This window comes from Henckelia pumila, chromosome 4, assembly GCF_033568475.1.
Source record: "Henckelia pumila isolate YLH828 chromosome 4, ASM3356847v2, whole genome shotgun sequence".
Lineage (NCBI taxonomy): Eukaryota > Viridiplantae > Streptophyta > Magnoliopsida > Lamiales > Gesneriaceae > Henckelia > Henckelia pumila.
In genome coordinates this window covers 114,152,946-114,225,034 of record NC_133123.1, presented here as the reverse complement: position 1 = coordinate 114,225,034, position 72,089 = coordinate 114,152,946, and the positions used below count along the sequence as shown (strand labels likewise).

The window sequence follows — 72,089 nt, the reverse complement described above, 5'->3', positions numbered from 1 at the left end:
TGTTATCGATGACTCATTTGTTACAGAGAGGTGCAGAGGGATTTTTGGTTTATGCAGTTGACGTACTGAAATCTAGCCCAGGATTGGTTGATATACCAGTGGTTAGAGAATTTTCTGACGTCTTTTCAGATGAGATTCCTGGATTTTTGCCTATTCGAGAGATCGAATTCAGCATTGATTTATTGTCAGGTATTCAACCTATTTCCAATGCTCCTTATCGTATGACACCGGTCGAATTGAGAGAATTGAAAGAACAGCTTGAGGATTTGATCTCCAAGGGATACATCAGACCTAGTGTATCGCCTTGTGGTGCTCCTGTCCTTTTTGTTCGGAAGAAGAATGGTTCTATGCAGCTCTGTATTGATTACCGTCAACTGAATCAAGCGACGGTAAAGAACGGGTTTCCTTTACCTAGAATAGATGACCTTTTTGATCAACTGCAGGGTTCTTCTGTCTATTCAAAGATTGAACTAAGGTCGGGATATCATCAGCTCAAAGTGCGTGAGGAAGATATTCCTAAGACCGCATTCAAAACGAGGTATGGTCATTTTGAGTTTATAGTCATGCCGTTTGGTTTGACTAACGCTCCATCGGTTTTTATGGGTTTGATGAACTGTATATTTCAGCGTTATTTGGATGAATTTGTTATTATCTTCATCGATGATATTCTTATCTATTCGAAAAACCGTATTGACCATGCAGAGCATTTGAGGATCGTCTTGCAGATTTTGTGGGTCGAACAGTTGTTTGCCAAGTTGTCTAAGTGTGAGTTTTGGTTGGATCGAGTTGTCTTTTTCGGTCATATTAACATCAGTGCCTGAGATCCGAAGCTTTATGGGTTTAGCTGGTTATTATCGCCGATTCATCAAGGGATTCTCAGCTATTGCCAAGCCGATTACCCAGCTGACTCAGAAGAATGCGCCTTTTATCTGGACTGCGTATTGTGAGGCCAGTTTTGTTGATCTGAAGAAGAGACTGACCAGTGCTTCGATTCTATCTATTCCATCAGGTACTTGAGGTTTTACGATTTATTGCGATTCTTCTAACCGAGGCTTGGGATGTGTTCTTATGCAGCATAAGCATGTGATAGCATATGCATCGAGGCAGCTGAAGCCGCACGAGACTCGTTATTCGGTTCATGATCTTGAACTCGTTGCGATCATATTTGCTTTGAAGATCTGGCGTCACTATCTGTTTGGTGAGTTTTTCGAGATCTTTTCTTATCATAAGAGCCTTAAGTATTTATTTTCACAGGCAGAACTGAATATGATACAAAGAAGATGGTTAGATCTGTTGAAGGATTTCGACTGTGAAATCAAGTATTACCCGGGAAAGTCGAATGCAGTTGCAGATGTCTTGAGCCAAAAGCTTTGTTCTTTATCTCTTTTTACTATCGGTGTTTCTCAGTTGATCGATGATTGTTGCACTTCTGGTTTGGAGTTTGAAATAGATAGGAGGACTATCAGAGTGTTTGTTATTCAAGCCGAGCCAAAGTTATTTATTCTGATCAAGGAAGCACAAAAGTCTGATCCGAGCATTCAGATTTCAGTAGAGAAAGTCAGATCCGGGCATCAGTCTGAATTCCATGTTAGAGATGATATTTTGTTTGTGAATAACCGTTTTGTTGTGCCTGATATTGCGGATTTGAGGCAGCGTATTCTTCGAGAGGCACATTGCAGTCAGTTCAGTATTCATCCTGGAGGTAGGAAGATGTACAACGATCTGAAGAATCAGTTTTGGTGGAAGAAGATGAAGAGCGATGTTGCAAGATTTGTATCCCGATGTTTGAACTGTCAGCAAATAAAAGCAGAGAGGAAGCAACCGGGTGGTCTGTTGCACAGTCTATCTGTTCCTGAGTGGAAATGGGATCACATTTCTATAGATTTCGTCATGAAGCTACCGCGATCTGTTCGAGGATGCGATGCTATTTGGGTAGTGATCGACCGATTGACAAAGTCTGCTTGTTTTATTCCGTACAGGATGACATATCGTCACGATCAGATGACTGAGTTATATGTAAGCAACATTGTGAGATTGCATGATGTGCCGAAGTCGATAGTTTCAGACCGAGACCCTAGATTCACTTTGCACTTTTGGCATAGTCTTCAAGAGGCACTTGGTACTCGATTGCATCTGAGTACAACATATCATCCTCAGAGCGAAGGACAGTCAGAGCGGACTATCCAGACTCTTGAGTATATGCTACGAGCAGTATTGCTAGACTTTAGCACTAGTTGGCAGGATTCTTTGCCTCTTGTCGAGTTTTCTTACAACAACAGTTATCAAGCGAGTATCGGTATGGCACCTTTCGAGGCTTTGTACGGTAAGAAGTGCCGATCTACTTTGTTTTGGGAAAATGTGTCCGAGTCACCTGATTTGGGACCAAATATGCTTCGAGATATGGCAGAGCAAGTAAAGATCATTCAGTTGAGAATGAAGTCAGCTCAGGATAGATAGGCAAAGTATGTGAATATCAGACGTAGACCTCTGAGTTTCGATCAGGGAGACCGAGTTTTCTTGAAGATTTCTCCTTTCAGAGGCACTATCAGATTTGGTAAGAGAGGGAAGTTACCTCCGAGATTCATCGGACCGTACGAGATTCTCGAGAAGTTAGGCGATCTTGCCTACAGACTTGCACTTCCTCCATCTTTATCTGGTATTCACGATATTTTTCACGTCTCTATGTTGCGGAAGTATCATCCAGATCCTTCTCATATTCTTCAGCCTGATGAAGCCGAGCTTGACGAGACACTGAGCTACTTTGAGCGATCGATTCAGATCCTTGACCGAAAGGAGAAGCAGCTCAGAACCAAGTCGATTCTTTTGGTGAAAGTTTAGTGGAGCCGTCACGGAGTCAAGGAAGCAACTTGGGAGACATAATCTGACATGAGACATTGTTTTCCTGAGTTATTCGGATGACGTTAGTTCTTCTTACTGTCTTTTGTCCTTTATTCTATCTTATGTGATTGACTCTTATTGATTTCGAGGACGAAATCTCTTCTTAGAGGGGGGGAATTGTAACGCCCCAAATTTATCTTAATTAAGTTTATTTGAGATAATTGGATATTACAGAGTTCAAGAGCCGATTTGTTTTTTATCAGGGTCTATTTTGCATTTTTTGGAAATTTCAGGGACTAAAATGCAAAAAGTGGAATTGTTATATTATTTGACTTGACTAAGTCTTTTCTCCTATTCCACCATCCCCTCCAAATCGTGTTCTCTCCATTAGAGCTTGGGAAACGCCTCTTTCAACCTTTCTAATCCCGGTTTCTGCTCGATCCGTCCGTTAGAATTTTAATTCGAAGGCAATTTAGCGATCACGGCAGCGAGAGCTTCGTTCTATCGTAAGTATTTCTCCGATCAGTTATACTCCTATTTTTTGATGTTTTTAGAATCGATTGAGTTTTGGTTATGTCGTTCTTGAGATAGTTCTTATCGATTATTCTCTGTCGGTTTTGAAATAGAGCGTCGTCCGGAATTGTTATGATTTTTGTAAGCATAATTCGAAAATGGGGGTTTTGTGATTTGTTGGAATCGGATTTTTATTGTTGTTTTAGCATTGATTTGAGTTGTTTTAAATGCTGTACTGTTGTCTGCGTTTCCGGTTTGATTAGTTTATAGTCGTTATGCCGTCGGTTTGAATTTGGGATTTTTGAACCGTTTGAGTTGATGAACTTTGGCTATTGAGTTTGTTCATCATTGTTGATCTTCGTTTGCCTCTGTACAGATTCGTTTGAAGTTTGTCAAGCCCAGAGTTAGCAGAAGTCGATCGTCGAAGAATTGGACGAAGAGCGGTAAAGAGTTTACCTTGAGCCTTGTTGTTTTAGGTTGTATAGATTTTGATATAGCCTCTTTTGTAGCTTATCCAGAGTTTGAGCTATTAGAGTCAAAAGGTACAAGCAGACATCGTTTTAGCGGGATAGCACACTCAAGACAGTTGGTTCTTGAGTTTTCCCTTAAAATCGCATACTTGCATCAATACATGTTCTAGAATGTGGGACTTGTATTTTGTTGTTTGAGATTTTTTTATATGGATTAATGATTTATTTTTTTCCTATGCATTCATCTTGAGCCAAACCTTTGATTTCAGCGGGCAGAACGGCCCTTTTTGTTTAGACGTTTGGGGGCTATACTGCGAGTGACCTTGGTTGTAGAAGTTTACCTAGTGTCAGCATACTCCTTATAGTCGCACCAAAGTCTAGGGGTATGAGATACGTGGCACCACCTCGATTGGGAGATTCGGTGAGTTGTTACGTGGCCTCATCCTTGGGATCCCAAAAGCATAGCAGCAATCCCTTGGGGCATTTCCAGCCTTCCTAGGTGTGGTCCGGGGCTTTGACGAGGAGTTTCCGGAGTTGTAGTGGAGTTGTGCCTAAGTTTTGGGGTAATCGACAAAAACGTGCTAACGACGGACGAAGGTATAATCTGAGTTTTTATAAATAGTTTGAGAGTATCTATTATTTTAGTTAAGAATTTTAGATGATGATTAGTGATATAGTAATTTGTGATTATAGGCTTGGACAATAGAGCTGGTGTAGCCTATCTGATATTATTAAGGTACAAAGGTACTGTTCGAGATATCTTGACTGAGTATGCATGTATTGTGTTGCATTGTTATATGGCATGATTTTATCTGCATATATTATGCATGATATTGTGCTTCATGCATATTCATATTGTGCTTTTATCCTTGAGATAGCCAGTGTTAGGGTATTTACCCTAAGTATTAGTGGATGGTTGGACATCAGGTCACCGATATCCATAGTAGGGTGTGAGAGACACCTCCTGGTGCGACGACACAGAGTGCTACATACCTTGGCTCCGAGTCTATTTGATCAGAGTTTCTTGACCTTGAGTCTTGGCACCCCGTACACTTGCATTCATGCTCATATAGTAATTGTGTACTCATACTCGCGTGTTGAGCGTAGTCGCTCACGTCCATATTTTTGTGTTTATTGGACACCCCATTCGACGGGATAGGTCATAGGTTAGACGGAGCATGAGGCTCAGGGCGGACTTAGTTGCAGGGTTGTGGCAGCTGTTGGAGAGTTTTATTTTTTCTGAGGATTTTATCAAAATTTGTTATTGTGGTACTGAGAATCTGGTTTGATTGTTATCTTTTGCTTGGGTTTGTATAATTTCGGTGTTTTCGCTATTAAATTTTGATTATGTTTTAATTAAGATTATTGCATGCTTAAGCTTTTGATTAGTAGGTGATCACGGTGCGGGTCACTACAGAAGGAATCACTTCAGTTTTTCAAAAGATTGAGGCATCTGGCCTTCGCTTTTTCTTTTTCTCACCGCTCAATCCTTGGACATATATGAAAAATATCTGATCTCTATTTATCGCAATTGCAATAGCAATGAAGATGGAGAAATCATTCTATTTATTTTAGGACACCCATTAGCTTTTGATGACAAGCACTTCGCCAACATCTTCAAAATTCCTTCTGAAGGAATCTCAGATTTCAACACTATTTCTTCTCACGGCCTAATTGAGATGCAGACGTTGTTCTCCAACTCTAGCCAAGTTTTAAGCTTGTTAGACTTCAAGAGAGAGGTTAGATGGAATTTCAACTATTAGCTGATGTGGTTTCTAAGAGCTTACTCACCAAAGCTGGTTTGTTTGTAAAACTGACTGTTGAGAAATTCAGAGTCATGACCGCCATCGTGAAAGGAATCAAGATTAATTGGGCAGTTGTACTTTTCAAAATCTTCCACAACATGATATTTGAAACTAAACAGTCTTATGGATTTTCCATTCAGATTAGCCACATGTTAGAATAGTCTAGTATCAATCTGCAGAAGACTACTCCTCTCCACAAATACATAGTGTTTAATAAGCAGCATATCACTGTTCTTCGAATCAAAATTGTTTCTAAGAAGCAATCTCTTGCTGAGTCTACCAAAGCAAAATCTGAAATAATTACAATTGTTAAGCAATCCAAGGTGACCAAGACTGCAAAGAGGAATCTTATAGTAAATAATAGTGAAGAAGAGGACAGTGAACTAGAAGATGTGACTGTAAAACCATTGATAAAGAAAGCCATGACATCTAGGTCAAAGACCATCTCTTCACTAACAAAACTGATCATCCATCCAGTTCTCAAAACTACAGTCACCATGACTCAAACTGATCTGAGTTTGTCTGATGAAGCTTTTCATGAATAGCGAACTATGCTAAAATCGGATCCAAGAGGAAAAGCAGTACCAGTCCAAGTCCAGGAGACTGTAGCTGAGGAGGGCTATGAAGATCTAAAGGAAGAAGAAGTTGTTAGAAGCACTCCTGCTCCATTGCAAACTATTTTTGCTCGTACCATATTGATTCCAGCTCAACCTATTGGAGGTATTTCTACTCATCAACTGGTCTAATTCACTCACTCTCGCCTTGATCTAAGGAAAGATGGAGAAGACAGAGCCACTGTGGCATCATCTTCAGATATTTGCAAACCTACAAACTCCATTCAAACTCAGATTGATCTTACTATGGATGAAGTTTTGGAGTTTGCTGAGACAACAACTAACATTGTTTTTTATTAATGGTGCAAGTACCAGACTGCCACCCTTACCAGACAGTTGAAGAAAAAGGGTGAACTGAGAACATACATCAGGTTGGAGGAAACTGTTCTCAAGACTGTCTAAACCGTTGATATCTCAGTAGCTCTATAAAAAGATTGACAACCATTCATGCTTAGTTAAAAAGGGAATTATGATTTAACTGCCAGAACAACTTATGAAGATAAAGAAATTTTTACTCAACTGGATTTAGATCTTTCTTGTTTGCATCTTAGAGTAAAGTTTTGGAACAAGACAAGGTACTAATTATTCCTGAGCCTTACATGAACCCCAATCTCAAGTGAAAGCCAAAGCCAACTCAAAATGCTGTTCAGAACAAAGCTGAATCATCTGATCATACCATTGATCAAGTTTTTCTTGAAGTTGAGAAGGAAACAACCCAGGAAATTGAGCAAACTGAATCAACCCCAACTGAACCTATCTTAAGTTCCGTTCCAGAACAACAGTTGGGAAACTATTCTTTACCTAAGGTGACAAGAATCAATGTTGATGAAGTACTGCACCTTTTACAAGTGACATTCAGTTTGAGCATGATCCGTCCAATTTTGAAACCCTAGAGAAAGACAATCAGCCTGACAGCAAAATGGATGAAGATATTGAGCATCACAAGGAAAAAGTTTTGGAAATGGCGAGTCCAATAAAGGATGTTGAATTGATAGAACCAATTTCTCAAACAAATTTGGAGTTTGTAAAATATACATGACCATATACCAAAACTGAGACTGTTTTTACTATTCCAAGATTCTTCTTTGAAGCAACTTTAAGAGACATAGTCTTAAAATTTCTAGCCTCAGTTCTTGAAGCCAATCAGTCTAAGGATTCTACAGATGCTCACGTAATCATTCAGTCAGAACCAACTGCAACCGAGCCAGAGGTACAGACTAAAATTCAAACTAAGACTGGTGAACAATCTGCACCATTTTCGTTTGATGACAAAAGAAAGAAAAAGATCACTGAAAAAGATAGCATTGAATTAAAAGAAGCCAAAATTGAGACTTTTTTAGTTTTTTTTAAGTAGAAAAAGATGAGAATTTTTTACCAAAGCCAAGCAATTGGTCAACTTCAGTTTTGTTAAAGAAGGTCCCTCTAGTCTTTGCGAAAATGAGTTAGAAGTCGAAGACACTGCTGACCAAGACTTATTTGATGATTTGACAAGCACTCTGAATGACATTGAGACAACTCTGTCTACACTCTCTGAAAATATCCAAGCCATCAGAAATGACCAGTCTCAATCTGGAAACAACATTTCTCCCATTCAAGATACTATGACAAGAGAAGTTGTTATGATCCAATGACAGTTCACTCTGCTGTAAAAATCTTTAGACAACTTGAATGAGGCGACTGCTTCCATACCACAATGATTTAGTCTCAAGAGAAGCTTGAACATAAAGTAGTAGACAATTTATCTTCTCAAGTGCAGATTCTTCCAGGAACAGTGACTGACAATTTTCATGTCATAGTTTCTCAAATCAAGTCTCTGTCCTCACTCACACAACAAGTATTAGTTAATCAATACATCACGTCCCCGGATGGATCTATTCATTCTAGAGGAGGCCATCACGGCAAGTCCAGTAGACAAACTCCTACCAGTCGAGGACCCGGAACCTTTCTCCATCAGTCTAGTAATAGATAGGAGATCTCCATTTCTTATTTTATCTACAAATGTTTATTGGATCTTCCAGACTCATTATTTTTTAAGATATTATTGGATTTTCATCAAGAAAAATGTTCTACACTTTACATATTTTGTGTTTGTCAAAAAGGGGGAAAACAAACAACCAGCTCAGTTAAGAAGCTTTGATTAAAAGACAAAAACAATTCAAGTTCTAAGTTTTGTCAAACACCGAAAAAGGGGAAATTATTGGAGAAATTAATTTTTGCCGTTTAAAGACGATTACAAAGCTAAACTGCATTACCCAAAGTGATCTAGACAAGACAAACCAAAACTGGATGAGTAAACAGTTTACCTACCCAAACTGCTATCCGGACTAAAACAATTTGCCTACACAAACTGAAGATTTCCAGACCGAATATTAGCCAGACTGAAGCGCTTTTCTCAGAGTATTTGATGACATCAGTCTACCAACATTCTCAAAATAATCATTCGGTGTCAGCATTATCAATCTACCTTATTTGATAAATTTTTCCGTACACTAACACATCATAATCGCATCCGCATACACAATCTTACAACATCATCAGAGAGAATTTCGATGTGGCAATACAAACAGTGCAACAGACAAATCACGTGAGGAACAAATACTATTTAAATATTTATGATTGTTGGCACCAAAGCCTATAAATAGGCCATAAGATCAGTTTTGGAAGGCTCTTGCACTCGCTCACTTGTTATTCTTGCATATATCAGTTTACCTCAAGCCTTAAAAGTTTACTTAGCAAAACTGATCAAGAACCCTAAGAACACATAAAATATTCATCTGATCATTGAAGCATCTTTTTTGTGCAAGTTTATCGAGTTATAAGTCACATTGTAATAGATTCAGTTTAGGACTATCTTATTGAGTTGAGTTACTAAGAGTTCTAAGTTAGGAAGTGGTGTAAGCCTTAGTCTTGGATCGGAATTTTACAAAGATTTGTAAATTCAAAGTCTTCTAGTAAAAACCTTCATGCAAAGGAAGAATGAGTGACATATGAGTCTTTAATTCTCCAAACATACAGAGACATTTGTTCGTGCTCTTCATTTTAGTATACTATCCTTCCAGTCTAGCATTTTATTTCGATACATTGTGTTCAGATCTGTTATTTGGCATTTTTTCGCACAATTCATTTGTTTGTCAATTAATATCGACAACCAAAAAAGAGAGGATTCAGTTCCCAACACAACTGAATTTAGTTTTTCGTTGAAGAAATTTTTAAGGTATATTCACAAAGTGAGGGCAAACTGGCAAGCAGGGAAAACTTTGTCTTTTGAAAAGTCAATCTTGGAAAGACCAGTGACCAACTCATGCTTGTTCAGATTGGAAATGACTTTGAAATTGAGGTGGTTCAGTCGCTTATGCCACAACCAGTTCTTGTGCTGATTTGATGCTAAGAATCAAACTGATTCAGTTGGTTGATCACTCCAGCTGACCTTGTACGTGTTTCCACACTTGTTCCTGCCAAAATAACAACACTAGAAGAATATTTGACAATACAATTTTTTTCTTTAACTCAACTGAGTAGCCCCGTTCGTGCAACTGATTGATGCTTATAAGATTGTTGTTTAAGATATCAAATAGAAAAATATCATCAATAATAATGTTACAGTGGATAATCTTACCCTTGCCCACTGTTTTACCTGTGGAATTATGACCAAATGTGATTTTAGGACCTGTGCAGAAGTTCGGTTGTACTAGAATTTGAGTTTCTTCAGTCATATGTCTTGAACATCCATTGTCCAAATACCAAACTGAACTTCTCAATCCTTCTCCTCCTGTCACCTCCATTCACAAAGTTGAAATGATCTTGGTCCCCATACCTACTTGAGTCCACACTAGATTAATATCTTGAGGATTCATACTTGAATTATCCTTACAATGTTTCCTACATAAGTACCCTTAAGAGTATATGATCTAGGTGATACCTTTGGTGCATTGTGTTGTGAATGCCTAGTGAATGTCTGTTTAGACTGATTTTTCATGTCAGTCCTCCAATATCTCTTCTGAATTGGTTTATTTTTGAAAAATAATTTGTGTTTTACCTTCATAGAGTTTTGTATTTCTTGACCATACCCTGATCCAACTGTTCCGTTTTTGGTCCATCTAGACTTTGAACTCTCTGGTGCTACATACCCCAAACCTTTATGCAAAAGTTTCTTCTACTGAGATATCAGTGGCTTAATAGAAATTCCAGGTTCTGAATGTTCATATCAGTGTTTTTAAAAGCGCGCTATAGCGCACTTTTCATGCAGCGCTCGGTCCTAGCGATTTGCTTCAATAGCGCACGTTATTTGCGGGCGAGGCACGCCTGGAAGCAAATAACGTGCGCTATTACTCTTTTCTGGGCATAGCACACGCTTTTCGAGCCTAAAAATAAAAGCCCATAAATTAATTTATTTGACCTACAACTTGTACATCCAATCCGATTCCCACGTCCAAGCCCTAGAACCGACTCAGAATTCCTCACGTGAAGAAAACTTAGCCGATTCAGAATTGAAAACTTTCTGGAGCTGATTTCAGAGGTAAAGATTAACCCTAGGCCCGATTATTTTTAGATTATGTCTTTTTAGTACTAAGACTTTCTAAATTATTATGATTTCATAACTAAATATCTCACTTATTTACTTATATAAGTATATTTAATTTTTTAAATAAAATAATTGACGTGCACGAATAGTTTACGCTATGCGCTGCGTTATTTATGCTATGCGCTGCGTTATTTACGCTATGCTATCACAGGATAAAAATGCTACAGACCAACACTACGCCTTTTAAAACACTGGTTCATATACCATGATGGACCTGAAAAATTCACAAATTTTGAACTGTGTTTGTCCAGACATAACTAAGTATTGTTTCAGATGCACTGCTATCATTCATGCTAAAGCCCAGGCCGGTCTTATCACGAGAACGTGATGTTTACATTCGTCACATCAATAAGTCAGATAATCGACCAGGATTATTATGACACCACTATGATGGACTTAAGATATATGAACTTGGATGATCCAAGGCCATAATCCTTGTAAAAGGAGTTCTAGATTAGTTTGAGTACATCTTACTAATTATAAAAGACAAGAGTTTTGATCTAGCATCCATTTATCAAACGTGCAACTTGTGGTCTTGCATTGTTTTTTTTTTTTAAGTAGCTTATATTGTTTTCACTCCCAACACTCTGGTGTGTTGGATGATGGATCTTAGTTACCCCTTTCCTTCAATCATTGAGATTGTGCGCCTCAAACAACTTACTAAGGTGTAGTCCAAATGCAATTTCCCACTTTTTCGCCTTCACCGATTCCACCAATTTTCTAAAGAGAAGATGTCCCCAATTGACCGATTTACTTAGAAGCATTGTTGCAATGGTTTTGAAACGTATACCACTGATAAGGTCATACATTTTGAACTTGTAGTTCACTTGCTTTCCTATCAAGTTCAGTAACAGCCAACCTCCAAAGATATTACATTCTTCCTGAATGCTTGCTCGTCAAAGTGAGAGTTAGAGATTTTGGTCCAGCTTTCCACCAACTAAACTTGTCCCAACTCTAGAATCACTTCCTCATCTACTTGGGGTAATTGAAACATTAGAGTAAAACTTTTAGGAGTGGTTGTAAACTTTGTCCCTCAATGACTGTATTGGCTATATATGTATTCGTTATGATAGCCAATTTACGATTGAAAGAGAACAACACAATATGCATAATGATAAGTTTAGACTTAGACGTATGTGTCATAGACACAATACCATAAAAATAAGACAACCGCTCTCAACTGAGTTATATATGTTGACTATGTAAAGTCAAAAGATAATTTAACGGATGTGCTAACCAAGTTGCAATGTCATGTATATATTATGTATACGACATCAATCCAATAACTAATTATTTATCTTGCATCTATCAAATCATTAAATTAAAAATATTATCCTTTATATTTTAATTTCATTTATATTCATTAATTATTGAAAAAGATAAAAATTTAATTTATCGTCTTATCTTAAATTTAATCAATCAAATAAAAAATATTACTATGCAATGTTATTCAACCGTTTACTCAAGTATGTAAATAATCATAATCACAGTGTTTATAATCTATACCATCACATTAAATCTCATCAACGACTAAATGCGTATACATAACATTAAAGACATAAAATCTGTTCAAAATAAAAATATCATGATTCTAAAAACATTAAAAAAATTAAAAAGATAAAATCTGTTCAAAATAAAAACAAATGTATTGTTTATATATATATATATATATATATATATATATATATATATACTTTGGAGAAAATATTTTATTATAAAATAAAAATTACAAATTCATGCCATCCGAGGTGGGTTTTTTCAAAATTTACCGTACAACACATAATTTTTTTCTCGTTTAAAGTGATTGTGAGGAGGTTTTGTTTCTACCGTAACACGCCAGAAGGAGAGGCGTGGCTTAATTGAAATCACGCGTGGTGGAAAGGCGTGACTTAATTTTTGATAAAAAAACGTCAAATCACGCCACTTGACTAAAAAACATATTTAACAAAAAGAAGCTTCAAATCACGCCACTCAAAGTGGCGTGACTTTAATTTGTAAAAATTTTGGTCAAAATATAAATATAAATAAATATATATTAACAACGATAATATATTTTATTTTACAAAAAAAATATAAGGAGTTTACCGAGACTAATTAAGTAGATCAAGATTCAAAATAAATACCCACAATGATCTAAAAGCCATTACTCGGCACAAACGAGCTGAAGGGTAGTATATGAATCTGAGCTACTTAATATTAACCTCGAACCTTATAAAAAATTTTAACCAACCTTCAGATTACCATAATATCATCGACCATTACAATATCATGGTCATGTCGTAGGATAGTTATGATCTAGCATAGAGGACTTAGCCTGTCATTAGGCTAAATCAAAAATAAAAATAAACAAAATATACAAAATAAAAAAAATAAAAGAGAATTACTTACAAAGATTGCGACCAAAAATTTCAAACTTTTATTACCAGAAAGACTTTTATTACAAGAGAGAGATAGGTATTATACTTTCTTGAATAACATTTAAATCTGATCCACTATCAATTAAAGCAATAAAATCTTTTTTATAATTATTATCAATTAATAAAGTTATTTTAGTATACCATTTTTGAGATTTTATTTTACTAAGAACAGATAAATGTTGTTCTTGGTCTAAAACATTGTTAGAACTATTTTCTAACCCAGACATTTTTAAATCAGAAATCCTTCTATTAAAACGAATATTCTCATGTTGTAAAATAACAATTTGCTGTTTAAGTTGATCAATTTCAGTCTTTAAATTATCTAAAGTCACAGGAGTATTAACACTGTGTTTTTCTTTTAAAAGCTTTTTTTATTTCTTTTAAAAAATAAGTCTAATCATTTTTCAAAAGATCAGTATAACTAGTAGAAGCTTTATTATCAATATGATCAATGATAGAGGTACGAAGATTAGGATCTTTAATTAATTTTAAAAATTCAATAATTTTATCATCAGATAAAACATTAATACTTAAGTCATCAAATTGAGATTTTAACTTATAAAATTCATCATTATCACTAATATAATTGCAACAATTAGAAGACTAACCTTGGATGCAATTATCACAATCTTCTGAAGAGTTTAAAGAATCATTATCAAGATTAATAATATCATCAGTATCTTGACTGGAATCAGAAGTATAAGAATCTTCAGAGTAATTTTTCATGACAATTTCGTATAAAGTATTTTTAATATCATCAGAGATATCAAGAGATTTAATTTTCTCTTTAGCCCAACATTGATTAGCATAATGTCCAGGTCTACCACATTTATGACAGGTAATTAAAGGCTTTTTATCCTTATCTTTTTTCCAAAATTGTTTCTTCTTCGCATCTTTCTGAGTATTACGAAATTCTTTTCTCTTTTGTTTTTTTCAATATTTGTCTATCAGACAAATGTCTCTTTCTATGAGGTTTATCTAAAGATTTTTGAATCTTCTTCTTGGGTATATCAATCCCAAATTGATCACAAAAATGACCAAACTGTTTTCTTTCAAAAATATTTTGTCTTTTTAACTGATTATTTAATTTTAAATCATTACATAAAGATAAACCTTCCTGAATACAAGATCATTTCTGAGCAATTTTTTCCAGAATTTTGATAAACTTTTCCTCCATAAGCAAGGGATTCCATGATCATTATATCCGAATTCTGGTTGCCATTTCCAGATCCATGGGATGCCGAATTCAATAAAGAAATTGCAGGATAAATTATTGTTGACCCAATTTGAAGTCATGTTCTGTATAACCTTTGGAGAAAATCTGATCCAATCTTCAAAGTAATTTTTGAAGTCTTCAGGAAGGATTTTTGATGAAGGCCCAAAGAATTGCCACCAGTTTATTAACCAGTTAGGAATATTATCATGTGAATTATTTTCACATATTTTCAAGAACCAAGAATGTTTTCTTTTTGAATTTTCATAGAATAGAGTTGTATAAAAACTCTGTATATAATCCCAATAATTATATTTAAAAGCAATTTGCTTTTGAGTAGAATAGAATTCTTTTTCTGCTAATGGAGAAATTCCCCATTCTTCAATAGAAATAATTTTCTTAATAATAAATTTGGAAAAGTTATAACTTTCCGTTTGCTGAGTATTACTCTGAAAATGGGTAATTTCCACCGTTTTGGTAGAGATTAAGAAGTTTTCATAATATCCTCTTGGCTTGTAAGCATCATGAACATATGATGAAATGATTTCTTTATTTTTATTCTCAGTATATAATACTGAATCATTTTCATTTTCTTTTGCAATGTTTGCATAAGATTCTTCAGAATCAGGAATTACCTTATTCTTGCCTTTTTGTTTCAAGAATTCTTGAAACTCATCATATAAAGGATCATTTTTTTGGATAGTATTACTATCAGAAGAACTAGAAATATGTTGGCCTATGAGGCGTTGATTTCCAAATTGGGCTATCAGCCTTGGAGCACTGCCAATATAATTTGGGGGGTTTCCTCTTCCTCCTCTCCCTTTATAAGAGGAAAATTCACCTCGACCCCTATTCATTCCTGCCATTATTAGATAAATATTCACGGGTTAAGAAATCAGGAAGATAATTTTCTTCTCCTTTTTTATAAATAATTTCAAAATCAAAAGGAGTTAAATTAGCTTGCCATCTGGAAAACATTTGTTTAGAAATATCATGTTTAAAATATTTATTAAACATATATTTTGCAGATTTGCAATCTGTTTTAATAATAAATTTCTGATTGTAAAGATCATCCTGAAATTTCAGAATACATTTAACAATAGAAAGAATTTCTTTTGCAACTGTAGAATAATTTTTCTGAGCAGAATTCCACTTTTCTGAATGAAATCTAACAAGATATTCTTCTTTACTTTGGGGTTTTAATTGTTTTAAAATACCTCCAAAGCCTATATCCGAAGCATCTGTTTCAACAATTTTTTCCCAACTAGGATTAGAAATCATTAAGCAAGGAATATGTTTAATTTTTTCTTTAATTCTCTTGACAGAATTGGTATGTTGATTAGTCCAAGGGGAAGGATTCTTCTTAAGTCTATCATATAAAATAGCAGTATCATTAGCTAAATTCTTAATATAAGCAGATATATAATTTAAACTACCTAAAAATCTTTGTAATTGAGTCTTATCAATAATAATATCTGAAAATTTATTATCAAATTCTATACTTCTTTGAATAGGGATAATATTACCTTTGTCAATATTATGACCTAAAATTTTAATATTGGTTTGAAATAAAACCATTTTGGGTTTAGAAATAACTAATCCATTTTGAATAATAAGAGTTTTAAATATATTTAAATGTTTAAAATGAGTCTCAATATTTTTTGAGAATATAAGAATATCATCTATGTAAACAATAATAAAGTCACTATAAGGGGTAAAAATATCATTCATAATCTGCTGAAAATTCTGAAGGAGCATTTTTCAGACCAAAATGCATAACATTCCATTCATAATGTGCTATTGAAGTATTAAAAGCAGTTTTATATCTATCATCCTTATCAATTTGGATCTGCTAAAATCCTGACTTTAAATCAAATTTAGAGAATATTAAAGCATGTAATAATCTATCAAGAAGATCTAATTTTTTCTTTAATTCTCTTGACAGAATTGGTATGTTGATTAGTCTAAGGGGAAGGATTCTTCTTAAGTCTATCATATAAAATAGCAGTATCATTAGCTAAATTCTTAATTATATAAAATTATTATTATTATAATTATATATTTAACAATGATTTTAAAAAATATTATTTCATGAAAAACAAAATATAATTACGCAAATAATAATAAAATATTTGATCATGAATTTTGAAGGATACTACTTGTATAAAATTTTCACATACTACTTGTATAAAATAACAATAATAATTTTTATTATTGTTATTATTGTTATTTTATACAATATATTTGATAATGTTTTTTTTAAATAATACTTTCATTACAAACAAAATAATAATGCAAATTAAAAATTTATGGAATAATACTTGTATTAAATTAAATAAAATAACAATAATAAAAAATATAATAATTAGAACAATAAATTTTATAATACATAAATAAAATATATCAACAAAAACTTCACCAAAAATAATAAATAAAAATTTAAATCACGTCCATTCTACCGTATTTATTTATTTATTTATTAGACAATAATTTTGTTATAATATTTTATTCTAATATAATAAAATTTTAGTTAAGGTATAACACTAAAAAATAAAATGTATTTAACATAAGCGAAATGTATATTATCCTTCAAAATTCATTATCAAATATATTTTTATTATTGGTATTATTATTATTAAATAAAATTTATTATCATTGTTAATATATTTATTTATATTTACGGGTCTTCCAATATCAATAGGTTGATTGTTTCGCTCCTGTATCTTTCAAAAGGAGAAAAGATCTATGAAAGTTGTTTCCTGAATCCGAAAGATTTTGATCAAATTTTTTAGAAATCAAAGTCACGCCACTCAGTGGCGTGATTTGAAGTTTTTTTTTTAAAGAATATTATTTTAGTTAAGAGGCGTGATTTGACGATTTTTTTTTAATAAAAATTGAGTCACGCCTTTACTACAGGCGTGATTTCAATTAAATCACACTTTTTCTTGTGGCGTGTTACCGTAGAAACAAAAACTCCTCACAAACACTTTAAACAAGAAAAAAAATATGTGTTGTACGGTAAATCGTGAAAAAACCCGGTCATTTGGATGGTTGAAAAGCAAACCCCAAGGCTAAAGGGGGTGTATTCAATCTGGAAAATTAATGACTTTTATGGATTTTAGAAGTATAATGGTATTCAATTATGACTTTTATATACTCTATAAAAGTCTAGTGGTATTCAAAATAGACTTTTTTAGATTTTTAAAAGTCAAGTGGTATTCAACCTTGACTTTTAAAAACTCTACAAAAGTCTAGTGTTATTCAAAATGTCAATGAACTTTTAATAACTCCATGAAAATCATGGACATACAAACATTAATGCTTAAGGTACAACTATATTTTGTAAAAAAAAGTCTTTGGTCTAACCCAAAGATTTGGATGGATTTCTAAACTTATAATTTTCATTTTTTTTTTATATTTCCTCACTATCTCACTCCTCTCGATCTAACATTCTCTCATATTCAAAATGAATTAATATATATATATATATATTCGTTCTTTTCCTAAAATCAAAATAAAAAATATTATTTAAAAATTTGAAATTTTCAAAATATTTTGTTCTTTTTAATTTATGACTTATACCAATAATTTTAATATTTAATGATAATAATATATGATTCAAAAAATTATAATATGATTTAATTCAAATATTTGAATAGAGGATAACAGACATGATAAAAAATAAAAATTTACAAATAAATTTTTATGATATAATTGATAAAATAATTTATAATTTATCATATGTTTTTTTTAAAAAAATAACTTTACACAATCGCAAAGTTTTTTAGTTTATAATTTTGTTACATTAATATATATATATATATATATATATTATATATTATATATATATACATTTAAAATAAATGAAATCCATTTCATCAATACATTAAAAAAATATTTCAAATAAATTATTATTTATGTCAAATAATTATTATTTCAAAAAAAAATAATAATAAAATATATTAAAGATACAAATTCATGTAATTGTATGAAAAGTTTACAAATCTCTATAAAAATCCTGCAAAAGTCTACAAAGAATCCATGAAAACCTGTTTGTAAATCCGTGAGATTCTATAAAAGTCAATAATAATCCATAAACTCCACAAAAATCTATCATTTTAAAAAGTCACTGAAAGTCATTAACAGGGGTGTATTCAATGTTGGAAATTTAATTACTTTTAATGACTTTTATGGATTTTGAAAATCCAGAGGTATTCAACTTTGACTTTTGTAAACTCTATAAAAATTTAGTGGTATCCAAATTAGATTTTTGTAAAGTTATTAAAAGTCCAGAGGTATTCAAACTTGACTTTTAAAAACTCAATGAAAGTCTACAAGTATCCAAATTTTCCATAGATTTTCCAAGATTTTTGTAGATTTCTATATGTACAAAACTTAAAACACTAGGTACAACAATAAAAAATAAAACAGTCTCCCCAGTCCACCCTAAAGATTTTCGCAGACTTCTAACTCACAAATTTCTACCATATCTCTTGTGAAAGCGGCGCTTTTCTTCTTTGTGAAAATCAACAAGGGTCTCCTCTCTTTCAAGGTATGTTTCCTCTAGAATCCTTTTATTTGTTAAATTTTTTGTTGTATAAATTGAATTCTGTATTGTTAATTGGTGCGTGTGTTGTTGGGACATGTGTCCCTTAAAAATTTTCTTTTTTCTTTTTGATCTGGACACTTATGTAGGTTTTGATGTTAAGTATTATGTAAATAAAATAATAATTTGATTAATTTTAGCTTAATATAGTGTACGTTAGGTTGTTTATTGCAAGAAATTCAGTACTTAGCGGTGTGGACAATTTTTGTACGCTATTACATGTTCAATCTTGCTTGATTATGGGAAATTAAATTCAGGATTTTTATATGATCGTGTTTTCTGTTATGTGATATCAGTTTCTGTGTAGCATAAAATTTTGTTTTTTTTTTGGCCTTTTGGGAATGAAGTTTCTGATTTTTTGAAATTTTTCCTCCTCACTGGTTCTCGACTCTGATTTCCCTATTCTCTTCTTTCATTTTATTTTTCCTTTTGTTTGTTTTATTTGGGTTTTCACTCTTTTTTTCATATTATATTTTCTTGCTCCGTTTTTTATTGTTCATCACTATATTGCGGTCATGTGAGAACAAACTGTTAGTTTTCTATTATTTGTATTTGAAACCCGATGTTGTCATTTCTTATGGCACCCCCTCGTAAGGAACATGATGAAAAGTATTCCAATGTGTTGAGGACCAACTTTAGGAGGGTAACAGCCACACCTTTGGTATTTGATTGACCCAAAGCCACTTTCATAACATTAATTCCGACCCTTAATGATCATAAATACAAGAAGATGTGCAATAAAAAATGAGAAGATGTGCAATAAAAAATAAGGTCGTTTGACTCGTATTGTTCTCTACATGCATTTTCTAATTGGGCTTTAAAGTTGAATGCATATTCACCATTAATTATTGTAATGGTGAAAGAAATTTTGTGATGTTATTGATGTTTGAGAGTAGACTGATCAGATAGACTTTGCAAAATGTGAATTGATATTATTTCTATGATTGAGATAATTATTTATTTTATATTTATTTTTTTATCTTGTGCATACTCAAGTCACATTATCAATGGGAGATTCTCAAGCAAAATATAATGTGTGGACCGCCGAAGAGAGCAATGAATTGCTAAAAATCATGGTTGATGCTGCCATGCGAGGATGGCGCGATAAGAATGGAGTATTTAGCAAAAAAACCGTAGAAACAAAAATACTTCCTGCATTGAATGACAAGCTTGGGTGTGGAAAAACTATGACACAATATCAAAGTCGTTTGAAGTGGTTCAAACAAAGATACGCTAGTTATTCTAAGCTTATGCATCATAACTCTGGTTTTGGATGGGACCCTGTGACAAAAAAATTCACGGCTAATGATGAAGTATGGGATGATTATTTCAAGGTGAGAGTCTTCGAGTTTGAAAATTAAAATTTATATTTACAGTTATAATTAAACTAGCTTTAACACTAAATGTTATTTTTTTTCCTCTTTATCAGTCTCATCCTAGACATGAATACTATCGGACAGACACTTTTGAGGATTATGAAGAATTGAGAATTGTTGTTGGCAATGACACTGCTACAGGAAAATACTCAAATGGATCAGGAGATGACAATGAATCAAGAACAGTTGAGATAGAAGAAAATAGGGGAACTAGTTTATTAGATGATTATGTGTATGATCACAATACTGGTGAATATTTCGTGCAAGGCGACAGACAAGAATCTTCATATCAGCCTCCATTTCTCGAGGACTCTGTTTCACCATTACCTTCTCATCCCATAAGTTTAGAGGTTCCACCAACAAGTAAGAAACGAGATAGGACTGATTTTGAAGGAAAATCAACCACATGCAAGAGTATTAACCCAAATGTTATGCACGAGTTCTCCCACAGTCTTGAGAAGGTAGTTTCTAAGATAGAATCAATAGGGAATGCAGGTGACACTTGTTGGGATGCTATCAAGGAGGTCCCAAATTTGGATAATCGTACTCGATACAAGGTTCTTGATTTACTTAATACCAGATCAAAAAAGATGGATTTCATAAAAATGACAGTTGAAGAGCGTTCGGGATGGATAGAGTATAAATTGGAAGAATAAGTATGTTTTGAAACATGATTAATATTGAGTTACACCGTGTTATTCTTGTTTGAATTGTTTTTAAATTATTGATTTAGTTGCAAACTCTTGAATTTTGGTTTATTTATATAAGTTTTTAGTTGTTTCTTGAATACATCATGTTTGATATATAAGAATGGTTTTTTCATAAATTTATAGTTTTTTTTCATTTGAATTTGTTGTTTGATATCAGGTATTTTATTTAAATGTCAAATATGAATGTGAATGAGGTAGAAGAGCAAATGGAAGAAGAAGAATTCGAAGAAGAATTACATGAAACTATTGGGTATTTGTTGATGGAAGTTCGTGGTAACCTCTATACGTTTACTAAACATATATCTACCATGCATTGTGAATGTGTCCATCGCCCTTTAAATAGACGATCAATAACTTCAAGGGGGGATAATTATATTCATAAAATATTAAAAGAAGATCCAACAAATTTTCGAGAAATTTATAGAATGTATCCCGATGTATTTTTAAAATTGAGCAACATCCTTAAAGAGAAAACACATTTGCAAGACACAAGATAAATTTGTGTTGAAGAAATGCTTGCTGTGTTTTTACTCGTGGTCGGTCATAATACTCGATACTGCTTGATTCGTAAAACATTTGATCGTTCACACTACAATACAAGCCAAAACTTCAACAAGGTGTTGAAAGCATTACATAGCATTGTAGCAGATATGATGGTTAAACCTGGAGCTGCAGTGCCAGAAAAAATAAGAGAGAGTACAAGATTTTATCCTTACTTCAAAGTACGTAAGTAATGAAATTATTTGCGTTGTTATTGTTGTTGTTCTTATTATTATTATTATTATTATTATTATTATTATTATTATTGTTGTTGTTGTTGTTGTTGTTGTTGTTATTGTTGTTATTGTTATTGTTCTTGTTGTTGTTATTGTAGGATTGCATCGGAGCTATTGATGGTACTCATATTCCAGCCACGGTGTTTGGTCGTGATACTAACAGTTATCGTAATCGTCATGGGACGATTTCTCAAAATGTTTTGGCAGCGTGTAATTTTGATTTAGAATTCATATATGTGCTCAGTGGATGGGAGGGATCTGCACATGATTCAAGCGTATTGACAGATGCTTTATCAAGAAATAATGGGCTCAAAGTGCCACAAGGTACTTTTTAAAATAATGTTTCTAGTTTATTTATATTTTTCAAGATTATATATTATATGCATTATTCACTTGATCCTATAAATATGGGTTGACAGGTAAATTCTTTTTAGTGGATGGTGGATATCCAAATCGACGTCAATTTTTGGCTCCTTTTCGTGGTGTGCGTTATCATCTCCAAGAATTCACTGGCCAAGGTCGTCACCCTGAAGATGCAAAAGAGTTGTTCAATCTTCGTCATGCTTCTTTGAGGAACGTAATAGAGAGGATCTTTGGCATATTTAAATCGCGATTCAAAATATTCAAAACAGCTCCTCCGTTTCACTTTAAAACACAAACGGATCTTGTATTGGCATGTGCTGGATTACACAATTTTCTTCGCAGAGAGTGTCGTTCTGATGAATTTCCAGTTGAAACTGAGACTGAAGTTCTACCATCTTCATCAGAACAAGTTTACGAAGATGGAAATTTTGATCAATTATTTGACACACAAGAACAACAGCGGGCAAATGCTAATGCGTGGAGAGATGCTATAGCAAATCAAATGTGGAGCGATGTTGAACATGTTGTCAATATCAATTAGAATTTTTTTAAAATAAAATTTGTTGAAATTTTGTTAAAGTTATCATACTATTTTTATTTTTTAAGCTAATTTTGATTTAAAAAAATTATATTATATTTTATTAAAAAATATTCATTAATTAATAAATTACGTTTATTAATACTTTTTAGAAAAATATTGAAATGAGTTGTGAATTGATTGATTATTTGTTAAAATGTTAAATGAATTTTATTTACGTTGATAATAAAAAAATTATTTTAATGAAAATATTATATATATAAAATAATTCAAAGATATATTAGTTGATCATTAAAGTAGATAATTGATTTCACGTAATTAAATGAAAAGGTCAAAAAATGTCTACAAAAGTCGTACAAGAAGTCTACTGGAATCCATGGAATTCTGTTTAGAAATCTGTGAGAATCTACAAAAGTCTATCAACTCCATAAAAGTCTATTATTAAAAAAAGTCACTGAAAGTCATTAAATCTCTGAATTGAATACACCCCACTAAGACCATACCTTATCACGTTTCCCATTTATTATATTATATCATATTTTGTGTATATTATATTTTATTATACAACTAATTATTAATTAATTATTAATTAAATAAATAAATAAACATGTGCAGCTGTAGATTGCGATCTCTCTCACTTTTTTCAGAAACAAACGAAACCCCATCCCCAACCCACCCGCATATACATACAATTATATACACACAGATCCCTCCACTCTTTCTTCTTTTTTTGTCTTCTTGTAAACCCTAAATTATCTGCATCGGAAAAGGGAGAACTTGGGGGAATTTGGCCCTCTTTGTGATTGATTATATCTGGGTTCTTGTTTTCTTGGTCATTTGTTGTATAGCTATGGAGAGGTCGGGGGATGGGAAGAGGGATTACAGTGACCGCAACGACTCGGGTTCTGGCTCCCTATCTGGTTCGCTGCTGTACTTCTAGCTTGCTCTTTTTGCGTTTTCGCAGTTTCTTGTTTTTTTTTACATGCTGGCTTCGATCTGTTTTTCGTTTGTTTGTGCCGTTTCTTTCTCCATATAGTGTTGTGTGATTCAAATAAGGGATTTGTTTATTTGATGCAGATGGAGCAGTATTTGACGCATCCCAGTACTCGTTTTTTGGGAAAGATATCGTGGATGCAGTGGAATTAGGAGGTTCGGAAGATGAAGAAGAGGAGGGTGTTCCTGTTCTTGGAGGTGGCGAGGAAGAGCTGCAAGAGTATCAGTTATTTGGCAAAAATGAGGTCAAGTATTGAATGGCTCCGTAAAGCATTTTCCATTCTACTTGTGTTTAAGTTTAGATATGTTCTGTGGGCTCTTTCTAATTGACCTGGTTCTAAGATACTGAATTTATTTATTCTCTGTGTTTTGACTTCTTTGGGTTTGGATATGTCCATTAACCAATATTTGATAGATGGAAGAATGTCTAAGAGACGACGGCTGTATGTTTGCTTTTCTGTGTAACGATTGGCCATGTTTTGAAATATTCTGGTCTGTGAAGCTTTTGAGATGCGTATATAGTTTGATTTTTAGTATATGAGTTAAAAAGTGGTCAGTTCTCTACATAAAGGATGAGAGAGTTTATGGATTGTGTGTTAAGTTAGAGGTTTGCTTTTGCCTTCCTTTTGAGGATCACAAAATGATGCTGTAGTTTTTTTTTTAATTTTATGGACCATTATTTGATTTGTTTGAAAAGTACCTTCTAAGTTCACAGTTCTTCCAGGGACAGGAGTGACTTTATTTAAAATTTTTCTTATAGTTATTTTAGCCAGACATCTTTGCATTTTGTGCATCTCTTACACTATTTAAGATCTCTGTTCACAGTCGTGTTTAATGCCTAATTTTTGCCAACAATAATGCATGGACTTCTTTACAACTGATTGTATTCTATTGCCTTTCTCCAGGGATCAGTATTTGGATCATTGTCTGAAATTGATGATCTCGCGACTACATTCGCAAAGGTTGTTTTCTTCTCAAACTTTAAGTTGAAACTCTGGGTTGTGTTTTATTTTATGATTTTGGATTTTAATGGTTTCTTATAGGCAGTTCTTCCCATTTTTTAAATTGGAACTGGATCTAATATAATAGTGTGCCTGGCATATTGTGGCTCCACCATGTTTCTCTGCAAACCATACTTGCTGCATGCCTGCATCTTTTTTCTATGGTTTGGGGTTAATTGAAATCTTGACAAGTGCTTGTGTTATGCATGATTCCCATTTTTTTTAATTTCAATCTATTTTCTGTATTGTGTTACGAATGAAATCAAACAGGTTGTGGTAACCTCTATTGCCCAATTGTTGTGATTGCGATAACTGAGATAAAATATTCTCCTTAAAGCCACTTTGTGATTGAGGTTGTTCTACTCTGTTATGGGAGGACAGTCCCTTGAATAAAATTTTGAGATGTCCCTATCGTCGCCGACAGTAATTAATAATTTAAATTTAAACATTTGGAAAAATCTTAAGAAAAACCATGTTGGAAGAATATATTTCATTTCATATTTAGCCGGATTGAACTTTATAGCTAATTCCATTGGAAGAATAACATACATAGATGTACATTACCAAAAAGCAAAAGGATATTTTTTGGAAAAATATATTCAATAAACTTTTACTGCTGATGAGAATTTGAATGAACAAAATGTTACTTCTGCCTAATTTGAGTTGCTGACTACACAACTTGTCCATATTCAAATTCTTAAGCTGATAGTTACACTCATGGAAAAGCTGAATGCTCAACAAATGTAAGGTGAAATTAAAATTTGTCTGTCAAGAGCCTCAGAGCTCCTGAATACCAAGGTTCCAGACCTTTTTTTTGGACTGCTTTATGTTATCTGATGTTCATTTTTTTATTTTTTTTAGTTGAACAAAGTTGTTTCTGGGCCAAGGCACCCTGGAATTATTGGTGATCGAGGATCTGGGTCCGGATCTTTCTCTAGGGAGAGTGAGTATCAATATCCTTTATGCTCGCTGTGTATGATAACATGCTTTTGATTTTTCTTCTATTACTATTTTGTGGAGGAACAATTTACTAATTTTAGATTAAATTATCTGGGTTGGGTAAGATATTTCTCATGTAATGTGGTTTCTAAATTTTGAGTAATTGTCTCTTCATTCATTCGTCATTTTAAAAAATCATGGTTGTGTCCTGATAATGTTTCAGATGTCTCAGAGGATATATGAAACATTGATGTTGGTTCCTTTTTAGGTGGTTTCTGGAGTTGTAACCCATATGGGTTATCGGCCATGCATCAATCGTGGCAGATTTTTCTTCGATCAATATCTGTAAAAATTTGGAAATTCATCTCCTTTTTCTCAGTCTCTCCTTTTTCTCTGCCTTGGCTTACTGTGAGATAGCTGGAGCTTTGTCACAATGTTTAAGGCCATGTGTGTTATAGTACCTTGATTTTCAGATAACTTTGTTGCTGTTTACCTGTTTCTCCATTTTTTTTCGTGCGCTTCTGCTTTGTGTAATTTGATTCCTTTCAATAACACGAGGTTACTGCAGGTTCATCTGCTACAGATTGGGCTCGAGAGGCTGATTTTCCTGAGTGGCTTGACCGTCGTATGTCAGATTCGGAATGTTACGATGAAAATAAGAGATGGTCATCGCAGCCGCATCTCTCTTCGCTGTATCATCCAGAATCTAAACCGTTGCATAGAACATCGTCATACCCTCAGCAGCCGCCACCGCTACAACGGTTCTCTAGTGAGCCTATTTTAGTCCCAAAATCTTCTTTCACTTCCTTCCCCCCATCGGGATCGCTGCAGGCTTCAATGAACAATTTGAATCATCTTAATTTGTTATCTCTTTCTGGTGGACCGCAGTCACCGTTCTCTTTGCCAAACCAGTCTCCATTATCTGGTTCAAGTCTTCGATTAGCTGAAATGCCTGTTGGGTTTTGTGATAATGCAAACATGCTGCACTCGATCTCCCCTAACTTCTCACATGACAATCGGCTGCAAAATCACTGGAGTAGTAACACCGATCTTCTTCGTGGTGATAATTCTATCCTCTTAAACAATATTTTACATCGGTATCAGAATGGGTTGTTACCACCACTTATACCCTATCAGCAACAGAGATTGCATCTTCCATATAATTTGCCTTCAGCCAATTTTTCAGCATTGCAACCACACACTCACAACACCTTCCCTTCGCCATCATATTTTGGTAAGTATGGGTACAGTGATAAAAGAGAATCAAAATCTAAATCAGTACGCAGAGAGAGACATTCTGCCCGACTTTCTCACCAAGGGTCTGATTCTAGCAGCCATAGAAGTGAGAGTAATTTGCCACAGTTTAAATCAAAACATATGACTGCTGAGGAAATAGAGTCCATTCTTAAAATTCAGCATGCTGCCACCCATGGGAACGACCCATATGTAGATGATTATTATCACCAAGCCCGTCTTGCAAAACAATCTGCTGAATCAAGATCAAAATATCGGTTTTGCCCTTCACACCCAAGGGAACAATCTTCCAGGTCCCGTAATAGTGCTGAATCACAGCCGTATTTCCACGTTGATGCACTTGGAAAAATTTGCTTTTCTTCAATTCGTAGGCCCCAGCCTCTTCTTGAAATTGATCCTCCTCCCTCTGCTTGTGGAGATGGTAATGCTGAGCATAAATCATCTCAGAAGTCTTTGGAACAGGAACCAATGCTTGCTGCAAGGGTCACTATTGAGGATGGGTTTCGCCTTCTTTTGGATGTTGATGACATTGACCGGCTCTTACAGTTTACTCAACCCCAAGATGGGGGGAGCCATCTTAGGCGGAAGCGCCATGTTCTACTAGAGGGCTTAGCTGCTTCTCTTCAGCTTGTTGATCCTCTTGGTAAAAGTAGTAATCCTATCGGGCTGTCACCCAAGGATGATATTTTGTTTCTACGATTAGTTTCTGTTTCTAAAGGTCGGAAGCTTATTTCAAGGTTTCTTCACCTTCTTTTAACTGGAAGTGAACTTGCTCGAATAGTTTGCATGGCCATCTTCCGCCATTTAAGATTTCTGTTTGGTGGCCTTCCCTCTGATCCAGAAGCAGCCGATACAATTAATGGTCTTGCCAAAGCAGTTGCTTTGTGTGTTAGTAGTATGGATCTTAATTCACTTAGTGCTTGTCTTGCTGCTGTAGTTTGTTCCTCAGAGCAGCCACCTCTTCGTCCGATAAAAAGCCCTGCTGGAGATGGTGCCTCCATTATCTTAACATCTGTTTTAGATAGAGCAACCTACTTGTTAACAGGTTCTCAGGCTCCCAGACACTTCAGCATGCCGAATCACACTCTTTGGCAGGCTTCATTTGATGCGTTCTTCGGTCTCTTGACAAAGTACTGCATGAGTAAATATGATAGCATGATGCAGTCATTAACTACCGAAAGCCCACTAAACTCAGAGGCAGAGGCTACAAGAGCTGTGAGCAGGGAGATGCCCGTGGAACTTCTACGTGCCAGTCTCCCGCACACCGATGAGTGTCAGAAGAGATTGTTATTGAATTTTGCTCGGCGATCCATGACTGTTACTGGATTTAGTACTCACGATGGAGGTAGTGGACAAAAAAATCCCGAATCAGTGAGGGGTTAGCTGTGAGACATGTAGTAGTCAGTCAGAGTTGTGAATTCTTCGTGCTGGAGGGGCCGTCATTCTGCTGCATAAAGATGAAAGAATGGGGTGTTGTATACTTTAGGCGGCGTTTTAATGCCTAAAGTTCTGCTGTTGGCATCATTCCGGTTTCCTTACACCATCTGTTTCTCTCCTTCCTGCTCACTAGCTGTCCCGTTTCTTGATACCTTTCTTTCTGCTTATAAATATGAAATATAAACGACTTGACTTTGTGTCGAGTCGAGTCGAAAGCTGTGGGATATGGGAAGCTTTATTTTGATCCTAGTCTGCAAGCTCTGGTTTAAAATGTAACTGTAAGGGTGAATTATACAGGTAAGCAACTCAGAATGCTCACATTTATGGTGTTCCCTCTTCCTCAAACTTTTTATTCGGGGGAATGAGTCGACTCCTGCGTCCATGGCGGGTAAAACTTGTTTTCGAGATAGTTTAGGAGTTCCATTGATGCAGATTTGAGTAGCATTTACTTGTGAGTATAGCTAAAAATACTAGGTTGTCAAATATTATTAACCTTTTTTAATATAGATGCTATTGAGAACTCTGCAGTCTGCACGTATAAATTTTAGTTCCATCTTTTGTAGATATATGCATGAAAACATGTGCGGGTATGTGTGTGTTTTGCAGGAAAAGATCATCTCTCTTGGAGAGAGAAACCACATAAGATGTTATACATTGAAATAGTCTTTTTTAATTCATTTTACAGGTTTAAATAATACATATAGATTTACTTTCTTTGCACATAGATTCAGAAAAATCATTGGAAAAATAAATTTTGTACAAAATTTTTATTTATCTCCATTTAATGTATTCAAAAAATGATTGTGCAATTTTCAAAAGTTGTTAATAGAGATGTATTAGTAAAAGAGAGTAAAAAACTATTAATAAATATGATATATGTTTATATATTTGGGGCAAACAAAAAAAATCGTGATTTATGTAATTGAGAGTTGAGAGTCTAAAAGTGAAGATTTATTAATATTTATGGCTTCATGATTTTTTAGTGGATCATATATATATTGATAAATTGCACACTATTAAGGCAGTTTTTGTATAGGTAGAGTGAAATTTTTTTTGGGGACGGATGGAGTATTTTAGTTTTATTAATTACACACATAAAATATGACAAATTATCTTTATTTCAATACACAACATCAATGTTGTTTCTCTTTTCACAACAGCAGAATTATTTTCCTTGTTTTGCCGTATAAATAAGTTAAACACATCCATACATTTGTTCCTAATGTTAATGCGAGTGTGAATGCCTATGTGCATTCCCCCTTCTTGCATCGCTTCGCCTCTTTCCATTGGGAAACGAAGGTTCCAACATACTTGGTTTGTTTCAGTGAGATTAGTTGGATGATTATCAGCATAACAAATGTTTTTAGTTTTTGAAGTAATTTTCATTACATCAATTAAAAAATATATATAGAAGAAATAATATTATGAAGTACAAACACTTTATTTAATTGATGAAACATACCGAAGACTGATAAAGATGAGAATACGGAGAAAAAGTAAAGTTAAATAGGTCGATTAAAAACTAATGAAAATATATTTTTATTCTCTCCGTCTCATGTATTTAGGTTATATTTTTTTTTCATGTCTCAAATATAGAGTCTAGTTTTTATATTTAATGATATATCTCCTTTTTTTTCAATTTATCCTATTAAATTAATATTTTTAACTACTTGTATAATTATTTCATTCTATTAAAATCTTCATTAAATAAGAGCAAAATCAGAAATTCCTTTCTAAAATTTACTTTCGCAAACACTTTTTTAATTTATATGAAAACACACACTTTTGACTTCCTTATTGATATGGGCTCCTTATTGATATGGGCTGGATGGAATAATAAATCGTAAATTAAATGATATTTATTTTTTAATTTATCTAAATGATCCGTTTTTATTCAAATATAGTATAGATTTTAGTAGTAAAATTTTTAAATCAAGTGAACAAAATAATTGAATTTTTTTTCTATTTATATATTTTTAAGATGCTGCTTTATCCATATTTATTGCTTCTTTACCTAACCGTTGAAATTAGGATTTCAAATCTTATTATCATTATTGTTGAATATTTCATTTATGCTTAATAAAATTTATTTATCGAACAATAAATTTAAGACAAATTAATGGTGAGGCGAGTCAACTTTCTGCATTAATACCATAAAACAAGGATGACATGATAGTTTTCGACTCTTTTATTGATAATTTGAAATGACATATCAAATCTTAAATTCATATTTTTATTAACAGATTAGTTTTATAAAGTAGAATGAATTTCAATTATACAATTAGTTATATTGATTACAATTAGATATTTTATATAATGTTTGAGTTTTTATGAAATTTTGAGAAAAAATACGTATAAATAAATGTATATTACCAAATAATTTTTGTAAAACAATGTTTGCAAATATAACTAATATTATATTATTTTTGTTTAAAATTGGTTTTCATGTCACTAATGAACATGATATATATTGATATCACAAATATTATAATTAATACTTATTCTTTAAAATAAAAAATGATTTATACATTTTTAAAACATCAAAATTGAAGAGGGCGAAATTGTGTCAAAACATTAATTTAACATTTTATTATATATATATATATATATATATATATATATGATATAAATTTTGGAAAAAATTAAGTGTCAGTGGTTCGAATCCACTTCTAAGCGGGCGAAGGGTCCAAAGGGCACGTAGCCAGTCAAAAAAAAGAGTTCCTGTTCATCAATCGGAAAGAAAGACAAACTAGACATTCTAATAGTGAATCTAGGTTACGAAATGGTCATTTCGCTTAATAGTAGCCCACAACCTGTTTACCATTTCCATAAAGGATATAATTGACGAAATGCAACTATAATATAAAAAAAAAAGAGCTAACCCCTTATTCATAGAACTACAAGCATAGAAGCAGAGTATAAAGTCTAGCGCCCTGGTTTGCAAGCAAGGGACACAATCCGTCACTGGATACGATGAATGCTCCTTCTCGGATTATTTTATATTATACCTGGAGTACTTTCCCCCCATATTCTGGTCAAATGTCAACCATTGGATCATCAACACACATGTCAATTTTCATAAAACTATAAGGGCCACGCGATCTAATAATATTAAAATAGGGGTAAAACACTCCCGGTGTAGCATAGACTAACCCCTCCTCCTCCTATTATTTAGCACAAGCAAGTCAAATTTTCTCGAATTAAATCACATTAATTAATTTTGACTAAAAAATTATCAACTCTTGGCTGGAGAATATAAAGATGAAGTTCAAATCTTTTACATTTATTATTTATTTATGGGGCCATTATCTTATAAGACTTTTTAGTGAATGGACACTCCGTGCTTTGGCTTGATAGACTGACATCGCATGCATACGAATATATACACCTTAGGGTGTGGGGGATCCACATACACCTGTTTCCAAAACAACTCCGATTGCCTTGAAATTTTTACGGTAGGGTAGTCTCGAAAATGCGAATCTAACGATATATCATATGATACAAATTTTAATCTCAATGATCGGAAATTTCAAGATGACCGAAATTAGGTGGAATACATAGATTATGTTATTTGATTTGGGTTTTTTATAATAGTATTTTATCTGAGATTTTAGGGATAAAACCCAAATACGTCCTTAAAGTTTTCTAACTTTCTTAAAATATACTAACACTTTATTTGTTCCTAATTTTGTCCCTTATTTAACAAATAGTTTTCTTAATATGTCACTCAAATTAAAAATTGCCTATAATACCCTTATTCTAACAATTATAATTAATATTTCCTCTGGGCTCAGAAAATGGTATCAGAGCCTAGGTAATTTTATTCAGACTTTATATTATTCATTAAATCATACTTTTCTTTGTTGAGGAAGAGATTTTCAACAAACCATGGATTCAAACGAGAGTTTGAACCAGAAGGATTTCATTTATATAAAATCCCATAAACAAGTGAATCTATTTAAAATAGATTCTTTACAACAGAACTTAAAGAGACTTAGGTTTTTTATACTGTGAGACCTCGGTTCTAAACATCTAATAAGGTAGTAAACTAACAAGCGAGCAAGAAAAGCCAAGGATGATTTTTTTTTTTAAGGGGGACCGCGCGGGCGCGCCCTCCTGAGGCACGGGCGTGCGCAACGCCCTGCCCGGGAAGGGACGCAGGCGGCGCGGGCGCGCCTAACCCGCTGCTCCTGCTGGGGAAAAAAAACCAACACATAATTTAAAATCAGAAAGAGCAACAATCAAGTCCCAACAACAAAATCATGCATCGGTGCTAGCTAATACAAGTCGAATACAAAACATAATCAATTCTAAATACATGCAAGACATCCACCAATTCCCAAGTTCAATATCTAAACATGTTCCAACATAACTAATTAGACATGCTGACACGACTTCTAAACCGAGTCTCACTTATACACTTGCCCTCGAAGCTAGCCAAGCCTCCTCTGACTTGATCCTGCCCCACCTGTTGCCAAGTACACATACAAAACAAAACAACAGCCGGATAACCGGTGAGAATGATATTCCCAGAAAAAGCAACATAACACGTAATACAATTAATAAACATGCTTTCAAGGCAATATAAATCAATATCAACGTAATGAAATGCATATCTTTAAATCGGGATATCAAATCAGATAACCGAGGGATTGCTGCGGTGCTTTTGGGATCCCGAGGATAAGATCACGTAACGACTCACCGACTCTCCCAATCGAGGTGGTGCCACGTATCCCACTCCTCTAGACTTTGAGCAACTATAATGAGTTCACTAGCACTAGGCGAGACGGCTACGACCTAGGCCATTCAAATTATAGTTCCCAAACGTCTAAACAAAAAGGGCTGTTCTGCCCGCTGAAATCAAAGTTGGCTCAAGATGAATGCATAACAGAAACATAAACATAAGCCACATAACAAAAGCTCAATCAATAAACAAGAAACAAGTTCCTCATGCTAGAACAAGTGTAGATGCAAGTATGCGATTTTAAGGGGGAAACTCGAGAACCAGCTATCCCGAGTATGCTATCCCGCTAACGATGACTGCTTTTACCTCTCAATGCAGTAGTCCCAACTCTGGATAAGCTACAACAAAAGATTGTATCAAAGACTATACAATCTAACAACAACTACGGTTCAAGGTAAATCTCTTTACCGTTATTCGTCCAATCTCTTGACGATCAAATGCTGTTAACATAGGGCTCGACAAACTCCAACGAATCTGTACGAAGATAAGAGGTGATCAACAACAACGATCGCTCACAAGCCAAAGTGCAACAACTCAAAAGGGTTCGAAATCTCAAAACTCAAACCGACGGCATAACGGCTATAAACTGAACAAACCGGAAATGCAGACAGCAGTTCAATAACGATATAACCTCATATCAATGCCCAAACAACAATAACAAGGCAAACCCAACATATCTCAAAACCTCTTTTTCGAAAATGGCTTCCAAAAAATCATAACAATTCCGAACGTCACTTAAATTCAAAACTGACAGATAATAAACGATCAGAACTCTGTCAAGAACAACATACTCGAATCTCGAACGATTCTAACAACATCCAAAAACTAAAATGTATCCGATCGTAGAAAAACTTACGATATAACGGAGCTCTCGCAGCAGTGATCGCTAATCTGCCTTCGGAAATAAATTCCAACGGCCGGATCGAGCTCGGAATGAAATCACAAAGGTTGGAAACTCATTTGGGCGCCTACAATGGAGGGAGACGGCTTGGAGGAAGATGGAGGAGACTTGTCAACTTAAATATAAGTGTAGATAATATATAAAATCCATTTTTTGCGTTTTAGTCCCTAAAATTTCCAAAATTTGCAAAAAGGACCCTGATCAAAATCAAGTCGGCTCTTGAACTCTGCAATCTCCGATTAACTCAAATAAACTAATTAAAGATAAAAACGGGGCGTTACAATTCTCCCCCACTAAGAAAAGATTTCGTCCTCGAAATCAACGAGAACCACAACTCATAAGATAGAATAAAGAACTAAAGACAGTAAGAAGAACTCACGTCATCTGAATAACTCTGGAAAACGCTGTCTCATGTTAGATTCTATCTCCCAAGTTGATTCCTCGACGCCGTGACGGCTCCACTGCACTTTCACCAACGGAATCAACTTGGTTCTGAGCTATTTCTCTTTTCGATCTAGGATCTGAATCGGTCGCTCGAAGTAGCTCAGAGTCTCATCTAACTCGGCTTCGTCAGGCTGAAGAATATGAGAAGGATCTGGATGATACTTCCGTAGCATAGAGACGTGAAAAACGTCGTGAATACCAGATAAAGACGGAGGAAGCGCAAGTCTATAGGCAAGATCGCCTATCTTCTCGAGAATCTCGTATGGCCCGATGAATCTCGGAGATAACTTTCCTCTCTTATCGAATCTGACAGTGCCTATGAAAGGAGAAATATTAAGGAATACACGGTCTCCCTGCTCAAAACTTAGAGGTCTACGTCTAACATTCGCATACTTCGCCTGCCTATCCCGAGCTAACTTCATTCTCGACTGAATGATCTTAACTTGTTCTGCCATATCTCTAAGCATCTCCGGTCCCAAATCTGGTGACTCAGACAAATCATTCCAAAACAATGGAGATCGGCACTTCTTGCCGTACAAAGCCTCAAAAGGCGCCATACCGATACTCGCTTGGAAGCTGTTGTTGTAAGAAAACTCGACAAGAGGCAAATAATCCTGCCAACTAGTGCCAAAGTCTAGCACTACCGCTCGCAGCATATCCTTTAACGTCTGGATAGTCCACTCTGACTGTCCATCGGTCTGAGGATGATAAGCCGTACTCAGATGCAATCGAGTACCAAGTGCCTCCTGCAGACTGTGCCAGAAGTGCGAAGTGAATCTAGGGTCTTGGTCTGAAACGATCGACTTCGGCACCCCATGCAATCTCACAACATTGCTAACATATAACTCAGCCATCAGATCATAACGATACGGCATCCTGTACGGAATAAAACAAGCAGACTTCGTCAATCGGTCGATCACTACCCAAATAGCATCGCATCCTTGAACAGATCGCGGTAGCTTCGTGACAAAATCCATAGAAATGTGATCCCATTTTCATTCAGGAACAGATAGACTGTGCAATAGACCACCCGGTCGCTTCCGCTCTGCTTTTACTTGCTGACAGTTCAAACACCGAGATACAAACCTCGCAAAATCGCTCTTCATTCTCTTCCACCAAAACTGGTTCTTTATATCGTTTTACATCTTACGACCTCCAGGATGAACACTGAACCGACTGGAATGAGCCTCTCGGAGAATACGCTGTCTCAACTCCGAAATATCAGGCACCACAATACGATTATTCATGAACAAAATGTCATCTCTAACCTGGAATTCAGACTGATGCCCAGCTCTGAATTTCTCTACTGAAACCTGAACGCTCGGATCAGACCTCTGTGCCTCTTTGATCGCAATCAAAAACTCCGGCTCGGCTTGAATTGCAAACACTTTGATAGTCTTCCTGTCTGTTTCAAACTCTAAACCAGAAGTGAAACAATCATCGATCAACTGAGAAACACCAATAGTAGAAAGAGATAAATAACAAAGCTTTCGGCTCAAGGCATCTGCAACTGCATTCGACTTTCCCGGATAATACTTGATTTCACAATCGAAATCCTTCAACAGATCTAACCATCGTCTCTGTCTCATATTCAGTTCTGCCTGTGAAAACAAGTATTTAAGACTCTTATGATCAGAAAAGATCTCAAAAGACTCACCATAAAGATAGTGACGCCAGATCTTTAAAGCAAAATCAATCGCCGCTAGTTCCAGATCATGAACCGGATAACGAGTCTCGTGCGGTTTCAGCTGCCTCGATGCATATGCTATCACATGCTTGTGCTGCATAAGGACACAACCCAAACCTCGGTTAGAAGCATCACAATAGACTGTGAAACCTCCAGTACCTTTCGGAATAGAAAGAATCGGAGCACTGGTCAGTCTCCTCTTTAGATCAACAAAGCTAGCCTTGCAATCTGCAGTCCAGATAAAAGGCGCGTTCTTCTGAGTCAGCTGGGTAATCGGCTTGGCAATGGATGAGAAACCCTCGATGAATCGGCGATAATAACCAGCTAAACCCATGAAGCTTCGGATCTCAGGTACTGATGTCGGTCTAGGCCAATTCATAACTGCTTCAATCTTGCTGGGATCGACAGAAATCCCATCTCCTGAAATAATATGACCGAGAAAGACAACTCGATCCAACCAGAATTCACACTTAGACAGCTTGGCAAACAGCTGCTCAACTCGCAAAATCTGCAAGACGATTCTCAAGTGCTCTGCGTGGTCAATACGGTTCTTTGAATAGATAAGAATATCATCGATGAAGATAATGACAAACTCATCTAAATAAAGCTGAAAGATACGATTCATCAACCCCATAAAAACTGCTGGAGCGTTAGTCAAACCAAACGACATGACTATAAACTCAAAGTGACCATACCTCGTTCTGAATGCGGTCTTAGGAACATCTTCCTCTCGCACTCTCAACTGATGATAACCTGACCTTAGATCAATCTTCGAATAGACAGAAGAACCCTGCAGCTGATCAAAAAGTTCATCTATTCGGGGTAAAGGATACCTGTTCTTGACTGTAGCTTGATTCAGTTGACGGTAGTCAATACAGAGTCGCATAGAACCATCCTTCTTCCGAACAAATAGAACAGGAGCACCCCAAGGCGATACACTAGGTCTGATGTATCCCTTGGCAATCAAATCCTCAAGCTGCTCCTTCAACTCTCTCAGTTCAATAGGTGTCATACGATAAGGATCTTTGGAAATGGGTTGAGTACCTGACACTAAGTCGATGCTGAATTCGATCTCTCGAATAGGCGGCAATCCAGGAACATCTTCCGGAAACACATCAGCAAAATCTCTAACCACTGGTATATCAACCAATTCAGGGCTAGATTTCATTACATCAACTGCATAAACCAAAAATCCCTCTGCACCTCTCTGTAACAAACGAGTCATAGATAACACTGAAATCAAAGGAATTCTAGATCGAGAACCCTTACCAAAGAATTTCCACTCGTCTGCCATTTCAGGTCTAAACCTGACAACTTTCTGAAAACAATCGACAGTTGCCCTGTACTTGGTTAAAGCATCTATACCGACAATGCAATCAAAATCTGACAGTCCAAGTACAATACAGTCAAACTCTAGAAAATTTCCCTCAAAACAGAGTTCACAGTTCCTGACTAATCTGACATAAACAATTCCTCCAACCAAAGGTGAAGTAACGGCTACTACAGTAGGCAACAACTCAGTAGGCAAAGCATGCAATAACACAAATTTCTCAGAGATAAAGGAATGAGAAGCACCTGTATCTATCAAAACATGGGCAAAATAACCGAAAATCGAACAGTTACCTGCTATAACATCATCAGGTGCTGCCTGAGCCTGATCCTCTGTCAAAGCAAAGACTCGTGCTTGTTGTCTCGGAGGCTGGTTTGCACTAGGGTTACCCCCTGTCGGTTCTGCTGCTGAGGCTGGAAAGAGTGAAATGCAGAAGACTGCCTCTTAGGCTGAGCTGTAGGTCGAGATGAACTTCCACTCTGAGCTCGATCTTTGTTACGCTGAGGGCACACCTTAGAAAAGTGTCCTGGTTGCTGACAAGTGTTGCAGTTACCAAAGACTCCTACACACTGGTCTATCGAGTGCCTACCTCCACACTTGCTGCAATACAAGGATGAAGATCCAGAACTCTGTCCTGAACCAATTTGTTTGGAACCACTGGAACTAGAAGAATTGTTCCCCTGTCTCTTGAACTGTTTTCCACTTGCTTTGTACTGATCCCTTCTGTTTCCCCCACTGTTTCCACCTTCGTACCTCTGTTGTTGGTTCTGAAACTGAGGTGGCTGATTCTGATGCTGAGATGGTTGGTTCTAAAACTGCCTCTGCTGTTGAGACACCATCTAATTACCTCTCTGCCTCCACAAGCCTGCTTCCGCTCCCTTTGCGTGATTCATGGCATCCGCAAAGTTATTTGGCCTAGCAGTGTTCACCAACGTGAAGATGTCGGGATTCAAGCCGTTGATAAACTGATCAGCTTTGGCTTCTTCACTGTCGGCAATTTGCGGGGCAAAATGCAACAAGCTGTCAAACTTGGCTACGTACTCCTCAATGTTCAGATTCCCTTGCCTCAGATTGGAAAACTCGGCTCCCTTGTCCTTTTGATACGAAACAGGGAAAAACCGCTTATAAAACTCAATTTTGAAAAGAGACCAATCGACAACTGTACCTCTGTTCTCCAAGGATCTCTTGGTCGTGATCCACCAGTTCTTTGCAACACCATGCAGCTGATGAATGACTAACGTGTTTTGGCGATCATTTGTATAATCCAGGGAATCGAACAGCTGATCAATGTCATCCAACCAACTCTCACAGTCAACTGGATTCTCAGTACCCATCAACAAAGGCGGATTAAAAGACTGAAACCTCTTCAACAAGGTTTCCATAGGAGTCGCTGTAGCATCCAACTGCTCAACTTCAGTACTAGCTTGCTCAGTCGCAGGAATAACTTGCGGTGGATTTCTGTTTATCACTCGACGAGGACCCATCTGATAATCAAAGGTTAGGACACAAGATATCTCAATCGCTACAATTCGGTGCCCTTACAACCGCTTGGAAAACCGAATACCCGTCGATAACAAAAACAGTTATATCTCAAGTAGTTCATGCTTTATAAATTAAATCACAACATCATGTAATTCAATTAATTCTTAAATAATAAAGCATGCTCGCATGGTTTTAATTAAACAATTAAAGAACTCAAACACATGCGAGGAGCCAAAACATGTGGACTCGAACTACCCCGCTCACTCTAGTTCAACCAAAAATCTTAACTCTCTGATACCACTTAATGTGAGACCTCGGTTCTAAACATCTAATAAGGAGTAAACTAACAAGCGGGCAAGAAAAGCCAAGGACAATTTTTTTTTAAGGGGGGCCGCGCGGGCGCGCCCTCCCGAGGCGCGGGCGCGCACAACGCCCTGCCCGGGAAGGGACACAGGCTGCGCGGGCGCGCCTAACCCGCTGATTCTGTTGGGGAAAACAAACCAACACATAATTTAAGATCGGAAAGAGCAACAATAAAGTCCCAACAACAAAATCATGCATCGGTGCTAGCTAATACAAGTCCAATACAAAACATAATCAATTCTAAATACAAGCAAGACATCCATCAATTCCCAAGTTCAATATCTAAACATGTTCCAACATAACTAATTAGACATGCTGACACGAATTCTAAATCGAGTCTCACTTCTACACTTGCCCTCGAAGCTAGCCAAGCCTCCTCTGACTTGATCCTGCCCCACCTGTTGCCAAGTACACATACAAAACAAAGAAACAGCCGGATAACCGGTGAGAATGATATTCCCAGAAAAAGCAACATAACACGTAATACAATTAATAAACATGCTTTCAAGGCAATATAAATCAATATCAACATAATGAAATGCATGTCTTTAAATCGGGATATCAAATCAGATAACCGAGGGATTGCTGCGGTGCTTTTGGGATCCCGAGGATTAGATCACGTAAAATATGATTTTATATATAAAATAATTGAAAGAGTGGGTGCCCGGTGAGCCAACTTGTGGCTAAGGGCTGCTGACATTCACGTACAACTCAAGGAACTTTTTGGGGCTCAATCGAGAGCTGAAAGGTTTGCTACTGTAAAAGAGTTAATGACGTGTCGCATGCGTGAAGGGACTTAGGTCCGTGATCATGGGGTACGCGTGATTTGGCTCATTCAGAAGTTGGTAACGCTTGATTTGGTATTGAAGCATGAACTCAATGTGGATTTATTACTTCTCTCTCTTCCTTCATCGTTTGACGGTTTTGTGGTGAATTTCAATATGAACAAGATAGAGGCCTCCCTTGAAGAGATGGTCAATATGCTTGTAACTTATGAAGCCACTTTAAAGAAGGATAAACCGGTTCTCTTGGTGGGCTCTTCTTCTTCTGCTAAGAAGGGGCCAAGTACAAAGGGTAAGAAACGTTCTGCCCCATCCAAGAAAACCGGACCCGAGAAGAAGAACAAGACAAAGGCTTCAAACATGGAAAAGTCCAAGGATGTTTGCCATCACTGCAAGAAACCCGGTCATTGGAAACGTAACTGCAAGGAATATCTAGAGCAGTTGCGAACTGCGAAGGGTATGTTTTATATTGAAATAAATGTTTCACTTAATACTACTTCTTGGGTATTGGATACCGGATGTGGATCTCACATTTGCAATGATTTGCAGGTGATGACAAGAAGTCGCAAGCTTAGAATGGGTGAGACCCAGCTGAGGCTCGAAAATGGTTCTAGAGTTGAAGCCAAAGCTGTGGGAGACGTTTATTTAATTTTGCAGAACGATTTTAAGTTACTTTTGAGAGATGTTTTATTTGTTCTAGACTTGATTAAAAACATTATTTCTGTTTCTATGCTTGATAGAGATGGTTTTTCTTGCAATTTTGTGAATGGGATTTGCAATATTTACAAGAATGAATGTTTGATTGGAAATGGACAACTTGAAAACGATCTATATAACTTAAAATTAAAAGACGTTCCAATAAATTATGTTGATAAACCGGTAACAACGAACAAAAGGAAGATCGATAGTCAAAACCCGGCAAACCTTTGGCATGCTAGGCTAGGTCATATTTCATCAAGGAGGATGAACAAGCTAGTGGGAGAGGGCATGTTTGATATGTCTGATATTAACTCTCTATCTACTTGTGAGTCCTGCCTGAAAGGAAAAATGACTAAATCTCCTTTCAAAGGAAAACCTGAGCGTAGTCAAAATCTATTGGATTTGATCCATACGGATGTTTGCGGACCATTTAGTATTGGTACAAAATTTGGTCACACCTACTTCATTACCTTTACTGATGATTATTCAAGATATGGGTATTTATATTTAATGAAATATAAGTCTGAAGCAATTGAAAAGTTCAAAGAATTCAAGGCTGAAGTAGAAAACAAGCTGGGTAAAAGTATTAAAGCACTTCGATCGGATCGAGGTGGAGAATACTTGAGTACCGAGTTTTTGAGCTATCTAAAAGAGAATGGGATTCTCTCTCAGTGGACTCCTCCTATGACACCTCAGCTGAATGGTGTATCGGAGCGTCGTAATCGAACTTTGTTGGACATGGTTCGATCCATGATGAGCTTCACTGAGCTCCCACCTTCTTTTTGGGGCTACGCGCTTGAAACGGCGCTATTGTTGTTAAACAACGTCCACACTAAAGCAGTAAATAAAACACCATACGAGTTATGGAATGGCAAAGCTCCTAAGTATTCGTACTTGAGGATTTGGGGATGTCCTGCTTACGTGAAGCAGACAGTGGGAGATAAGTTGGATAGTCGATCCACCTTATATTATTTTGTAGGGTATCCGAAGAATTCAATCGGATATTATTTCTATCATCCTACTGAAACAAAAGTGTTTGTTTCAAGGAATGCCACCTTCTTGGAGAAGGAGTTCTTATTGGATAAGAAAGGCAAGATGATGGAACTCGAAGAAATTCGAGAAGAACCCAAGATACAAAATAATGATCCTACACCTCAGGAACCATTGATTGACACGCCTATTACTAGAAGATCCGAGAGGAATTCTAGGCCTCCTATTAGATATGGTCTTCTTCTTGAAGGGGATCAAGATGAACCCGACGTTGGATGTGATCCAAGAAACTTCAAGGAAGAAATTTCTGATGCGGATTCAAATTTATGGCTTGAAGCTATGCAGTCGGAAATAGATTCGATGCATACAAACCAAGTTTGGTCTTTAGTAGATCCTCCCGATGGAATTGTTCCAATAGGGTGTAAATGGATCTACAAGAGAAAGCTTGGGCCTGATGGTAAGGTATTGACCTACAAGGCACGATTGGTGGCGAAAGGTTATACTCAAAGACAAGGAGTTGACTATGATGAAACCTTTTCACCAGTTGCAATGTTCAAGTCCATAAGAATCCTTATTGCCATAGCTGCTTGGTATGACTATGAGATATGGCAAATGGATGTGAAGACTGCATTTCTTATTGGAAACATTAAGGAAGAGATCTATATGATGCAGCCTGAGGGATACACATCCATGGAAAGCAAGCATAAGGTATGCAAGCTTCAGAGATCAATCTATGGTCTCAAACAAGCATCAAGAAGTTGGAACCAGAAATTTGATGAAACAATAAAGGATTTTGGTTTCATCAAGAACCCGGAGGAACCGTGCGTGTACAAGAAAGTAGTTAAGGTTGTTGTGACATTCTTAGTACTTTATGTTGATGACATCTTACTCATTGGGAATGATGTAGGGATGTTGCAGTCAACAAAGATATGGTTGTCAGGTAGATTCTCGATGAAGGATTTGGGTGAGGCGTCCTATATTCTAGGGATACAGATCTATAGAGATAGATCTAAAAGAATGATAGGACTCACTCAATCAACCTACATCGACACCATATTGAAAAGGTTTTCAATGGATGAGTCCAAGAGAGGACATCTACCTATGTGTCATGGAGTCTCTCTATCCAAGTCTATGTGTCCCAAGACTGACGAAGAGATAGAGAAAATGACACACATACCATATGCGTCAGCCATAGGGAGTATCATGTATGGGATGATATCCACCAGACCGGATGTGGCATTTGCTCTGAGTGTCACGAGAAGATATCAAGCCAATCCCAGTCAAATGCATTGGAAAGCCGTGAAGGATATTCTTAAGTACTTGAGAAGAACTAAGAATGTATTCATGGTTTATGGAGGAAGAGAGCTGAAATTGGAAGGCTATACCGACTCTAGCTTCCAAAGTGACCTGGATGACTCGAAGTCAACCTCTGGATTTGTGTTCATGCTCAATGGCGGTGCTGTCTCTTGGAAGAGTTTCAAGCAGGACACCACAACGGATTCCACCACTGAGGCAGAATACATTGCGGCATCAGCTGCTGCTAAAGAGGCCGTTTGGATGAGGAATTTCGTCCAAGAGTTGGGCGTTATTCCTGAAGCTGTTGGTCCAGTCCCGGTGTACTGTGACAACACGGGTGCCGTTGCTCAGGCAAAGGAACCAAGGTCTCATCAAAGATCCAAACACGTACTGAGGAAATACCACATCATCCGGGAGATCGTGGAAAGAGGAGACATCACTGTCGAGAGAGTGACCTCTGCAGACAATATCGCTGATCCACTTACTAAGCCCTTTCCAGGACCATTATTTGACAAACATCGCAAAGCAATGGGACTATGTAGTATGACTAGTTGGCTTTAGAGCAAGTGGGAGATTGAAAGAGTGGGTGCCCGGTGAGCCAACTTGTGGCTAAGGGCTTTTATGACTCTATGTATAAACAATCTTTTGTTTAATATAATTTACACTTTTATAATGGCATTTACTTTATCTTTTATCATATTATTATGTTGTGACATACTATAAGATGTTTAGATGAAGATCTTGAATATACTATAGTGTATGTAAGATGTGGTGGCACATGGGGATGGCTATCATGAAACACATCTTATAGTCACTGTATATTCTAAATAGTTCCTAGTCGATTGAGCCGTCCGTTAATAAGGATAAGGATCGCTCAAGATTGAGACTAGCATTTGCGATGCCGAGTACCACGTTTCATTGGTATGGAACATAGAGATGTTCAAAGCATGCAAATGGGTATTCATACGATGAATGATCGAACTACCCTATTCGAACTTTCCAAGTGGTTATCACTTATCGAGTGGATAAAGTCCGCGGTTTTGGTTGTACACCATTAGTCCTTACTACTTGAAACATCATTGAGACTCTATATGCTAGTACTGTACTTTGACTCGTTTACCGACTCTATTGGGGTCATCAGGTGTCGGGATTGGGTACAGTTACGACACATATAGGAGTCGATGCTTTGTTGTCAAGGATTCACCACATACTTGCTAGTGTGGATATCCTATGCAATCTAAGGAGATATTAGTGTGACGAATCTCTGGCCAGAGTACATGATGTGTTTTAAGAAATGGTTTCTTAGTAGCACATGCGATGTCACTATTTGATCTTCAAGATGCATTGCATAGTTATCGAATCTCGAACGACTCTCGATTTACCAATGGTTGTTGATTCGATCGGGATATATGGATGAAGGGACCGTACTGTACGCTAACCAAAATCTATTGGTTCTTGCAGGCACTATCAGTGATACCTAGGGAATCATGGGGCGATGTTTCTAGGCGCTCTTACCATGATTCGATGGGCAAGTCGGAAATTGTTGTTCCGAGTCACAAGGAGTTGTGAGCCCACGGCTAGCTGTATCCCTGAACCATTGAGGGCCACACAAGTAATGGATTTTTAATCCCCGTTGAGATAATTAAATTTAAAGAGTTAAATTTAGTGAATAAAGAAGTGGGACTTCTTATTTAAGAGTAGAGGAAGTAAGATTTCCTAAAATGACATAGTGATGGACATTTTTGGAAATCACTGAATTCGGATTCAGAAAATTTATCTTGACTTTAAAAGATGCAGAAATGGTTTCTGTGCACATTGGTGAAATTGGTTTATCAATCTGAGTCACGATGAATTTTATATTAATTTCTGAATATGCAGGCTTTGCTTGTCAGGATTTAACTTATGACTAATGGGCCCTAAGCTGTTAGCAGCCCACATTATAAATAAGTTATTGCAGTGCAGAAATTAGACAGAAGGTCTCATAATTTTCGAACGCTAGGGTTTTGAGACCTAGAGTGGCCGCCCCCCTCTCTGTGTTTTCTCTCTGAAATCCAGTCTGTGAATTTCGAATTTGCAGTCTGGTTTAACGGATCAAATTCGTTAATTCTCTTCGTAGAAACTTCTGATAGATTTTCTAGTGCAATCTGTCAGAGGGATTCGAATTCTGTTCGTGGACCTGATTGAAGAATTGTTCGTCCATCAGTTCCTGGGATATACAACAAGAGCAGAGTTATCTGTTGGTGTCCATAATCTCGTTTCGAGATTCAAGGTAAAAATTTAATTGTTATTTAATTTTTTACACACACAATTTAATCGTAAAGTTTTGATACCCATGATATGGAATCGTTCCATATAAAATTTTAAAACTTCCGCTGCACCGGGTATCAATTCTGATTGATCTGAACACCGTTTTCCAACATCACCGACTCTCCCAATCTAGGTGGTGCCACGTATCCCACTCCTCTAGACTTTGAGCAACTATAATGAGTTCACTAGCACTAGGCGAGACGGCTATGACCTAGGCCACTCAAATTATAGTTCCGAAACGTCTAAACAAAAAGGGCTGTTCTGCCCGCTGAAATAAAATTTGGCTCAAGATGAATGCATAACAGAAACATAAACATAAGCCACATAACAAAAGCTCAATCAATAAACAAGACACAAGTTCCTCATGCTAGAACAAGTGTAGATGCAAGTATGCGATTTTAAGGGGGAAACTCGAGAACCAGCTGTCCCGAGTATGCTATCCCTCTAACGATGACTGCTTTTACCTCTCAATGCAGTAGTCCCAACTCTGGATAAGCTACAACAAAAGATTGTATCAAAGACTATACAATCTAACAACAACTACGGTTCAAGGTAAATCTCTTTACCGTTATTCGTCCAATCTCTTGACGAACAAATGCTGTTAACACAGGGCTCGACAAACTCCAACGAATCTGCACGAAGATAAGAGATGATCAACAACAAAGATCGGTCACAAGACAAAGTGCAAAAACTCAAAAGGGTTCGAAATCTCAAAACTCAAACCGACGGCATAACGGCTATAAACTGAACAAACCGGAAATGCAGACAGCAGTTCAATAACGATATAACCTCATATCAATGCCCAAACAACAATAACAAGGAAAACCCAACAGATCTCAAAACCTCTTTTTCAAAAATGGCTTCCAAAAAATCATAACAATTCCGAACGTCGCTCAAATTCAAAACTGACAGATAATAAACGATCAGAACTCTGTCAATAACAAAATACTCGAATCTTGAATGATTCTAACAACATCCAAAAACTAAAATGTATCCGATCGTAGAAAAACTTACGATATAACGGAGCTCTCGCTGCAGTGATCGCTAATCTGCCTTCGGAAATAAATTCCAACGGCCGGATTGAGCTCGGAATGAAATCACAAAGGTTGGAAACTCATTTGGGCGCCTACAATGGAGGGAGACGGCTTGGAGGAAGATGGAGGAGACTTGTCAACTTAAATATAAGTGTAGATAATATATAAAATCCACTTTTGCATCTTAGTACCTGAAATTTCCAAAATTTGCAAAAAGGACCCTGATCAAAATCAAGTCGGCTCTTGAACTCTGCAATCTTCGATTAACTCAAATAAACTCATTAAATATAAAAACGGGGCGTTACATATACTCTCTGAAGAGATTAAGAAATATGATTTCTAATTCTCAATTTCTAGAAATCACACCAGATTCCTTTATACTCTCCGGAGATCTTAGAGAAATTCAAAAGACGATACAATATGACAGTAATCAGCTGTATGAAATGCCTCGGCAGATTGGAGAAATCCTTAAAAAAAAGAAGAAATTCTTGTAACTCTAAAGGATCTTCAAACTAAAATTATAAATCTAGAACATACTTCTGGTTCTAAAAAGGGAAATACAGGAGGAAGGTTACCAATCTCGTTTGGTACCGAACCTTTATTACATCAGAGAGGTAAAACCAAAATGGTTCAAAAACCTTTAACTGATGATGAATTGATGATTAATCTTATAAAGACAGTATCAGAGAAAAAACACTATCTGATGACTACTTTAAAAAGATTAAATCTCGAGGATCTACAAGATCTTGCGGATTATTTTTCGAATCTTAAAGTAGTAGATCTAAAAATAAATTCTCCTGAGGGTGAACAACCCATAGGGAATCCCCCGAGATATGTGGTTAAAACAGAAGAACCACATAGTGAGTTCCATGTTGGAGAAAATTCACATCCAGCAGGAACCAGATCAAGAAGGAGTAATATACCAATACATCAAACTCCTTATGGAAAAACCGTTTTAGACCCGATACATCCTTATGGGGTTATGTTAAACCTGTATGTTCTGGACTTTAAAAATAGAGAAGATCTCATAGATGATTGGACATCAGCCATGAGAATAGCAGCAGGAACTTTAGATCTCAATAAAGAAGGATTTATCAAACTTTTGGAAATGAGTCTAATGGGATCTGTCAAAATATCTTGGAAAATGGCCATGCCAGAAACCAAGGAATCAATCTTAGCAGGAGAATTACTTAGCGAGATTGGAGGAAGAATGGCCACCCTTTTTAAAGCACAATTCATAGGGGTAGACTATTTCAATAATCAAGATACAGAGAAAAAGAGAAGATAAACTCAAGCTCTGTATAGCCTCGAGTTACATGATATATGTTTAGTTGATGAATATATTATGTTATTCACCAAATACAGATGAAATTCGGGAGTTGAAGAAAATGTAGCCATTCAGCTATTTTTCGCAAAAATGCCAAGCCCCTGGAGAGAAATGTTGATAAAAGAATACGTTCCAGGTAATCTTGATACTTTGGCAAGACGCGCCTCTTTTTTGAAAGGAAAATTGGCGGAATGGTGTCATATGGCAGTATTACAGAAGAACTACATGAGAATAAGGGGTATTAACAAGCATACTCCTCTATGTTGTAGAGAAAATGATCTCCCTACGGTTATAGGGAATAAATCACAGGGATTTAAAAGAAAGAAATTCAAAAATAATCCCTACAATAAAAGAATGAAAAGTTCTTGGAAACCAAGAACATTTTGGTCCAAACAAAATGCCAGATCTTATAGATCAGGTAGAAGAAGTGGACCTACAAGAACATCCTCAGCAACAAACTCATCACAAGGCAGGGGAAGAACACCATCTAGAAGAACTTTCAGAAGAACTCATACGAGAGAAAGTGAAAGTTTCAAGGATTGCAACTGCTGGACATATGGAGCAAGAGGACATATATCTACAAACTGTCCAGAAAACGAGAAAAAGAGAGTTAAACTCTTTGAAGCAACACCAGATATGGATGATGCGGTATTCTTTCAAGTTCTAGTCCAAGTATATCAATTTGAAGATATCCCCTCAGATGAAAGTATATACGAAGAAGAGATATTGTTTAACCAAGATGAATCTGAAGATGAATCAGAATCAGAATTAGAATAAAGAAGAAGTGTTTCGACACGAAACACATGAGAGTTTGACTGGATTTTTTTAGTCAAACCACGATATCTCATAATATGGTCCAAAGGATTATGAGAGAAAATCCAACATTACATAAGTACCAAAGATTTTCGGCAGGACAAGTAGATAGGGTCTTAGGCAACCTAGGGCTAAGACAAAGAAGACATCATTTGATTTACAAAGTATCCAAAAGGGAAATGGCAATCCCGATGGAGTTAACAAGTAATCAAATAGAGATGCAGTTAATTACTTTTGAAGAAGTAAGAGAGGAATTGCAAAAGCTGAAAAGTGAGGTAGCAAGAACGATGTCTTGGATTCATATTGGAGCAATCCAAATAATGATCAAGGCAGCTTTTAAATAAGAAATAAATTCACCCATAGATATCGTAGTATGTGATAAAAGAATGGGGAATATCCAAGATGCTGTTCTGGGTACGATCTCAGGAAATCTATGTGCAGGAAAAATTGTAGGAGTTATTTATCCAAGAATAGCCTACAATTTAGCTGACAGAAACTTTAGTCGAGCCTTGACGTTGCATCAAAACTTCAAGGAAAAAAGATTAATGAAGGAAGGTAATAGACCATATTTTATTACTTATCAAATTTCATATGCTCTTTCTAATACGCACCATTCTGAATTATTTATTAGAAATGAGTTTATTGAAATTCCAGAAATCTTTGGAAAAGTTTCTCAAGCAATATACCCGGAAAGAATAGAGTTTCCTTTAATTCAGGAAACAGACATTCAAATACAAGATAAACCGGTTCTATACAGAGATCTAAAAATAGAACCCCGAAGGTTATTTTTCGAAGGTGACCGAATGACAATTCAAAGGTGGGAAAAATATCCTATTCAGGAAATTCCACCAGAAGAAAAGGAGTTTTCAATAATAGGAAAACTTAGATCTCTCCAGAAGGATGGAAAGAAGTCAAAATAGTATTCGAAATTACAAGTCACAGGAACTAATTTCCTTGTAACTCAATTTACTATTTAGAGCAGCAGGTAACAGGAACTTACCAAGGATTAATAAATATTGGAGAATTGAAAGTTCAAATCTATGGAATTCCAGGAAAAGAAGTGGATCAGCTCATTCTTGGCCTAGAGTTTTTGGAGGACCATAAACCATGGCAACGCCTTGAAAAAGGAATAGAGTTTATGGCAAAAGAAAAGACTTGGAGGATTCAATAAGAATTCTACGAGATGGAAAACCAAGAGAATTGGATAAGGAACAATCTCTTAATCAGATTCGAAAACTCTGTTTACAAACAGAGGAAGAAGCAATTGTTGAAATTAGTAAGTCAAGAACATGATTTACTAGAACATATTGAAGAAGTGGAAATGAGTAACCATAATCTACCTTCTGAGGCCTTAGGAAAATTAAAGGTAAATAGTCTTAATCGGATTAGTGAGTTACAACACAGTCTGTTAAAAATGGCGGGGCCATTTAGTAATCCCTTTAAAAAATGACAACAAGTCCTTTCTCCATATACATTCCAATAGGGATGTTGTATGAACAATATAAGGCAGAATATTTTGCAGCTTATATTGACTCGGGAGCCGAAATTTGTACAGCAAAAAGAAGAGTCTTCCCTGAAGAATGTGAAGAAGAATTGCCAAAAATTGCTGGACGAGATTTCTCTCGAAGAATTTTAATTCTTTGCAAAGGAATAAAACAAGCAGAGATCCTTATAGGAGGAGCAGGTCAAACACCTTGGTACAAGGTAAAGACACCACCAATCTATTTCCATGATACATGAGCTGATATCCTGTTAGGAAATAAATTCTTACAAATGTTTAAGAAGTACACACAAGACAATGAGTCAAGAAGACTTATGTTCACTACAATTTGTGATCATAAAATTATCGTTCAACGACTCAAGGTTACTTTTTATCGACAAATACAGATAATATTTCGCAGCCAGCGTGGTGATAAAGGACAATTTTTTCACCCAAAAATAAAAGATCCAAGAAGGTTTGGAGAAACCATGTTGAAAATAACAACAGAACAAGAACTCCAAACAGAGGATATGGAGCTTCTCAAAGTAACTCTAAATCACAGAGATATAGAGTTAGAAAATAAGGTATCCCTTGAAGATGTCAAAAAGAGGCTCAAAGAAAGTTACAACGAGCATCCTTTGGCATGGTGGGATAGAAATCAACTCAAAGCCAGTCTTACTCTAAAGGAAGGCAAAGAGTATGAATTCGTCAGATATAAGCCTATCCCAATGAACATAACAGATCAAAGAGATATGAGAATGATTATCAAGGAACATTTGGACCTTGGTCTAATCAAAGAAGGAGTTTCACCATATAGCAGCCCAGGTTTTCTGGTCAGAAATCATGGTGAAATAAAAAGAGGAAAACCCAGGTTAGTTATTAACTACCAAGGTATTAATAAAATCCTGGAGTTTGATGGGTACTTCATACCCAGTAGAGAACATCTAATTAGCTGTGTACGAAATGCTAGAGTGTTCTCAAAATTTGATTGTAAGTCTGGATTTTACCAGATTCGAATGGAAGAAGGCAGTAAGAAATTCACAGCCTTCTCTACACCACAAGAACATTATATCTGGGAAGTTATGCCTATGAGATTGGCTAATGCACCCCAAATATTTCAAAGAAAGATGGATAATCTTTTTAAAGATTATTTCAACTTCATGTTTGTTTATATTGATGATATTCTTATAGCATCAAAAACATAGATGAACATATTATACATTTAGAGATTTTCTCAAAAATCTGTACAAAAGAAGGACTGGTTTTATCTGAAAAGAAAGCAGTCATAGCAACAAGGAAAATTGAATTCCTTGGAATTGAGATTGATGAAACTGGAATAATTCTACAACCTCATATTGTGGAAAAGGTAAAGAATTTTCCAGATAAACTCAAAGATGTAAAACAACTCCAAAGTTTTCTAGGAGTAGTTAATTTTGCAGGGATGTTCATAAACAATCTGGCAATGTATAGAAAGGTTTTTAGTCCTTTGTTAAAAAAGGATGCAAGGTATATATGGACCGATGAACATACTAAAGGGGTGAACCAATTAATGGAGATATGTAAGAATCTCCAAAAAATGGCTATACCCGTGGATGAAGATGATCTGGTGTTATTTACAGACGCTAGTGACGAATGGTGGGCAGCAGTTCTTACTAAGATCACTCCGGATGGAGAAATACCATGCAGATACTGTAGCGGTCTATTTTCAGAATCTGAGGCTATCAGATGGCATATCAACGAAAAGGAATTTTATGCAGTTAAAAGGGCTTTTGAAAAATGGCCATTATTTTTACTTGCTAAAAAATTTACTTTGAAGGTTGATAACACTCAGGTAAAAGCTTTCATAAGGAATAAGATTGAATCTAAACCTGAGAAGGCTAGGTTATTAAGATGGCAAGCTTTATGTCAAAATTATATTTTTGATATTGTTATTATTAAATCTTATGAAAATATTCTTGCAGATTTCTTAACAAGAGATGGAAGGCAGTGACGTAGATTCCATCATGAAAATGCAGAGGCATCTCAGGAAACACATTGGGTTGCTTCAAACAGAGTTCAACCAGCTTGTCATAAGTGCCGATATGGCGGGCAGGTTACAACAAGCTAATCGGATCAAAGTATCCAATCGAATCACATGATGTATGCAAGATCAAACTCAACTATGGGCTGCTATTCAAGGGCCAATTATGCATGTCATAGAAAAACCACTAGTTTCTCAAAAACAAGAAATACAGCCACCGGTTTTAAAACAATATGTTGAGGATTCTAATACTCAAAAAACAAGCGCTAATCTATCATCATCTTTTGATGATCTAGATAAAGCAACAATTGATGAGGATAACTCATCAAGTCAACCCTCCGCCTCTGGGGTAAAAGAGGAAGAGATCAATCTTAGGCCCCACACTGACAAGGGCAAATCTAAGATTGATACTAACCCAGCTGTAATTTCTCCATTTCAGGTTTATCAACAAATATGGGAGAAATTAAGTACAAGAAGTGAAATCAACCCGATCACTTGCAGGGTTGATGTTGCAGGAATATATCCAAGGGTTTGGCTAAAAAACAATGTCAATCCTAAGGATGTAAAACTATGGTATGAATTTGGGGCTCTAGCCTCATTTTATACAACTTCACCAGGCTTCCAGGAAATATCACAACTACCAAAATGGATTCAGGAAGCAGTCCAAGAAACATGGGCAAAAATGATCATTTGTCCAGAGGAGATGTGCTCGAGTTATACTTCTTTAGTACAGCTCCAGAACCAACAGGGAAAGGATCACACGAGCCCTTTCATTTCATCAAGCTAAGGAGACTTGACATGAATAATTAAAGATTTATCAAGGATCCTATATCTAAAGAAATACCATTGGTGTCCACCTTTGGAGAAAATGAAATTTTAACCAGAAGGGCATGGGGTATTTGTCTCACCGAGATGGATAAGGTCAAGTTTCCGTTCAAATTTTATCAAAATTCTGTGAACGGATCATTTCTGTTAAACACAATGACAGGAAAAACTACGGCTTTTGCGGAAGAACTCTTCGAAAAGAAGAGGAACTTTTTGTGGAACAACAAGCTGCCGGGAAGTAAAGAAACTCGCCGAAAATTTTGTAACATGACTTATATCGGAAGATGGTCAGAGAATATCTGCCCAGAATGTCCAAACCAGAAGGAGCCAGAATTCGGAAAAACCTTCAAACCCCAAACGGATCGAAAAGATTTTTCCAAGACAAGCAAAGGTGGACAGGGACCACCAAAACCGCGTTTTCCTAGGGGTTCACTGCAAAAGCAAAAGATGCCCCGACAACAATAAAAAAGGCATGTGAGGAGAATAAATCAAAAAGAAAAAGTCAAACATGTGACTCCTCCACTAGTAAAAGATGCCATCGGGCATGTGACTCCCACTAACAAAAGATGTCATCAATAATGGCATAAATAATTCAAGACAACTGTAAGATTCCCTGAAGTTTCTCGGTGAAACGAGTGGAACTTCGGCTATAAATACAGGATTTTAAGGAAGCTGAAGACATCGATCATTTCCTTCAGTTTTCTTACAAATAAAACATTGTAATATTTCTCTTTCTATTATATTAAAGTTTTACTTTTATGTATTTCAAGAACAAGGCTACTATGAGTAGCTAAACAAGTTATCTCCTCCTCTTCAAAGGAGGTTGATTTATGTAATAATATGTTGTCTGAATAAAATTCCGAAGCTCTTCTCTATCATGTTATTTTATTTAAAAAATTAAGCTTTTTCTATACGCCCTAAGGTAGGAAATGAAATAGGGCTGTGCTAGCTGCTGCTGAAGGAGTCTGTGTCAGGAACCATCGGTTGCGATCACGTGGTTTGGTTGTGAGGAACAACCTGTAAAACCCGGTGGACATAACCCGGCAACAGTGTGGTCAAAGAGGTATTCTGCTTTAATTTACTGACGGAAGCATGATGAGATTAAGCCTTTAAATTTTAAATAGGAAAATAAAGGGTAGAATGTACATTATTTAGTTTTAAGGACAAATTCAAGAAACTATTTATTGAATCAGGGATATATTTGGAACATGAAAAGTGAAAGAGATATAATACGGAAAATGGAAAAGATACAGGGATATATTTAGAAATTCTCCCGAGATTTTATGATCACTAGAATTTAGATCAGATTTAAATAAAATATCATATAGATTTATGTGTTGATAAATTTACGACAGTAAACATTTATTTGAATAAAAATTATTATGGTTTAGTTTTCGCAAGTTGCTCTAAGTATATTTTCATTAAAATGATTGCATGCTTAAGACTGCTATTTAGTAAGTAATTCACAGTAAGATCACAACATTTTTTGGTATCATGTTAAACTAATACATAAATTTGATATTAAATAGAAAAATAGTTATCGTACCAACATAATGATTTCAAATTAAATAATGTTAAAAAATTTTAGATTGGGTTGTAGTTTTCATAATTTTCTTCATATACCTAATAATCATAATGATAATGAAGTCTGACTCGCTCATTTTATTTAGTTAAATTAAATTTAATAGAATTCTGACCAAATTTATTCAACCAAGGGAATCCTCTAAGCTACATGTGGACTAGAGAGAGAAGCAGTGATAATCTTTGGATCATATAGCACTCACACGATCTAATTAAGGGTTATCATAACACTTGCACTAAAACACGATCTAATTAAGGACTATCACTACATAGATCAATTGGCTGAGTCACTCTTCCATTTTCAGTTCTATGATGCAATGTCTAATCTTTCGAATCTGAGCAATTTAGGGAGTTAAAACTAATTAAGTTTTTCGGACAAAAAAACTAAATTATAACTTGTGTTTTGAACTTAGAAACTGAATCTTAATTAACCATCCAAATGTTACAATCATGATGATATCAATATTCTAAATAATTCTCTTAAACATGGATCTCATATAAACACAAATACGTTTCGTTTTAATTAAGAATCCAATTTTTCGTTTCAACATTAATTCACAATATTTTATTTATGTTTTTGAATGATGAAAATGTTATCCAAAAGGACACACACAAAAACATGAATATAAGAGAAACAGTACAACAACATTAAACACTTCATAAAGTATATAGTGTAGTAATAAACGAGTAAACAGTAAAATGAACAATAAATTAAACGAGGCCTGTACGGAGTACTACAATATCCTTAAAATAGATTCGTTCCCTCCAATATGTGCTACGAGGATCAAACGAAAGACTGTTTCTCAGGATATAACGAGAAAACCTTGTAGACACTTAGCACAAAGGTACTACATTGGTGAACCGAAAATGTACCTGAACTTTATCATGGGGCGAGAGGAATCCCACAAACTAAGGAGCAGAAAATAGAGAGCGAAAGAAAGAAAGTGAACTGTGAATTTGAGGTATGTTTGAAGGACTGAAGACTGCCTCTATTTGAAGGCATCCGGGTTCCATATAAACAGTCACAGGCTGACATCCGAAAAGCCAAAGGTCATCCAGATGAAGCACTAACAGTCAGCCAGATGGAGCACCAACAGTCAGGCAGGTGGAAGGTCACGTCCAGAAGCTTCTGCGATGGTATGTGGAAGGTAAAATTGCAAAAAGATGGCTTACAAACAGTTAGCCAGATGGAGCAACAATAGTCAGGCAGAAGCACCAGCAGTCAGACAGGTGGAAGGTCACGTCCAGAAGCTTCTGCGAGGGTATGTGGAAGGTAAAATTGCAAAAAAAAGGTGGCTTACACTAGGCAAGAGATTTTTTCTTTGATCGATCCGGCATTCGACGCACCCAGGTCGCGCTCGTACACTTGCACACAAGTCAAGCCATTTCTAGTGCAAATTGGCCTTTGATTTGCACCTTCTCTGCATACAGGCACGTGTGCAAGAGAGCCTCTTGACCAATCATTTTTACACATTCAAAAAGTGTAACACAATATAAGCTCACTCATGTAATATTTATTTTTCATTGTGGGATACTAAATATTCCACACTTAATCATCCACTTATCAAGTTTACTAGTTACTTGTCCAATTTCCATTCACCTAAATTGGAGAAAAGTCCACTATAGTCCAACAACCCAATACCTCAATTAGTCCAACCGAAAATATATAACTACCAAATAAAAATTTATGAATGTTTTATTTAACAATATGATACACTGATCTATAAAGAGTTTATTTTTATTAATTATTCTAATTCAAAATGTTTTTGTACACTTAACCTAGTTTAATTTTGTAAAACTTGAAACGTGGCCACAACACTTGTAGTGACTCGGCCCAGATCACATATTAATCAGAAATTTAGGCATGCAATTAAATTTAAATAGGTAAATATAACCAGAGTAAACTGTGAAAACTTAAACTAACTACTAACCAGACAGAATACAACCGCTAAATAATTGAAAACCCAAAAACAAATAAATACAACCCAATTGAAATAACCAAATACCAGAAATAACTTAAACTAAAACCACCGGCAACCCTTGCTCTCAAGCTCTGGTCACCGACCGAACACTACACTAGCTCCTGGTCAACCTACAAACCTACCCCGTGGAATGGGTGTGCGAGATAAAAGCAGTGACGTGAGTGCTAACGTTCAGTCCGTAAATATGAGTACACATGTCTATATGATGCATGCAATATGAAACACGAATGATTGGTAAACTGGGATCAAACTCTGTAACATCATGCTCAAAACGTAGACGCCGCCAGTATGCACACTCTTCCCTTGCTGGATCCAGGTGGTGTCACATATATTGAACCTGATCTTGGACTATCACCGTACTGGGTAAACTGCACACTCTTCCTTGTTGATTAATTTAGTGTGATATGAATCTTATTGAACATGAAAAACAAACACGAAAAATTGATATAATCGTGCCCTCAATCCAATAAAACAAAAGATCCAAGTGTTTTTTTCGATCTTTGAAACAAGTAAACTTTTTGGATATTCACCCCTAATTGATAAACAACTAGTAATAAATAATCACGAAAACAATTGTGATTCAAAGAAACCTTCTAATAACTTGTGTTTAACAATCCACGATGAAGAACAATTGACAAAAGCCACAAAGTTAATAAAGTTTAATAAGTTTGATTTGAAGAACAAAATAAAGCTTTTGGCAAAATTCTAGAGAGAATTTTAATTTGATAAAATCAATAATAATCTGAATGTTATTCAATAATGAAGCAATATAGTTTTATATATTGTTTACAACTCAAAAAGATAAAAGATAAATTAAAATATTGAAAAAGATATCAAAAGATAGTTTTCTAAAAGACTTCCAACACTCAAAAATAGGAAAATATCAATAAAAGAATAAAATTTCCCGCACACATAGTACACGCCGCACAGTGAGAGAGAGACAATAGAAAGGGTGCGCTACAAAGACAGTGCAGGTGCGCTGCTTGATCTGCCTCGGAACCTTCAATTTTCAACCTACAGCGCGGGTGCGCCGTTCAATGGGCACGGGTGCACTGGTGATTGTGTGGGTGCACCGTTCCATGGGTGCGGGTGCACTGCCCGGTCTGCCCAAATTTTCTTCTAGCATTCCTACCACATTGCAATGATCTCTAACTTGATTTTCATGCTCCCCAAACCCTTCAATCCTTGCAAACATGCTCGTAGGCACTTCATACAAGTTCATCACGAGTCCATGAAGCGCTTCCTTGTATCGTTTGCTTCGACCCCTCATCATCGGTTCTTGCGGCATCTCCAATGGATCTTTAGCTTCCCTTGCAACTTCACCAACATGCGAGCCATACATGATCGCATCATTCCCCCCTTCTTGAAAAAGATTTGTCCTCAAATAAAAATCATCACCTACATAAAATAAAGATAAGTGAGAAACATTAAAAGTAGCACTAACATTGTACTCACCTGGTAGATCCAATTTGTAGGCATTCTCATTAATTCTTTCAAGGACTTGGAATGGTCCATCACCCCTAGGTAACAGTTTAGAACGCCTCTTTTCCAGAAAACGCTCCTTTCTCAAGTGCAACCAAACCCAATCTCTGGGTTCTAAAACAACCTTATTTTTCCCTTTATTGGCTTTTTTTATATATTGCAAGTTTTTCTTCTCAATGTTCGTCCGCACTTTCTCATGCAAACTCTTTAAAAAATCCGTCTTCTTCTTACCATCAATATTAACCCTTTCACTCATAGGTAAAGACATCAAATCCAACGTAGTTAATTGATTAAAACCATACACAATTTCAAATGGAGAAAAATTCGTAGTAGAATGCACACTACGATTATAAGCAAACTCAACAAAAGGCTAATATTCCTCCCAACTTTTCAAATTCTTTTTAATTATAGTACGCAACAAAGTTTTTAACGTCCTATTAACAACTTCAGTTTGACCATCCGTCTGAGGATGACATGTAGTAGAAAATAGTAGTTTAGTACCAAGTTTGTACCATAATGTTTTTTAAAAGTAACTCAAAAATCTTGTATCCCTATCAGAAACAATGCTCCTAGGCTTGCCATGCAATCTCACAATTTCACCAAAGAATAAATCAGCAACATGCGAAGCATCATCAAATTTATGGCACGCAATAAAATGATCTATTTTTGAAAACATGTCAACCAAAACAAAAATATAATCTATACCCTTCTTAGAACTTGGTAGTCCTAGAACAAAATCCATAGAAATATCTACCCACGGTTCATTATGAACAAAAAGTGGAGTATAAAATCCACGTGGTTGTTGTCTAGACTTAGCCTTCTTACAAGTCACTCATATCTCACAAATCCTCTCAACATCATGCTTCATGTGGGCCAATAAAAATGTTCATGCAATGTTTGATAAGTTTTAGCCACACCAAAATGTCCCATTAAACCTCCCTCATACGATTCCCTAACAAGAAATTCTCTAATCGACGACTTAGGAATACACAATTTATTTTCTCTAAACAAATATCCATCATGCATATAACATTTATCCATTAGACCACACATACATGACTCATAAATTCCACCAAAATCACTATCCTCAACATACAATTCCTTAACATGTTCAAATCCTAAAAACTTAGAATCTAAGGTGGATAAAAGTACATACCTCCGTGATAGTGCATCCGCTACCACATTTTCCTTACCTTGCTTGTACTTGATTACGTATGGAAATGTCTCCACAAACACCATCCACTTAGCATATCTTTTGTTCAACGTTTTCTGCCCCTTAAGGTGCTTCAAATACTCATGATCCGTGTGAATCACAAACTCTTTAGGCCTTAAGTAATGCTGCCATGTTTCAAGCACTCTCATCAATGCATAGAACTCCTTATCATAGGTAGGGTAGCTCAATGCTTCTCCACTCAGCTTTTCTCTAAAATATGCTACTGATCGTCCACCTTGCATTAAAATGCCTCCAATCCCTATACCTGATGCACCACATTTGATTTCAAAATTATTAGCAAAATCAAGCAAAACAAGTAACAGAGCATTAATTAATTTTTGCTTAATAATATTAAAAGACTTCTCTTGCTCCTCGCCCCAATAGAATGGAACGTTATTTTTTACCACCTCTGTCATAGGTGCCGCCAACGTGCTGAAATATTTTACAAAACTCCTATAGAATCTTGCAAGCCCATGAAAACTTCGAACTTGACCAATAGAAGTAGGCGTTGGCCAATCTCGAATTGCACCTACCTTTTCCTCATCAACTTTCATCCCTTGAGCACTCACAACAAAGCCAAAAAACACAAGTTCTTTTGTACAAAACACACACTTTTTCAATTTAGCATATAAATGTTCAGCTCTTAGTGTGATTAGCACAATTCTCAAGTGGTAGCGCTTAGTCGTGTCGCGCCCAAATTACCCAACTCAATCAGATAACCACAAAAATGTAGTAGCGTGAGTAGGGATCGTTCCCACGAGGAAAGGTAAATTTAATGTGTCCTAAATAAACTAAAGGGGGTTTTGATGTTTGAGAGTAACTACTGAGAATTTTAAGCAATTGAAAATTGATAAAATCACTAGCATGCAAGAATGAAAATTAAATTGAAGAAATCAATAAGAGACGAGTCTTGGTATCGGTCGACTACACCCTTGATATTTATTCATTCAATCATCGATTCCCTAAAAATAATTAATCCTATCAAATATTCGTCAATAAAAATCAAATTTCTGTTTCACCTTAATTTTAGTTAATTAGACACCAGCGTTCTAGATTAACCCTTTCCAATAAATTAATCCGGATTTCAGCGATCTAGATTTAAATCTAAGGTAGCATTCAAACGAGTAAAACTGACGAATCTAGACAACACAAACACCAGCGGTTGTATTTAGCCTAGTCAATAATTGACCCTACGATTTAATAAATTCAACAGCATAAAATATCAAACGTAGTTGCTTCGCAAATTAGTTGATTCAAACAATTACGGATTTAAATTCTAATTTAGCTTTAGTTATGTAGCAAAATCCTAAGATGGTCAGTCTAAGAAATTCACATACAAACATGAAATAAAAAAAATCAAAAATTTATACTTAATAAGAATTAAACACTGAAAATCAAATCTCATGAACAAATTATATCAAGGTTTCGTCTCCCTCAACCAAGAAATAAAGTTTAGGTACAACGATTCATCACAAACTCAAGAAAAAATCAAAAGAAAAGAAGAAAACTTGAGAGAGATGTAAGAATAAAACCTAGCCTCCTTAGAGATCTCCAAAAGTCTGATAATAATCCCTCCAAAACGGAATTAAAAGTCTAATAAAGCCTAGAATCTAAAATAACAAAGTTTCCAAAATTATAAAATTCTTCCCAAATAACGACGCTCGCTCGATCGGTAAACATTGGCCGATCGAGCGAGCCAAAATCACAAACCTACTATTTTCAAAATACGTGTGCCGCTCATCGGTAAAATGTTGCAGATCGAGCGGCCACAAATCCAAAAGCTACTGTCTTCATCAAATAGGCGCCCGCTCGATCGGTAGGAAGTTGCAGATCAAGCGGGCAAATTCTTCAAAAATTTTCCAGCAATTCCATGACTCCAAAGTTCCGTCCTAGTCCACCAAAATATACGACCTAACCACAAAATCGGAGAACACATCATGCAAACACAGAATATGAAATACGAACAAAATACATAAATAAAACACGTAAACTAATGCAAAACAACAACAAAATGACATTAACAAATGCAATAAAAACATAACTATCATCAAGTGTTTCATATGCTCAGTCAAATTCTTTCTATACACCAAGATGTCATCAAAATAAACAACAACAAATTTCCCAATATATGCACACAAGACATGATTCATAAGCCTCATAAAAGTGCTAGGTGCATTAGTTAACCCGAAATGCATAACTAACCACTCATACAAGCCATATTTAGTTTTAAAAATAGTTTTTCATTCATCAACTTCTCTCATTCTAATTTGGTGATAAATACTTTTAAGGTCAATTTTGCTAAATATATTCGAACCATGCAACTCATCTAACATATCATATAGTCTAGGTATGAGATGTCTATACTTGATGATAATATTATTAATGGCTCTACAATAAACACACATTCTCCATGAAATGTCTTTCTTAGGTACTAACAATACAGGCACAGCACACGGTGACATAGACTCACACACGAAACCTTTATCTGAAAGCTCACTTACCTGTTTTTGTAGCTCCTTAGTCTCCTCCGGGTTTCTCCTCTACGCTGGACGATTTGGCAACGCACTTCCGGGTACAAAATCAATTTGATGCTCAATTTCCCTCAAAGATGATAATCCTTGAGGTAGCTCCTCCGGAAATAATTCTTCAAATTCCTTCAAAAGAGAGACAATATTGCTTGGAAGATCTCCGGCCATATCACTTGTGTTTAGAAGAAACTCCTTGTAAATAATTAACAAAAGTGGGACATGTGTATGCAAAATCTCTCGTATATCACTTTTTGGGTCATACATATTTTTTTCGGCCTCTTTCCTCTTAATTTTTTTTATATCTTTTTTTTTCTAAGGTCATCTCACTTTTTTTATCAATATTTTTTTCGGCCTCTTTATTTTTTTTTTCATTTGATCCTCCAACACTTGCTTTGTAGTCATAGGAAACAATACAATGGGTTCCTTTTTCAAAGTAAAAGAATAACGATTTTTAAACTCATCATGTATCACCCTCCTATCAAATTGCCATGGTCTACCCAATAAAATATGACAAGCATGCATAGGTACCACATCACACAATACATCATCTACATACTTACCAATAGAAAAAGAAACCATTATTTGTTGGTCACTTTCACCTCCGCACAATCATTAAATCATTGCAATCGATAAGGTTGAGGATGATTTAGAGTAGACAAACTTAATTTATCAACAAGCTCATAACTCACCACATTGGTGTAACTCACACCATTAATAATAAGGCTGCACACCTTTTTATTCACAAAACATCGAGTGTGAAATAAGTTCTCTCTTTGGCTACCTTTCTCCTCCTTATATTGTGCACTCATGATCCCCCTAGTCACAAACAACTCTCCAACAAATGCTCCATATCCCTCATCATCAGTATCCTCCAAGGCAGACATGTCATCATAATTTTCAACATCATCCTCACTTTCAGACTCAATCTCACCACAAGAATTCTCAATAATCAACTTTTTATTTGGGCATTGACTAGCAATATGTACAGTCCCTTGACATCTAAAGCATTTAATATCTCTAGAATGATTAATAAGAGTTTCAAGTTTACCTTATGCTCCTTGCTTTGGTATCTCCTGCTTGGTGTCAATTTTTGGCTTGGACACCATCTTGTCATCCTCTCGTTTTGCAACGTTTGGACGCCAAGAAGTCGAAAAACCTCCAGCTGAAGGATTTCATCCAATGCCTCTCCACTTGAGCTGTTGCTCCACTTTCATAGCAATCTGCGTCATCTCCTCAAGATCCATACAATGATGAAGTTCCACTTGGTCTTGAATCTCCCTATTCAAACCACATAAAAATCGATCCATGGTCGCCTCACGGTCCTCCTCAATGTTAGTTCGAATCATCATAATCTCCAATTCCTTGAAGTAATCCTCTACACTCTTCAAACCCTACTTTATATTCTGCAATATCCTAAACATCTCACGATAGTAGTGATTAGGCACAAACCTCTTTCTCAAAATTTGTTTAATCTGGTCACACGTCTCAATAGGCCTCTCACGATTTTTCTTTCTAGAAGTAACCAACTGATCCCACCAAATAAGAGCATAATCTACAAATTCGACCATCGCCAACTTTACTTTTTTTAAATCAGTATAGTTGTGACAATCAAACACATATTCTACCCTATTTTCCTCCCACTCTAAATATGCCTCCGGATCAGATTTTCCATGAAACGAAGGAATCTTCATCTTAATACCACTAATATTTCCATCCTCTCTACCCCCATCAGTGTATCTCTCACACATCGCTTCTCTTATATTTTTTCCACCCTCTTGATCTCACCTATTTTCAACCCAATTCTCATCAAAACTCTCATCATCTCCACCATCGTCATAGTCATCCTCATCTGTTTTATTTTTAAACTTTCCACCACTCTCACTACTTTCAAGCTTACTTATATTCTCATGTACTGGCTCCAACTCAGCCCTCATCACAACCCTCATTAACTTAGACAATTTATCTATTTGAGCCTTAGAAAACCCTTGGCTAGAACTATCCACTCCTTCTTTATAAGAACTCTTTATACCTGCAAGAAACGGTTAGTAATAAAAAAAATTCCTCACCCAAATTCTCACAAATCACTCCAAAAGAAATGGCTCAATCACTCTTTTTTGTTTGTCACTCAAATATGTAGAAGACTTATGCTTTGTGAATGAAATATCAAACTCTCAAGTTTAAAAACATGTAGACACTTGAAGACTAATTCACGTAGACCACACAAAAACAAGCAAATATGAAGATTTGAAGATTGAAAAATACTTGCGCCCACAACAATGAACAAAGAAATTGACCACAAGTTATTTTGCTTCTTCTTTTATTTTTAATTTTTTGAATTTCGGTCTTCACTTTTTTTTGAACGATTTTTTGAATTTTTCCTTTTTTTAAAAAAAAAACTTGTAGCACAAGGAAAAAAATTTGGGCAACAAAATTGAGAGAAACGATGCTGAAATTTAATGAAAAATAGACTTAGACGAAGAACGAAGGAAAGAGAACGAAGAACACGAAGAACGAAGAATAATAAGATCAAAGATATTGAAACGATACTTACTTGTAACTTGTCTCAAAACTCTTGCTCTTGATACCAAATGATATGAATCTTATTGAACATGAAAAGAAAACACGAAAAATTGATATAATCGTGCCCTCAATCCAATAAAACAAAATATCCAAATGTTTTTTCCGATATTTGAAAAAAGTAAAATTTTTGGATATTCACCCCTAATTGATAAACAACTAGTAATAAATAATCACGAAAAAAATTGTGATTCAAAGAGGCCTTGAAATTAGCTTGTATTTGACAATCCACGATGAAGAACAATCGAAAAACGCCACACAATTAATAAACTTTGATAAGTTTGATTTGAAGAACAAAGCAAAGCTTTGGGAAAAATTTTAGAGAGAATTTTAATTTGATAAAATCAATAATAATCTGAATTTTATTTAATAATGAAGCAATATAGTATTATATATTGTTTACAACTCAAAAAGATAAAAGATAAAACAAAATATTGCAAAAGATATCAAAATATAGTTTCTTAATAGGCTTTCAACACTCAAAAATAGGAAAATATCAATAAAAGAATAAAATTTCCCACACATACAGTACATGCCGCACTGAGGGAGACGACATCATGGGTGCGCTGCTTGAGATGCCTCGGAAACTTCAATTTTCAACCTACAGTGCGGGTGCACCGTTCCATGGGTGCGAGTGCACTGTCGGTCTGCCCAACTTTTCTTCTAGCATTCCTATCACATTGCAATGATCCCCAACTTGATTTCCATGCTCCCCAAACCCTTCAATCCTTGCAAACATGCTTGCAGGCACTTCATACAAGTTCATCACGAGTCCATGAAGCACTTCCTTGAATCATTTGCTTCGACCCCTCGTCATCGGTCCTTGCGGCATCTCCAATGGATCTTTAGCATCCCTTGAAACTTGACCAACATGCGAGCCATCCATGATTGCATCATATTGTCACACTATACCTGATCGTACAAGAAAACACTAGGGCTGAGCAAACCTAGAACAACAGGCTATCTCGAAGGGATACAGACTCAACTTGGTATGCCAATGCCACATACAAATCATGAACATTAATATCATGCATCACATGTCAAGTAATAATGTAACATATAATAATGCAATACATAAAATTTATACTCAGCTGTCTATCTCAGTCTATACTTGCAGACCTCAACTATTGGTCTAGCTATACAACTGTCTATAGTCCAAGCCTACAAGTCAAGTGAATACTATATTACTTACTTTTCTAAAAACCTTAACTAGACTAATAGTTACTCCCAAAAGGTACTTACAGTCTAGACTTATATCTGTGTCCTTCGTCAGCCCACTGATTTCAAAGGTCCTGATCCAAACACAGCTCAATTACAAGCCTCGTAGCACCTCGTTATCATCCAACCATCGATAATATGGCTGGAGACACTCAAAATATAATGAACCACAACTTCACACCTAAAACACAAACAAAATGTAAGAAATCCTCGACCTATTTATAGACGAAGTTTAGATGATTCGAAACCTAGTTTGGACGTTCCGAATTGAACATGCTTTCCACATTCTGAACTGCCATATTTGGACGGTCCGAACTTTTCTTCTGACCTTCCAATCTCTTGCATGCAATGACGTGTCCAAAGCGTCTCAACTAAGGCTGAGCCGAACTATAACAAAATTTTAGTATTCGGGTTCGAGCTCGAGTTCGAATTGAGATATTCGAAGTTCGACTCGAAGCTCAAAATTTTTTTATTTTCGGCTCGAGTTCGATTCGATAGAGATTTCGAGTTTGAGTTCGATTCAAAAATATTATATAATATTTATATAATATTATCTATATATATTATATAAAATATTATATATGTATATTTTATAAAGGTTTGTGAGCCGGCTCGCGAACTTTCGAACAAAATATTTTAGGCTCAAGTTCGGCTCGTATAATAGTTTGAGTTCGGCTCGAGTTTGGCTTGAGTTCAAAAAATTTTAATCCTAATCGAATATTTTTTCGAGCCGGCTCAAAAAGTTCGCGAGCCGGCTCGGCTCGTTTACAGCCCTAGTCTCAACACCTAAGTGGAAAGATGCCTTAGGAAGCCCCGATCCTTTATGGCACCTCACTAGTGTGCATGACTTAATGAAAGGATAATTATTCCTTGTTATATTTCCATGTTTTAAAATATTATAATATTGTGTTTTGCCTTTCTAGGATTGTTAGTTGATATTGTGTTTCCTATCTTTATGCTTAATATATTTTAAACTAGGAATAGTTTTTATTTGAATTGAGATAATATAATATTCCTAGATTTAAAATATTGTTTCTTGGATTGTTAGTTTATTTTAAATTAGGAATTGTTTTGAATTTAAGTGATATAATATAATTTTCCTATATTTAAAATAAGATTGATGTGTTTAATTGTGATAGGAATTATCTTATATTAATTATCTAGATTTAGTTGTTTTATATTTCTGGTAGGAGATATATTTGGACTTATCATAATATATATCTATCTCCTAACTTATCTTTGTTTCCTTATCATTGCAGATTCAAGTTTGAATTAAGGAAACAAGATCAAGACTTTTTGTAGATAAGTTGACACGCTTAAATAGAAGAAAGAACGTAGAGATCAAGGGGCTTGGAGAAAAACGAGAGAGCGCAGAAAAGAGAGATCTCAAGCCGTAGATGAGAATTTGAGCGTACAAAATAAAAGAGAGAGACGAGAGAGCTTAAGTGTAGAGGACAAGGAACTCGACTTTCTGGAGTGCTTTCACGTTGAAGAGTCCTTGTCTATTTATTGAAGTTATTTTCTGTAGATGTCGTGAAGAGTTTGAGAGCATGTTGATTGAGGATTGAAGATCGAAGATTGAAAGCCTTTTTGCTCTCGTGTTTTGGCATCTAGGGCCAACTCTATTATCTTGATTTTCTTGTCTATCTTCAGTAGACTTTTAGGAGTTGGTTTATTTGTTTTATTCTTTATTTTCTCACATGTTTTGAGAAAATTGATTTTTACAATAATCCACTAGTTTTAGGGTTTGTAAAACTCTTTGATTATTTTTTAGTGAAAGTTTTGCCCTGAGGCGCTACTCTTGCTTAAATATTTGAGTCTGATTTGTTTGGTTGCTTATCTATTTTATTCATGCTTTCAAAAATTCTAATGCATGTTAATAAAGGTGTTACTGAAGATGTTGTCAACACCTAGTGATAACATCTGAATCTGTTTGTATGTGCAACCTTTTATTACTTTAGTACTTATGTTTATTTACTCTTGAGTATTTTTACTGTTGGTTTGCTGTTACTATTCACGTTTTAATATTTTCGCTGCATGTTGTGTAGGATGTTGTCAAAACCTAGTGACAACATCTGATTATGATAATTTTTATGAACCATGATATCCCTTACAAGTGGTATCAGAGCCTACTCTTGATACACTAAGAGCTGATTCAAGATTATTTTTTAAGGAATATTTTGGAGTCAACAACAGCAAACTCATTCTTCAAACCTCAAGAAGTCTTTGAATCGGATTTGGGAGATGACTCATTATCACTCATCACAAAGAAGTTTGGTGATTATCTGAAGAAGATGAGAGAGACAAAGAAGACCGATCAGAAACTCAAAGCTCCACTTTTTTCGGCTGCTAACAAAACTCTGAAAAATAGGCGGGTCTGATCAATCATCAAGGAAGTTTCCTGATCCTCAAAAGCCTTTACTTATGCTGGAAGGAAAGAAAAAGCCTACTGCAAAGAAGATTGACACGGTGCAATGTCATGAATGTCAAGGCTATGGTCATTTTGCCAATGAATGTGCAAATAGGTTTTGGAAAGGGATGAACACATCTTTGAGTGGTGAATATTCTGAAGAAGGTAAAGAACAGAATGAAGAAGAAAGCCACACATCCCTGACAGCATTGATGGAAAGAAAGAAGCTGATGCAAGTCAATCCTTTAGGTGTTGCCGCACCTGGCCGCAACATCTCCCAAAGGTCAGTATGTTTAAATTCTTTTACTGCTGATAATGTGAATAATTCTGATGCAGGTGATGAAAGAATGTCTCTGGAAGATGTGCGAATGCAATATGAAGAGTTATATGCTGACTGGGTTGAACGAAATAAGAAGAACACTTTTCTTTCAAGAGAAAATTCTGATTTGAAGGGTGATATATCAAGACTTGAAGTTATGCTGAGTAAGAAGGATCTGGAATTAAGTCAGGTTAAGGATGAACTCATGAAAGCTAAGGCTACACTGGCTAAATTCAATTCAAGAACAACCAAGCTTGATTCTTTGCTCATGATGGGAAGAGATGGTAAGGCTGGACTAGGTTTTGAGAACAGTAAATTTGAGATTGATGAATGCTCAAAAGGGCCGGTGTTTGTCAAGGAAAGTAGCTGTTCAGAAAGATCAACCAAAAATGTCACATCAACCGATCCTCCAAAACAAAAGCCATAACCTACTGCTCATGTAAAGCCCAGAAGGAAAGGTAAGTATGTTTGTCATTACTGTCATAGACCTGGTCATATCAAACCATACTGTTTTAAGCTGCAGGAAGACTACAAATATAGATCTACACCGAAGGTGTTGCCAACACCTTTCCACAACATCTTCAGAAACAAATCTACTGTAAGACAGGTTTGGGTACCAAAAGCTGATATTCAATGTCATATGATTTATACTGCTTTGAGGACTAATGTTTCAGGTTCTTGGTACTTTGATAGCGGTAGCTCACATCATATGACAGGTTTTAGGAAGTTTCTCACAGATTATGTTGAACAAAAGAGTGGGAAAGTGACTTATGAAGGAGGTTCAAAGGGAATTATCGTAGGAAAAGGCACACTGGATGTTGCCGGTTTTCCTAAGCTTCGCAACGTGCTACATGTTAAAGGACTAACTGCAAATTTAATAAGCATTAGCCAGCTTTGTGATGACAACTTGCATGTGCAGTTTGATAAGAAATCATGCAAAGTGTTTGATAGTTCTAACATGAGTGTTATGACAGGTACGAGGTCATCTGATAATCGCTATCAATTTGGAGAAGAGATGACTTGTACACATACAAAGATGGATGAATTTAACCTTTGGCATCGGAAGTTGGGACATGAAAACTTCAAGAATTTGAAGAACTTAAGTAAGTTTGATGCTGTTAGAGGTATGCCTAATCTAAAATCTGGAATTCCATTTGTTTGTGAGGCATGTCAAAAAGAAGCAGACCAGGGTGTTACATCAGATGTTGCCAACATCTGAGACAATACTCTGTCTTCAGCTTGTACATATGGACTCGTTGGGTCTAATGGATGTGGAAAGCTGTGGAGGTAATAAATATTCTGTTGTTTGTGTAGATGATTTTTCACTATATACTTGGGTAAGATTTGTGAAAGAAAAATCAGATATATTTGATGTTTTTAAGAATTTGCTCACAAGGATTGTGAATCTTCACAACTTGAAGGTGACAAGAATTCTCACTGATTATGGTAAGGAGTTCGAAAACTTTTCTTTTGAGAATTTATGTGGTAAGAAAGGTATTTCTCATGAATTATCTGCTCTCTAAACCCCACAACAGAATGAATTTGTTGAAAAGAAGAATATAACTTTGCAAGATATGGCTAGAGTGATGTTAAGTTCTGAAAGTATCTCAAAACATTTTTGGGCAGAAGCCTTAATCACAGCACGTCACATTTCAAATTGATTATACTTGAGGAATGGTTCTACTATGACTTCTTATGAAACTCTCATGGGAAAGAGGCCGAACCTTAATTACTTTCTTGTTTTTGGCTGTGTATGTTACGTTTTGAATGATATTGATCATTTTGCAAAGTTTGATGCTAAAAGTGACAAGTGATTGTTCTTAGGTTATTCTTCGGATATTCAAGCTTACATGATGTTTAACTTAAGAACTCGAACAATTTTTGAGTCTATTAATGTTGTATTTGATGATTTTGCAGATCTAAAGAAGAAAACAGCTGAGGATGAAGTTGATGATATGCTGGATAAATCTGGAAATTCAGATGTTGACCAAGGAGTGTTGCCAACACCTCCGACAACACCTCCTGCTGAGATTCCAGAAACAAAATTTGAAAAGCCTAATGATGAGAATATTGATGAGGACAGTGAGGTAAACGAAGCTGGAAAGAATGTTCCAAGCAGAATTCAGAAGAATCGTCCAACCTCACAAGTAATTGGAGATGTGCATGGAGATATGCAAACCCGAAGGAAAGAAAATGTGGATTATCGAAATATGGCTGGACTAATTTGCATGAGCTCCACGTTTTCACAGGTAAGATTTTCATGATTTGTGTCAAATAGTGAACCCAAAAAGGTTGGCACTGTATGGATTGTAGCAAGCACCACGTGCATGGTATGGAAGATTAATCAAATACTTGCTCAATCTTGGATTCAAAAGAGGTGAGGTGTGTAAGACATTGTTTGTGCAAAAGTCTCAAGGTAATATTATTATTTGCCAAGTTTATATGGATAACGTAATCTTTTGTGCTTCTTGTGAAAAACTTGTTGATAAATTTGTGAAGTGCATGTCGTCTAATTTTGAGATGAGTATAGTTGGTGAATTGAATTATTTCTTGGGGTTGCAAGTGAAACAAATGCATGGTGGAATTTTTGTGTGTCAAATACAGTATGCTAGAAATCTTTTGAAAAAGTATTTGAATGAAAATTGTAAACATATGCGTACACCAATGAGGTCAAGTGAAAAACTGTCGAGGGAAGATGTTGTCGAAGGTGTTGACAACACCCTCTACAGAAGCATAATTGGAAGTATCTTGTTTTTTGTGCTACTAGGCTAGATATCATGCTTAGTTGAATGTGTACTGTGATAATTCAAGCGTTATTGATATATGCAAAAATCCAGTACAATACTCTCGAACCAAACACATAGACATTTGACATCACTTCATTAGATATTTGGTCGAGAAAGGCATGATCTGTATTGAGTTTATTAGAACGGATAACCAATTAGATGATATTTTCACCAAAGCATTGGATTTCGAGAGATTTTCCAGTCTAAGGAAGTTTCTCAGTTTGTGTGAATTATAGACAGAACTGAGATGTTGTCTGGAGTATTGCCAACACCCTGCGACAAAACCTTATCATGCATGTGCATCTTTAGGATCATTAGGCATGTTGCATTCATGCATACACTCTGTTTTGTGAAGTGTTTGATACTTTGTAATCATTGACCAGTTTTCACTCAGGATCCTTTGCAAATTGTTTTACAGTTTAATGAGATTTAATTGAAGAAGAGTTCTGACTAAATCACGAAGTAGTGGAGGGATGTTCGTGTATTCCATGATCCCGTCCCAAGTGAAAAGTGATTTCGCAAATTCAGAAACTCAAAATAACCAAAAAAAAAGGTTCACCATAATAAATTAAATCATCAAATTTGATTGAAAATCAGAAGCAAATGGAAAAAGCTACCTAAAGGGATCCGTTAAAGATCGTTCCTTTAGTGTGCAGGATACCACTTCTGTAATAAGAATTTTATGAATGTCTGGAAATCAAAGTTTTTGAGAATCCTGAAGTGTTGCTGGAAGATGTTGCCAACATCGTGGATAACACCTCATTTGTCAACATATGTTTATTTTGCATGTGATTGCATTTTATTGCATTGTTACACTCTGTTTTTAGACATAATTAAGACATACATATTTATTTTATGGTGAATATATCTTGCTGAGAAGTTTGAAGTTCGAAATAAGCAAAATTTAGTGATTTGCTCAATCCACTAATATTTCGAATTGATTTGTGATTGAATGTGTTTTTAGTGGAGTTTATTTCGATGTGGAGTTTCTTTATGGAAATCTTGTGAAAATCAATTGGCTTGA

The 72,089-nt window shown here is 35.8% G+C and overlaps 3 protein-coding genes across 3 annotated transcripts; all 3 read left to right on the top strand.

Moving 5' to 3' along the window:
* The first annotated feature begins 20,065 nt into the window (after positions 1–20,065).
* Positions 20,066–21,090, top strand: LOC140861579 (uncharacterized protein At2g29880-like). The gene is made up of 2 exons (XM_073264602.1): positions 20,066–20,392; positions 20,488–21,090. Exons 1-2 carry the CDS (start codon positions 20,066–20,068, stop codon positions 21,088–21,090), a joined length of 930 nt encoding a protein of 309 aa, XP_073120703.1.
* Positions 21,091–21,797: 707 nt separating this feature from the next.
* LOC140861578 (uncharacterized) lies at positions 21,798–31,799 on the top strand. Its single transcript, XM_073264601.1, has 5 exons — positions 21,798–21,866; positions 22,019–22,244; positions 22,670–22,797; positions 31,361–31,458; positions 31,763–31,799. The coding sequence occupies exons 1-5, from the start codon at positions 21,798–21,800 to the stop codon at positions 31,797–31,799; spliced, it is 558 nt and encodes a 185-aa protein (XP_073120702.1).
* Positions 23,480–29,007, top strand: LOC140864134 (protein PAT1 homolog 1-like). Its single transcript, XM_073268081.1, has 5 exons — positions 23,480–23,741; positions 23,899–24,059; positions 24,720–24,776; positions 25,677–25,758; positions 26,323–29,007. The coding sequence occupies exons 1-5, from the start codon at positions 23,672–23,674 to the stop codon at positions 28,389–28,391; spliced, it is 2,439 nt and encodes an 812-aa protein (XP_073124182.1). The 5' UTR covers positions 23,480–23,671; the 3' UTR covers positions 28,392–29,007.
* Positions 31,800–72,089: the final 40,290 nt, after the last annotated feature.

Coding starts and splice junctions, on each gene's coding strand:
- LOC140861579 (XM_073264602.1), top strand. CDS start 20,066: ATGGGAGATTCTCAAGCAAAATATAATGTGTGGACCGCCGAAGAGAGC. Junction 20,393..20,487: donor TATGGGATGATTATTTCAAG/GTGAGAGTCTTC, acceptor CCTCTTTATCAG/TCTCATCCTAGACATGAATA.
- LOC140861578 (XM_073264601.1), top strand. CDS start 21,798: ATGGTTAAACCTGGAGCTGCAGTGCCAGAAAAAATAAGAGAGAGTACA. Junction 21,867..22,018: donor GATTTTATCCTTACTTCAAA/GTACGTAAGTAA, acceptor TTGTTATTGTAG/GATTGCATCGGAGCTATTGA. Junction 22,798..31,360: donor CAAATCAAATGTGGAGCGAT/GTTGAACATGTT, acceptor GCATAGAAGCAG/AGTATAAAGTCTAGCGCCCT.
- LOC140864134 (XM_073268081.1), top strand. CDS start 23,672: ATGGAGAGGTCGGGGGATGGGAAGAGGGATTACAGTGACCGCAACGAC. Junction 23,742..23,898: donor GGGTTCTGGCTCCCTATCTG/GTTCGCTGCTGT, acceptor TATTTGATGCAG/ATGGAGCAGTATTTGACGCA. Junction 24,777..25,676: donor TCGCGACTACATTCGCAAAG/GTTGTTTTCTTC, acceptor TATTTTTTTTAG/TTGAACAAAGTTGTTTCTGG.